This window comes from Nyctibius grandis, chromosome 4 (genome assembly GCF_013368605.1).
Source record: "Nyctibius grandis isolate bNycGra1 chromosome 4, bNycGra1.pri, whole genome shotgun sequence".
Classification (NCBI taxonomy): Eukaryota; Metazoa; Chordata; class Aves; order Nyctibiiformes; family Nyctibiidae; genus Nyctibius; species Nyctibius grandis.
The window spans coordinates 38,235,881-38,307,969 of record NC_090661.1 but is presented as its reverse complement, the minus strand read 5'-3'; positions in this window follow the sequence as shown (position 1 = coordinate 38,307,969).

The following is a 72,089-nucleotide window of genomic DNA, read 5'->3' as shown; positions in this document are numbered from 1 at the left end:
ATTCTGGTACTAAATTATCAATCTAACTCTATGTAAGTTTTGAGAAGTTCTACTGCTAATCTAACTCACGAGGATTAGTAGCTTCCGTTTACTTTGCACTCTGTGGATTTGCCAGTGACTGATATTATTTCTTCCTCTCCCAAAAAAAATCTCTTTTTTCAAGTAATTATACTCTTAATGGTGATTAACGATTGAAGCTATAACTATGATATTTAATATAAGAACATATAGCTTCACAAATTTTGACAAGCACATCTCCCAATAGCTTACTATATACCAGGGAGTCTTTACTATCACACACAATTACTAGAAGACAGATTCAACTTTTGCAGTTCCTGTGGTGCCAAGTCTCCATCTAAAACATGCTGCTCAAATGGGAATATTTTCTCTCAGCCTTCAGACAAAGTAAAGTATATTATGTGGAGAAGGAGCACTTGTTGTGGGATATTAAGTCCCAGAGTCCCAATTTATAGATCTTGGGGTAGGAATTCATTATAGCTAACAAGTTACTAAATTATGCTTAAATCAAGTCAGCTTAAGGTAGATAGGTATGAGTAGATGTATGTATAAACAAACAAATACATTTATTCAAAACATCTAAAACACACAACTTCTACAGATACATTAATATCTCTGACACTGTAAGAATCTCCTAGTCTCAGCTGGATAGTAATCAACTGTATGAAATGTAAAACTCTTTCTTCTACCTTTGGTGGATCACTGGTGTCCTTCAGAAGGAAATTAATCTTCTTCTGGAAGGAAATGGGAGACCTGGTTACCTGGGATATGGAAAAGGCTGAGGTACTCAATGACTTTTTGCTTCAGTCTTCACCAGCAAGTACTCAAGCCACATAGCCCAAATTGCAGAAGGCAAAGGCAGGGACTGGGAGAATGAAGAACCACCCACTGTAGGAGAAGATTGGGTTTGAGACCATCTAAGGAACCTGAAGGTGCACAAGTCTATGGGACCTGATGAGGTGCATCCACGAATCCTTAGGGAACTGGCAGATGAAGTTGCTAAGCAACTATCCATCATTTTTGAGAAGTCGTGGCAGTCTGGTGAAGTTCCCACTGACTGGAAAAGAGGAAGCATAACCACCATTTTTAAAAAGGGGAAAAAGGAAGACCGGGGAACTACAGGCCAGTCAATGTCACCTCTGTGCCTGCCAAAATCATGGAGCAGATCCTCCTGGAAAATATGCTAAGGCACATGAGAAATAAGGAGGTAATTGGTGACAGCCAACATGGCTTCGCTAAGGGGAAATCATGCCTGACAAATTTGGTGGCCCTCTACAACGGGGTTACAGAGTTGATAGATAAGGGAAGAGCAACTGATGTCATCCACCCGGACTTGTGCAAAGCATTTGACACTGTCCCACATGACATCTTTGTCTATAAATTGGAGAAACATGAACTTGATGGATGGACCACTCAGTGGATAAGGAATTGGCTGGATGGTTGCACTCAAAGTGTTGCTGTCAACAGTTCCATGTCCAAGTGGAGACCAGTGATGAGTGGTGTTCCTCAGGGGTCAGTATTGGGACCGGTGTTGTTTAACATCTTTGTTGGCAACATGGACAGTGGGATTGAGTGCGCGCTCAGCAAGTTTGCCAACGACACCAAGCTGTGTGGTAAGGTCAAACACTGGAGGGAAAGGATGCCATCCAGAGGGATCTTGACAGGCTTGAGAGGTGGGCCTGTGCGAACTGCCTGAAGTTCAACAAGGCCAAGTGCAAGGTCCCACACATGGGTCAGGGCAATCCCAAGCACAAATAAAGGCTGGGCAGAGAATGGATTGAGAGCAGCCCTGAGGGGAAGGACTTGGGGGTGATGCTTAATCAGAAGCTCAACATGAGCCAGCAATGTGCACTTGCAGCACAGAAAGCCAACTGAATCCTGGGCTGCATCAAAAGAAGCACGGCCAGCAGGTTGAGGGAGGTGATCCTCCCCCTCTACTCTACTCTTGTGAGACCCCAACTGGAGTACTGCATCCAGCTCTGGGGCCCCAACATAAGAAGGACATGCAGCTGTTGGAACGAGTCCAGAGGAGGGCCACAAAGATGATCAGAGGGCTGGAGCACCTCTCCTATGAAGACAGGCTGAGAGTGTTGAGGTTGTTCAGCCTGGAGAAGAGAAGGCTCCGGGGAGACCTTCTAGCAGTCTTCCAGTACCTGAGGAGGGCCTACAGGAAAGATGGAGAGGGACTTTTTACAAGGGCATGTAGTGATAGGATGGGGGGTAATGGTTTTAAACTGCAAGAGGGTAGAGTTAGATTAGATATTATCACAGAATCACAGAATCAGCCAGGTTGGAAGAGAACTCTGGGATCATCGAGTCCAACCATTGCTCTGACACCACCCTGCCAACTAGACCATGGCACTAAGTGCCATGTCCAGTCTTTTCTTAAACACATCCAGAGATGGTGACTCCACCACCTCCCTGGGCAGCCCATTCCAATGCCTAATAACCCTTTCTGAGAAGAATTCTTCCTAATGTCCAACCTGAACCTCCCCTGGCGAAGCTTGAGGCTGTGTCCTCTTGTCCTATCGCTAGCTGCCTGGGAGAAGATGCTGACTCCCACTTCACTACAACCTCCCTTCAGGTAGTTGTAGACTGCAATAAGGTCACCTCTGAGCCTCCTCTTCTCCAGGCTAAACAACCCCAGCTCCCTCAGCCATTCCTCATAGGTCATACCCTCCAGACCCTTCACCAGCTTGGTTGCCCTCCTCTGGACTCGCTCCAATACCTCAACATCTTTCTTGAAGTGCGGGGCCCAGAACTGGACACAGTACTCAAGGTGCGGCCTCACCAGTGCCAAGTACAGAGGGACGATCACTTCCCTAGACCGGCTGGCTACACTATTCCTAATAGAGGCCAGGATGCCATTGGCCTTCTTGGCCACCTGGGCACACTGCTGGCTCACGTTTAGCCAGCTGTCAATCAGCACCCCCGAGTCTCTTTCCGCCAGGCCGCTTCTTGACTGTGAGGGTGGTGAGACACTGGAACAGGTTGCCCAGAGAAGTTGTGGATGCCCCCTCCCTGGCAGTGTTCAAGGCTAGGTTGGATGAGGTTTTGAGCAACCTGGTCTACTGGAAAGGAGTCCCTGCCCATGGCAGGGGGGGTTGGAAATAGATGATATTTAAGGTGCCTTCTGACCCAAACCATTCTATGATTCACTACACAGATACAAAATATCCATCTATGAATAAATTGTGTAGGTTATTGACATCTAAACTGCCTAATTGTACTCAATTTATTAATGGCTTGCAACTGAGACCAACTGCAGTATCAACGTATGTCCCTGCATATTGTCAGTGTGGGATGACAGCAGGATTGCACATGAAAATTAGACAACTGATTTCCATCTTCTTCCTTTTAGCATACCATAATACAAACAGCTAAAACTCACTGAGATGGCCACTAGCTAGTCTTAATTAGTGGGTTTTTTTCAGCTTCCTAAAGAGCCAGTGCTCTTACAGCAACTGCAAGACCAGACTCTAACTACAGTAACCGGTGCTAAAATTAAGTGATAAGACTACTGCTTTGCTTTTCCACAAAGTAAATGACAGTCGAAGAAGGAAATGCTGATTTTAAAAGTCTTCTTCAATGTATATTTTCCAGTCTCCCTCCACTACTTAAACTTTCTAAAAATCCCTTCCTTCCCTGTACAATTTTTCAGCATAGTTCTACTCAATTTCCTTTCAGCTACAAGTATGGCTTTCATACAGAGTTTTCTGTACTCAATAAAACAACAACAGTGGAATTAAGAAATACATGTTGATTATCAACTGGATTTTCTTTCACAATTCTCTTAAATTTTTTCCTATCTCCATTTCATTCCTTTAAACTTTCTGTATCTATATACAACTTGTCATAAACTGTCTCCTTTATGACAAGTTGTATATAGATAACAAAATAATCAAGACAGAGATGTCTATGAGGCATTAAGCATGTATCAGCTTTGACCCTTAGTTCCACCCTCTGCTGTGATATACACAGTGCACTTTCAAAAGAAAAATAGTTACTGCTTTTAACTCATTGTAGAACTAACAAACTTAGATAGGAAAATAATAATTTTCTACATTGTCACTTTTGCTATTCCAAGACATACTATCAACTGCTACCTAAATTCAGCCCATTACAAAGCACACTGCACAATCTATTACACAAAAATACACATGCAGACATACAATCGCTTTGGTTTGAAGTAGCAAATGTATGGGGCTACTGAGGTATACCTTAGGCTGTAAAACCAGGACTCTCAAGTTCTTAGGAAACCTGAGGTCAGCTGCATTTCTTAAAAAAGTTCTGCTTCTTTTTTCAAATGCAGAAAATTAATCTGATTTTTCAAATTATGAAAATGTGTTTGACCTGCATAAGTAATACAGATCCATACCCTGTACATGAGATAAACTTAAATTTTTCCCCAAAAATTTTATGGTCTCATTTTTATGGAGACACCATCTGAAAAAGAACAGTACTACCTTAACAGAACCAGCAAGAAAAAATTCTGACACTGATAAGTACGATAAAATATTACTACCGTACTCTGTTTTGGTACAACAGCAGTATATTACATGCACATAAAATTAACTTAAACAGGAAGGCACCTTTTTCAGTAAATCAGGAAAAATAAATTCAGTTTTATAAATAGTATGATCATGAAGTCATTCAAAACAATGGACCTTCCTTTCAACTGTAAAACCTTTCTAGATGTGTCTTCTAATTGTATCTTTAGAAGACCAGACAAAAGAAAAAATGGAAAAGAAAAAATCCTTTTCATTGAACATATGCTATTCATGCTGCTTCTTTTACCTTTAAAAATATACTGTATGCATATAAAGATAAATTATAGTAAGTGGAGTTGTACATTGACCAACAATGAATTATTAACATTCATTATATATATTGGTAAAAGCCACTGGTACTTTTTGGTGTGGTTACACAGATTTTGTGCTCTGTCTGGAATCCATCCCTTATACACTTTAGAAAACACTGAAAAACATGTGGCTACTGATCACCAAGTTTAAATAACCTTGCCCTGCATGAGAACTGCAACCAGCCTCTCCAAAATAAAAACAAAATGAGGAAGGGATGCAGGGGTTCCCCTCCCCCTTTGCCAAATGAAAACGTTTCTGTGTCCTGTCCAGGCTTCGAGAGAAGGAAGTTAGGTTCCGTTGTCAGAGAGCCAATCTGTGACCCAGGAGAGTAAAGCTCCATTGCCTGCTCTTGCACCAACGTCCTGTGTGAACTCAGGCAGCTCACAGTTCCCTCCCTGCCCCTGAAAAACGACAATAGCACTGTCCTAAAGCCAGCTGTGGCATTGATAAATAAATACAAGGCTGTGAGGTACTCGGACTGTGTGAGTAGCAGACGGCTAGGCAAAGCGGTACAACGATTTCTGTTCTTCAGCTGCCTCACAGAAGTATTAGCTGCAGAACGTATCTGGAATATTCAAATACACTTTCAAATTATCTAACTTAATCAAAGCAACATTTGTTTTTCCACTTTCCTTACTGGTTCCTTTCCAAAATTTGCACGCGAAGTGCAACTGAACATGGATTAAACACTCTGGCAGAGCCAAGGTCATAGCTTGTTTGCTTTTGCTTTTTCTTTTAAACATAATCAGTCTTCTGTTAATGGAGAAAATGATAGATAAAACTGTCTTATTCTAACAATTTCAACATTTCTCTTTTCAGAAAACTACGCATAATGAAGTCCAAGAGTTTGGCATTGTCACATCGCTACCTAACATTACCCATCCATTTAACCACTGTTACTAGACAATAAATGTTACAGCTCTAATACTTGAATAGCCACAGCCGTGACTGTGTTAGGAGATCTTAAAACAAAATGTTTTGTGGATCTAGGGATTTGAGATATTTTAAAAATTTATAAGGGAATAGGATTGGGAGTGTAGTGGTACTGCTTGTACATACCATACACTTGATGGTATGTATTGTACTGTTCAGGTAGAACTGCTTTACTGAATTCTGTAAGTGATCCATCTTCTGGTTTTGTGATTCTGTCTTTCCTTCCATGCATTCTCATTTTCATTTAATGAAAAATCTGTTACCTGATTTATATAATTGGAACATATTCCTTTAATTAAACTTGGAAATATCATTCTCAAGAAGATGACAAAACTAACTGTATAGCCTTGATTAGCATACTACTTTTTATGGGAATCTGCAAAAAAGGACAAAAAAATCTAACTAACAAACATTTGAAATAAAATCACTTAGTCCTGATGGAAAAATATTTTCCTGTAATTATTTGATTCTCCATTTACCCCACCGAATGTCCAGGAAAAAAAAAAGGATGGAAAGTAGCCATTTCAGTGACCTTGTATCCCACCCTTAGAGGAAGACAGCTGACAGGTAGATATATGAACAGTTTGTTATTGCAGATTCCATATCTTGTGATTATCTCTGACTCAGCTTCTGGGGTTTTATCTGGAATTCCTGTGAGGGGTCAAACAGTGTACTACTCCTTGTCTTTACCTTGTAGCGACCCCAGGTTAAAAATACACCTTACAATAATACATAGCAGTTTCCAAAACTTCTGCTTCAGTTGAAGAAATGATGTCAAGCTCCAGACTTAGGATGATCCAAAAAATATGTCTCAAAATGTAGACTTCAGTTCATCTGGGTAGATGTTATCTTTATGAATTTATATATACTTTTTCAGTTTTCAGCTTTAGTTGATGTAGTAGGTAAGTAATTGCTATTCATTTTCTTAATGAATAAGTCACGTCAACTATATACCCTTGCAGAATATTAGGTGATATTACCAGGTAATGCATCTTTAAAATTTCTTGATAGAATTGCCTCAGACTTATGTGGTAAGGAAAGATAAGTATTTACATGTAAGTATTGGAGAATGGATTGAGAGCAGCCCTGAGGAGAAGGACTTGGGGGTGATGCTTAATCACAAGCTCATCATGAGCCAGCAGCATGTGTTTGCAGTCCAGAAAGACAACCGAATCCTGGGCTGCATCAAAAGCACCGTGGCCGGCAGGTCGAGGGAGGTGATTCTGCTCCTCTACTCCACTCTTGTGAGACCCCAACTGGAGTACTGCATCCAGCTCTGGGGCCCTCAACATAAGAAGGACATGGAGCTGTTGGAACAAGTCCAGAGGAGGGCCACAAAGATGATCAGAGGGCTGGAGCACCTCTCCGATGAAGACAGGCTGAGACAGTTGGGGCTGTTCAGCCTGGAGAAGAGAAGGCTCCGGGGAGACCTTATAGCAGCCTTCCAGTACCTGAAGGGGGCCTACAGGAAAGCGGGAGAGGGACTTTTACAAGGGCATGTAGTGATAGGACAAGGCGGAACGGTTTTAAACTGCAAGAGGGTAGATTTAGATTAGATATTAGGAAGAAATTCTTGACTGTGAGGGTGGTGAGACACTGGAACAGGTTGCCCAGAGAAGTTGTGGATGCCCCCTCCCTGGCAGTGTTCAAGGCTAGGTTGGATGAGGTTTTGAGCAACCTGGTCTACTGGAAAGGAGTCCCTGCCCATGGCAGGGGGGGTTGGAACTAGATGATCTTTAAGGTCCCTTCCAATCCAAACCATTCTATGATTCTATGATTCTATGAAATCTCTTCTACAGGTTTGGAATATGTGTCTATATTTATTAATTGTAAAATAAGCAAAGTATAACTTATGAATCAATTTTGTTAACATTTATGAAGTACTCTAAGAATCTCTGGAAAAACTTTTGGAGAGAGACTGTGACACACATTGCAAAGTTTGTCTAAATCTCCATGCTTCTTCATCCAATATCAGGTTATATTTCCTTGCCTTCCCTAAATCAATTCAAAATTCTACTGATGTCATGCTCTTTGCTAATCATTTTTGCTACATTAGCCCTCTTTGAAAGCTTAATTATCCTCCTCACAACTGGAAAAAAACATGAACTTTTAAACTTTGAGAGTCATGAATAAGTTTGTCTCATTTCTGAATGCATCCTACTAAACTAGGATGAGGTCATCTCTGGCCTTTCCTACAGCAAAAAATAACCCACTTTATCCCTCTTCCACATCATTCACTTCCTCCTGTACATAGCATAGTTGTTGTGGCAGAGAAGATTTGCTGACTTTTTGCTTCCTTCCCACTAATCTCCATCTTCCGACACCCTGCTATAGCACAAGAACACCTATCATTCGCAGAGTAGTGTTGCAGGATTTCTCCAATTTCCTGTGGGAATATCTTTCTAGGAGACACAGAAACCAGGAGAGAATTGTGACACCGCACTAAAAACATGAATAATGCCAATGTTATTGTAGGACTAAGGGAAGAATGGGGGACATGAGCTCTGCTATTTCTTCTCATGTCTCAACACAAGATTAGCCTCCCCTGCACTTAACTGCAGGGAAACAGGACATCTTCTCCTTCAGACTTGGACTTCTAGTCAGAGCAAGAACCTAATTTTGGGTGGCTTGTCATGACTCTCTCCTGTCCCTGTGCTATAATTTGTTACTTCTCAAGTAGTACTGGCTCAATAGGGTTTCCTGAAAGGTACACAAATACCAAGAAATACAGCAAAATAAATGGATCTGAAAAACAGTAAATGGCACTTCATTAGAGTTTGCATTTATAAAACAACAAATATATATTTTTATATTTTTTCCAATTACAGCAGTGCACAACCTTTCTATCCAGGATTGGGTACATGACACATGAAAGAAACACATAGAAGGGATTTGCTACTTAAACAAAGGCATTTGGATATAGCTATTGAGTAGATCTCTCTGCCATTTTAGACACTCTGTGATATCAACCTTGCCTCCAGCTATCACTCCAGAAGCAGTCAATATTTCCATAAGTCTTGCAGCATATCTGCCATCTCCATGTGAATGTCTCAGGTACCTCAGAGCATCTCAGATGACACAAGATGTTTATCTGAGCAACTAAGGACCACCCTTCAGAACTTCATGCTATGAGGCTTTTGGTCAAGTGGTCAGAACTCAACAAGTGTATTACAACCCCATCTTACTGTGCAGGTGATGTACAGCCAACCTCAGACTCAGCATTTCTGTGCTTCTCTGTTGTCATTTGATAAAGCCACTGACAGAGGACAAAAGAATAATGGCCTCACTGCAAAGATTTAGACTGATACTCTTTATCTTCTCAGGTTAGGAGCATAATTGAAAGAAGATGGAATCATGATAAAGCAGCAATGGCATGGAAATAGATACAGGGAAAGTGAGGCCCTTGCGCCCTAAACCAGCGCTTGCCTTCACTGCTTCCTGCTTTTGCAGTTGCCAAAGCCAACAGATTTTTTACCTCCTCCTCATTTTTTCCATGTGCTTGTGCATTATACTATCTATAGGACAACAAATTTGAAGGGCAGGAAAGGACTTAATGTATTTAATTTTTAGAAAATAAAGTTATAACAATTCCTTAAAATCAAAGTTGCTTGATTTAGAATGCTCATAACCAAAGTGACGTTATTCCAATTACTACTCTTTCCCTGCAAAAACAATAGATTATAAACCAAACTGTTTACAGAAAATGCATTGCTAGATGTGAAGTTCATTGTAGTGAATGTGACTCTAGAATACATAATTCTGGACTAGAAAATGTTTCCTTCTGACACCATATTTCACTGAAGAAGTTAAAGAGCTATAATGTCACAGATGTTGACATAAATGTAAAAACAAAAAAGAAAAATTAGCCTATGAAACAAGTTGTGTGACATTTAATGGTGAATCTGTAGTATGAAAGGTTAGAGATATTAAGATCATTGCTGATAATGGAAGACTAGAAAACAAAAGGAATAGCCTATGAGCTACAGCTTTTAAGCATATAGAAAAATAAATCTCTGACTTGAAAGGTTTAATCCATAACCCCTTTACATCTTGCAAGGGGAGCTGCTTATTGTTGGACGTTTTGGGTCTCCACTCAATAGGCCAACATGCTAGCATATCGTGGCTCATTCAGAAATATGGATTCACTGCCTGACTAAAATTTACTGTTCAACATAAGGATGCCTGATTCTTCTCGCATGTTACTTACTTCTTTTAAGCTTACTGTTTGTTATATCCGTGGGGAGAAACACTTCCACTTGTTAATGCAATCTTATATTTTCCTGTACCAATGCTATAGCTCTGTGTTCCATTCACATTGCATGTGCAATGGAACAGCTGTTGGCCAAATTACATTTCATGCACAGTCACCTTGAATATATTGGCCAAAATAAAATGAAAAAGGATCATGAATTGTTTTTTACCACACATTATTTCAGATTTCTGTCAATTACTTCACTAATAACCTATAGTGCCAATGCTATTATTGTAATGATAAAAGGTGGACTTCATGCATTACAAAGGAAAAATTGAAGAATTTTCAGAAAAAAAAAATTACAAAAAGACTGACTATAGGAAAGGAAATAAGACACCATATAATGATTATATAATATTTTCTCTTTGATAGCCTGAGTTATTGCTCTACCTTCATTCATAAAATGTTCTCTCCAGTTTTATTCCTTCATAGAGAATATCCTAACAGTTTGCTTATGGAAGAAATAACTCAGCTGACATTGTAACTGCCAACTTTCTCTAAAAATATCTATAAAGCACATATTTGCATAACTCTGCATTTTTTCAGGTGCAAAACATTGCAGCTTCTGAACCAAAAAAACACCTAACAAGTGCTTAAGACCATCCTTATCCAAGACAATGCCTTCACTGAGGTTGAAACATAAGCAAAAGGTGATGTTTTTATAAATTGAAGCATGCACTTTTCCAAAAATACTCTGGAACAAATACAAACGCAAATTAAAAAACAGGACACATTTTATTATTGTCATAACTTGTGCTCTCATCATTTCAAAATGCCTCATTGAACTGGGGAGCCTGTTCCTGCAGATAAGACACAGATGAAGTAAGAAGCAGGCATATCTCACATCTGATGATTAAGCAAAGCAGACTATATAGAAATAGCTGCATGGAAGCATTACATAAATTACCATCATGACAGTGAGAAAGTAAGCTTAAATTGATGAGTTACAGGATGAGAATACTGCTGAAGTTTCAAGTCCTGTACCTTAGACCTGGCTAGATAGATGTTTTTGCTGTTCACTCCAGAATTTCATAGAATCATAGAATCATAGAATTGTTTCGGTTGGAAAAGACCTTTAAGATCATCAAACCCAACTGTTAACCTAGCACTGCCAAGTCTACTGCTAAACCATGTCCCCAAGCATCGCATCTACACGTCTTAAATACTTCCAGCGATGGTGACTCGACCACTTCCCTGGGCAGCCTGTTCCAATGCTTGACAACCCTTTCGGTGAAGAAATTTTTCCTCATATCCAATCTAACTGTCCCCTGGATCAACCTGACGTCATTTCTTCTCATCCTATCATTTGTTGCTTGGGAGAAGAGGCCGACACCCACCTCGCTACAACCTCCTTTCAGGTAGTAGTAGAGAGCGATAAGGTCTCTCCTCAGCCGCCTTTTCTGCAGACTAAACAACCCCAGTTCCCCCAGACATTCCTCATAAGATTCATGCTCTAGACCCTTCACCAGCTTCGTTGCCCTTCTTTGGACTCGCTCCAGCACCTCAATGTCTTTCTTGTAGTGAGGGGCCCAAAACTGAACACAGTGTTCGAGGTGCGGCCTCACCAGTGCCGAGTACAAAGGGACGATCACTTCCCTACTCCTGCTGGCCACACTATTTCTGATAGAAGCCAGGATGCTGTTGGCCTTCTTGGCCACCTGGGCACACTGCTGACTCATATTCAGCTGGCTGTTGATCAACATCCCCAGGACCTTTTCCACCAGGCATCTTTCCACCCACTCTTCCCCCAGCCTGCAGCAGTACATGGGGTTGTTGTAACCCAAGTGCAGGACCCAGCACTTGGCTTTGTGGAACCTCATACAGTTGTCTTCGGCCCATCGATCCAGCCTGTCCAGATCCCTCTGCAGAGCCTTCCTTCCCTCAAGTAGATCAACACTCCCATCCCACTTGGTGTCATCTGTGAACTTACTGAGGGTGCACTTGATCCCCTCATCCAGATCATTGATAAAGATATTGAACAGAACTGGCCCCAATACTGAGCCCCGGGGAACACCGCTTGTGACCGGTCGCCAATTGGATTTAACTCCATTCACCACAACTCTTTGGGCCCCGGCCAGACAGCCAGTTTTTTTACCCAGTGAAACATATGCCAGTCCAAGCCATGAGCAGCCAGTTTCTCTAGGAGAATGCTGTGGGAAACAGTGTCAAAGACTTTACTGAAGTCTAGGTAGTCTAGGTAGACAACATCCACAGCCTTTTCCTATTTTTCCCTCAGCTTTTATGCTGTTTTTTTCCTCTCTTTTATCCTGTTTTTTCCTCTGTTTTTATCTGTTCTTCTCATACAGCACACGCCAACTTTGAAAACAATGGGTCCATTATGTTCAGCAAGAACTTTTAAAGACTTGCTTTGCAGGTAAAAGAAGTATTTCACCAAAGCATGCATTATTTTTATTATAAATGTTTGGATCTGTTTATTCAGAGTCTTCATTAAGGCCCATGAGAATCATAAATTCACTTTTGTCAAGATTTTCAAATGAAAGACTAACAGTGTGGGTGCCCAGGATCTCTTACAGGCAAATTTGCTGCCTCTCAGTCATATCAGCATAACTGGGTAAAACACTCTGACTATCAGAAGGTATTAAACACCTGCTTCTGGAAAACAATCTTATTCAAGGCAAGTCAATATATAATACTTTACAAATAATTTTAAAAATCTTATTCAAACTACAACTGTGTCTTTAACACAAATCCCAAAACTGAAGTTAGAATTCCAGTTGTTTCAAAGAACACCAAGAGATGCTTGACCAAACTCATGTGAGAGCTATGTTTTGCACACTATATTTAACTAAGTGCTGAAAATATGGAGTTGGTCCTTTCCGGTGATACAATGTGTTTTAGGATTAATTTATTACTGTCACTCTTCTTTTGCTAACATACTCCCTAGGACATTATACTCCCCTATATTTTTAAACAGGTAAGGGAGGCTTTAGCTGCACAACAAATGTCACAGCTAACAAAGTAATTAATGGATTACTTTGGAAAAAATGGACTTAAATAGATGGTAACCAACAGAAGAAGAGAGTTGACAAAATATATTTTGCTCATGCACCCCTTAATCAAAGAAATGCTAATATTTGGTTAGAAAACTGTCTTACACAGTTCAAAAAGAGTGAAGAGTGTTGCCAAACAACACAGGTTGAGCATTTGGCTTGACATCAAAACAATTAATCAGAAATAGTCAGTGGTGCCTTTATTTATATTTAGGACATCTTTCTTTTTGAGAAGTGTCATTACTGCTTCCAGGACCATTCAGAGAGGCAAGTACAGTGCAAAGGAAATAGGAATAGCTCAGCCTGCTCCTCACTATCTTAGTTGGTATTTGGTGTGCCATTACCTTACATTAGAAAACAAAACAAAACAGGACATATTGCAAGCAGATGATTTCACAGGTAAAGGAATAGCTAACAGTCATAAGATGTACGTCAGTTCTGCTCGCTTATATTGCAGATGTATCCATAGTTTCAGTGATACTAGGTTCCCTTATTATTTCTTTGTACTGTAATGTGGTATAGATGCTCCAATGGTCCGAGTTCCCTGTGCTGACAAATTATAAAAGATAGTCTTAATATAAATACATGATGAATTACAAGAGGTGATAGAAATCCATATGCTACCCAGAAGATAATGTAGCAGCATTTCCTGAATAGCCTCCATGTTCCATTATGGCAAAGATTAGATGGAACTAGAACTTAACCTGCCTGGCAGCAATCTCACATGAGGGAATCAGCAGAAACATGGCTATTAGAAATGAGGAATTATGCTTACACATGTGTGTATACTCAGTGGAAAAAAGAACTTATAGTATGTATTACATATGCTTTAAAAATTATTCATTCATTAAGATGTAGCATAGTGATAATACATTTTCTGGGAACTTTTCAATGGTTACCTATTTCCTACCAATCACCAGCCTCACTCTAGTTCACATTTCCTACGTTAAATTATTTTTCTTCTTTTTTGCTCCTGTCAGTTTCTCAGCACCTCCCATTTTCTCCAGTGTATATTTACTATCCTTTTTTTCCCATAATTTTTTCTTCTCATCTTATATTCCTGCTGCTGTGCAAGTATTAAAGGTAAAAGATGCTAGAAAGATGTCTATGCTGAGACTCCTAATCCTTCAATCCCATAACAGAGATTGCAAGTAGGAGGGAAATGACAAACATACTTATCTCCACAACTTTCAGAACATTGTGGGAAGTTACATTCCTTTTTGAAATTATTTTTTCCAGATATGGTCCTTACAATTTGCTCTTTTTTGGGGAAACACATCAGAATCAATTCAAACTTCAGTTTTGAGTCAGAAATGGTTCCTGAGAAATAAAAAAATGTCAGAAGCTTGGACATAAGCTTTGTGAAATAAAGGAAGTTACTCAAGAAAAACTTGTAAAGAAATCAAAAGTAAATATCCTTAATTTCTTACCTTTCATCTTTCTGAGAATCTTTACCTCAAAATGCCTCCAGTGAAAGCCCCTCAGGATACTTACATAATGCATATACATAAATCTTGTTTTTAACAGACCTGAAATATATGTAAGGTATTTTAAGTGTTTCTGCTTTTTTAATTTGTTATGCTAGAAAAGGTAACTATGACAGTTAAATAAAAATAAAAAAGTTGTTAATGCAAATCTATTTTGATAAAACAAAATACAAGAGTCCAAAACTTAAAAGTAATCAATCTTCTAAAAACAAATTCTAAACTGCATGCAGTTACACAATCTTTTTTCAATATTAACGTAAATTGTTAAACACACGTGGGAGCTATCTTTACCGTTCCTTTAAAACTTGGACCTAATTTTACAACACACAAAATATAAAGCTGGGAGAACTATTCAAGGTTGTTTTGAAAGAATTTCTTTTGACTTAGGTCCTTATCTCACTACCTATTTTATTATTTAGAGTTATCTCTTTCAGTTGAGCAAATAGAATTTAAATCGAATGCTCTTATACTTCTTTGCTTTCACTGGCAGTAGGGAGAAGCAGGACTGTATGTTTTGTAGGCTTTTATTTTTTCTTAGGCTGCACTGAATGAAAGTGCCATTGGTAAGTATATACAGACATCGAACTGTAGAAAACTCTTGTTTTTCATCTATTTTCTTGGCCTTTTTTTGTTGCCTTCGTTACGCGTGAAAGGTCAGTGCTGCTTCTGCTGTTTTCCACTCAGTAAATACATCCCTTAAAGCTGATGCAGAGCTCTCAGCAGAACTGTTCGCAAACATTTGGCATTTTTCGTTCTTATAATTCAGTCATCTCTTGGCTTACCCACCCGTCAAGGGAAGCTGCACAAAACACTTGTGTCTGTATATTCCACTTTGTTCTTTACACTTCGTAGCAGAACTGATGGAATTTACCAACTAAAGGTAAAATTTGTCTAATTCGCAAAGAAATTGAAACATGAATCATCTTCAGAAAACGAAACAATTCTTACATCCTCCCCTAGATGAAATTGTAGAAAAACAGAAATAATTTGATTCTCTGTAAACTATATCCAGATTTTTTAAAAACCTATATCTTCCCAACTGTCTTTATACTCTCATGTACATCTCTAACAATTCTGTACGTTTTTGTTGTTTCTGGACTTTTGATATCATAAGCATTCAAGAAAGACATTTGTGATGTACTGATTTGGCCTTGTACCTACTCTTGCTAAACAAGCAACTGTAGCATCTTTATATTCCTTTTTTGTTAAAAAAGCATTGTTGGTGTATTTATGATTAACATAAAGAAGTAACGTTAGTTAAATAAAGGGACTAGTTGAAGCACAGTCAGGTTTCTGTCCTCTAAAAACATTCAGGACAGAAAAAATGGAAATGACACCTGAAGCACAAAGACTTGCCTTGAACTCCTTAAGTCTGGAGGAGTCAAATAATTACGAGATTATTCTACAGACGATTGAATGAGGCTTCCTATGGACTCCAGCTATGGATGACAGTATATCAAAAGACGAAGCTGGAACTGTATCTGCAGGGAGTAGGAGAGTCTTTCCTTCTCCATATCATGCAAGAATTACAGCACCACCCATAGAGGTCTTTACGCCCACAATAGGGGTTTTCACATGGTTTCTTCTCCCTCTGTCCATCAATTTCGATTATTAATGTAGAACTACAGAAGCAAGCCAATAAGAAGGTCCAGCAGAAGGAGAAGTAGCTAAAGCAAGTAATTTTCTTTGGCTAAAAATATGGTTAGTTGTTTGGTCCAAACTTGTCTTTCCTTTACAGTAGTTTAATCTCAGCTTTTCTAGACACCCATATCAGTTACTCTTTTCTTCATTTCTGCATTTTTCTAGTCCACCAGACAGAGATGCAGGGGCAATTTGGAGAGGAAGGAATGAAGTGTGCAGCTGTGAGCCTGCTTCCCAGTGTCATCATCAAAAGTAAAAACAGCACTGCAAAGTGCTAACAGGGTCACCATTGCCATGTTAGACCTAAGCCACCAGTAAACATACTAAACCCTTCCTCCTTGCTTTCAGTAAGAAATTATGGAACTAATGTAACATTTGCTGCCATCACATTGTTCACACTACTGTTTTATGTTATGCCTCATCATTCACCCTGTTGATTCAGATTATAAACTCTCTAGAGCTGGGACCATCTGGTATTCTCTGTTTGTAAAGAGCCTAGCACAATAAGGTCTTGTTCTGGGTTGACACGCACAATCATAACAACAACAACCAGTAATAAATAGATAGTTTTATCTCACCAGTTGATATCTTTTTTTTAATCCCAGTGGACATTTTGCGGCAATATAAATATGCAAAACAAAAGGGAAAATGAAAAGACAAAGACATCCTTTAGGTATGAGGAACAAATTCAGATTATCCTCAACGTAGTCATCTTTTATCCTATCCACTCTCCTATTTCATTTTGCGTTTATGCAGTAAATAACAGCTTTCATACACAGACTGGACTATATCAGATATGAGTTTATTATTTCCTCCATTTTTACATACAAAGCTGGAGACCTAGCTAAAACAAATAGAACCCACAACGAAAAAAACAATGATGAGAGTAATTAATTACAGCATAAGGCTAGACAATAATATAATTTTGCTAATTACTCACAGCTTAGGGCCCATTTTTTCAGTGCAATGGACAACAGCATTCATTTAATCCTCATAATAACAATAATGGGATACATCATTAACCCCATTTTATTCTTTCTTAATTTTTATAATACCAATAATAAAGATCATTAACCCCTGTTCTCTTTAACATCTAATCAGCCATTTTAGATAAATAAATATAATAGAAAACATTAAATATCACTTTGTTTAGCTAGATTTCTTCTCAGGAGGGGAATTTTTCCTAATGTTATATTAATAACAGTTTACTCAACAAGTGTCAAAACATCAGTGGTAACAAGGAAAAAGATCCATTGCAACATGCAGTCTTTAAACAAATCTGTTTAATCTTCATTATTTGATGAACAATTTCTTTAAAAAGGTAAGTTTTCTGATTAAATTTATATTGAATGTACTTGACAAATATTCCTTTAGATCATTCTATTACCTTGTGCACTTCAAATATCACTTAGATTCAGATACTTATAGATGTAAAGTTTTGGCTCAGTCCTGTATTTCACCCTTTCATTAGAAAGACAGAAGTAAAATCTGCCTCTGTTAGTGAAGGTAAGCTGAGTTAAGAAGAGGAAAAGGAAAAAAAATATACTACTGCTGAGAAGAATCTATTTTGCATAAATGTCCCTAGAAGCAATGCAATAATACAAGTGAAGCTATGCAACCAATATTTTGAATCACCATTTCTAATGACTTAGATAAAATAGCAAAATGGTGATATATGAGTAAGCAAGAGGTACGGCTTTAAATTTCAAGTTTGGCTACTGAATTGTTTGTTTACTGTCATGGATTAACCCCAGCTGGCAACTAAGCACCACACAGCTGCTCACTCACTCATCCCCCGCCCTGCCCTCAGCCCAGTGGGATAGGGAGGAGAATCAGAAAACTAAAAGTGAGAAAACTTGTGGGTTGAGATAAAGACAGTTTAATAGATAAAGCAAAAGCCACGTGCACAAGCAAAGCAAAACAAGGAACTCATTCACTACTTCACATGGGCAGGCAGGTGTTCAGCCATCCCCAGGAAAGCAGGGCTTCATCACATGTAACGTTTACTCGGGAAGACAAACATCATCACTATGAATGTCCTCCCCTTCCTTCTTCTTCCCCCAGCTTTATATGCTGAGCATGACGTCATATGATATGGAATACCCCTTTGGTCAGTTGGGGTCAGCTGTCCCGGCTGTGTCCCCTCCCAACTTCTTGTGCACCCTCAGCCTACTCGCTGGTGCGGTGGTGTGAGAAGCACAAAAGGCCTTGACTCTATGTAAGCACTGCTCAGCAGTAGCTAAAACATCTCTGCGTTATCATCAACACTGTTTTCAGCACAAATCCAAAACATAGCCCCACACTAGCTGCTACGAAGAAAATTAACTCTATCAAAATCAGCATGTTTACCCAGTTATAATGGTAACATTGAATAAAACCTTGCTAGGTGAGTAACAATACACAAGAGAGTAGGAAGATGTAAACTAAACCAGGGATGAAATTATGTAAATTATGGAGATTACCAACAAAATTGTACTAAAAAAACATTAGAGAAGCTCTGAAGATTACTGATGAATCTGGTGGACCCAAAGTCTTTCCTTGTATTTATTTATTTATGTACAAATGTTGCAAGACAGAGCATCTGTTAGAGCGATGTCATGCACAGATCAATAATCAGTTGATCAGAAGCGAGCATCTGTGAAATTTATCCTCGGGGCCACACCTCGAGTACTGTGTCCAGTTCTGGGCCCCTCACTTCAAGAAAGAGATTGAGGTGCTGGAGCAAGTCCAGAGAAGGGCAACAAAACTGGTGAAGCATCTAGAGGGTATGTCCTATGAGGAGCTGCTGGAGGAACTGGGATTGTTTAGCCTGAAGAAAAGGAGCCTGAGAGGAGACCTTATCGCTCCCTACAGCTACCTGAAAGGAGGTTGTAATGAGGTGGGGGTCAGCCTTTTCTCCCAGGCAACTATTGACAGGACTAGAGGACATAGCCTCAAGCTGCACCAGGGGAGGTTCAGGTTAGACATTAGGAAAAATTTCTTCACAGAAAGGGTTATTAGGCATTGGAATGGGCTACCCAGGGAGGTGGTGGTCACCATCCCTGGAGGTGCTTAAGAAAAGACTGAATGTGGCACTTAGTGCCATGGTCTAGTTGACACAGTGGTGTTAGGTCAAAGGTTGGACTTGATGATCCCAGAGTTCTCTTCCAACCTAGTTGATTCTGTGATTTAATAAAAGGGTTATGGGATATTACGTATTTAGAAATGATCCAACAGGAATATGTAACCATTTGTTGTTTCAAGGCCATAGAGAGATCCTAAATGCTTAGATCTTTGGGAACATGCTGATGTTAAAATCACATTTGATTTTTGATGAAAATCTGTTGGGTCTGTATGTGTTACCTCTCTGCTTTACAATAAATATATTGATTTTTTCACACTCCTGTAGAACTCCTGTAGTATTTATTCCATATTAGGCAGTACCAGTCCTCTTCCCCACAAATTACACATCCAGAAAGTCAAAAACAGTTTTAAGACGTCACAATTAAAGCAGAATAAAAAAGAGCATCAGGGATTACAAACCCAATATTTTGAGCTACATTGTGCTGTACTTAAGAATGCTAAGGGCAGGACTTAAGTATGAGTTAACTAATGAATCACAAAACAAAGATTTGCCTATTTGTCTGTTTCTTGAATTTAAGAGGACCTAAAACTAATTTCTGTCTAACTTTGAAATACTTTCACTGCAACTCGTGTATATATTCTGAACAATTTAAAGTAAGGTTTTAGAGTAGGAAAGACAGCATTTTCAATTATATCAACATAAGAAGGCACTGCTTTAATTAGATCTCATCAAGATATCCTAGTAATAAGTTTGTCACAAATGTTTAAACTGCTACAAATCTTATGAGAAAGGAGATACAAGAAAGATATCCTCTCTAACTCAAAGATACTATTTAGTTAAAGCTGCCATTCAAAAATGCCATTCAGCTGCCAATGAAGAAGAGTTCTGTTCAAGGTGATACTGCTATGCCTTACATCATGTTAAAAATATCATATTCTTCTGCTGCAACTGTTTGCTCCAAAATGTTTTTCCAAGCAAGCATGAAAACTGCCTTCTTACCTTCAGTGAACAATTGAAAATACACATGGCATTCTTCAAAATCAGCACGGAAACTACATTTAGGTGGTTATTAAGAAAAAATTTATCTAGAAAAATGAGGAAATAGAACTTTCAGTGTATTCCTAAAACCTGAAAAACATGGGTAATGTCTATTTTTTCTGTGGATGGGATTCCCCCAACTGTAGATCATGACTATTGTACTGAAAGAGGGTAGATTTAGATTAGAAATTAGGAAGAAATTCTTTACTGTGAGGGTGGTGAGACACTGGAACAGGTTGCCCAGAGAAGTTGTCATGTTTCCTCCCTGGCAGTGTTCAAGGCCAGGCTGGATGGGGCTTTGAGCAACCAGGTCTAGTAGAAAGGTGTCCCTGCCTTTGGCAGGGGGGTTGGAACTAGATGATCTTTAAGGTCCCTTCCAACCCAAACCATTCTATGATTCTATGATTCTATGATTGGAGCTTTTCTGCGGCTCTACCAATTGATTCTTAATTATTTTAAACAAACACTGTTATGAGGAAGAATAATTGTTCTTCTGCTACTTTATATACCACATAACTTATCCCCATGCAAGGAGACAACCAAGTTAGAAGTCATCAAACACCTAGAAGATAATATTATGCTACTACTATACTGAGCCAAATTCGAGCTGCTTCATCAGAATGGGAAAGGTTCTAAAGGTTCTTAGGTTTCTTAATTTTCAGGAAATTTCACACAAATCCCAGGATGTACCTTTATGTACAGCCATCTGTTCTAGGCTAACCATTGTCTACTCTCCTATTAATCCACACAGCAACTACACTAAAAAAAGAAATCAAGCTACAATAAATCTACAGGACTGTTGTGTACCTTGTGTCCTCCTCCTTTGCTTTTCTTAAATCAATGAGAGTTGCAGTCTCCACCTTCAACTGGACAGTTTTTCTTGTGGGTTTTAGCTTTGTGAACAGCTTGTGAGAAAAGACTAAGCAGTATTTGTATTACAGACTAAACTGTATGTAAAGAAAATGTTCAATTCATATCCTATAAGGAGAAATGCAGGAAGAAGAGTTCCTGCTGGATAAGATGAACCAAGATAGGGTAAACTTTAAATGTTTTGTTATAAGAATCTAAGAATCAAAATATTAACAAAACATTATGGGTTTAGTTGTTGGGTTGGGATTTTTTTGTTTGTTTTGTTGATGATTCAGCGTTCTTCTGTAACACCATACTCCCTAACCTTTGCATTATAAGAGAATATTATGAAAAACTGTCTGATTAGAGAGCGGTTTGGAATGCTCTGTTTATATTGTATTTCAAAGAAAGAGGAAAGGATTAAGAGCAGGCTGTGATTTAACACAACTCCAGTCTCTATCCATCAGTGTTGTTCACTATTAACATGACAAACCAAAGGCAACAAAGCCTTTACAATTGGTATAATTTAATTAATCTCTTTCTCTTGTAAAGAGATCTGTTGCAAGAATTTTTCTGAAAAGTAGAATTTATGAATAAAAGGAAATTCCAACTGTTCCTTAGGCTACAATGCTGTCAAAAACAGAGAATGAAAAGTAGATGTTACATAGACATAAAATAGAAAATCCTTCCAATCAAAAAAAAACCCAGAAAAAGAAAAAGCATGATGTAAACCATATTTTAGAAATAGCCATGTAAACCATCAAATTTTATAATAATATGATTGCTATAATAACGTGATTGATCCTCAGTTCTGAGGATCACACTTTAAAAAAATTTCTTGTACATTAAATTATGCAATGTACCCAAAGAAAAGGGGTAATTAAGCATGAATGGAACCCGTCTAAATAGTTCTCTGAATGAACCATTACTCATTAGGTTAGTTAATGAATACATATCTGTGCACTTGCAAGCAGTAACTATTTTTGCTCTTATTCTGGGAAGTATCACTATTTGGATGAGTTCTCTCAAGGAAAAAAAAAGTAAAGTGTGTATGCCTATACGCTAAGTGCGGTTTGCTTCGTTTACACATAACCATCTGTCCTGGAACAGAAATGCACACATAGCATTTAGACTATTTTTTAACAGAAAGTATAAGATGGCATAAATGGCCAGATTTTAAATAGCCAGTCTCAACATCCACATCAAACCCAAATGCCTACATGATTCTCTCTCTGTAGAAGATAATGCACAAAAAAGTTACTAATACATACCATTTTTTCACAATCCCGTTTGCTCAATTATTTGGAAATGGTGCATAGCAATCACAAAATTTATCTTATACTACCTGAGAAGCCCACTTTGGTATTAAGCATGCTTCTCTTTATCTACAGTGCCCCACTCAGTAAGCCATATTCTGTGTAAAGAATACTTGTTTCTGCCTCTGCATTTCCATTCATTTACCTGGATGTGCCCTTTACACGTAAAACAATGATGACAAGCTGGTGCAATTGGATTGCCTATCTAGCATAAAAACTCTAGCCCTCATTTCCAAAATAAGGGCAAATGAAAGGCAAGCAACACCTCTGCATGACCTTCCTATGGTAGAATAACATACAAAATTCTGAGAAGAAAACTATGTACATCAATTATCATAGACAATTCAAGAATATTATGCAGTGTCAACATTTAAGTTTATTTTAATGTGTGTATGTTTCATATTTAACAGCAAATTTAGAAAAATACTATATTCATGCTGATAAAGAAAAGAGTTTGTAAAAAAAGAAGCTAGTGTTGGCAAAAATTGGCTTTTTGATAAATGATTGCATACTTGCTGAGGAGAGGAAAACACTGAAAGCAAATGGACACAAGTGGGGGTGTCACAGTGATAGAAGATGCAATAAACACCATTATCAGCAACAGCTTAAATAACTTGTAGCAAAGGCAGGAGTAGAATTTTAGGGTTTATTATAAGCACTATTACTATTATTATTCTCGTTCAATAGAAGAATATAAACACAAAAAACAAATCGTACATTCTAACCCTGTGAAAATACTATAAACCTAGCTGTGTATTTACACAGGAAAAATAAAATGCTTCTTGGACTCTTTTGTTCAATTTGTGTATGATTATAAGTATGCAACCAGGTATTTTCAGTGTGATACATTATTTTATTAGCCTACTCTCTTATTAAATTCTTACCTTAGTTAATTGAGCACTTGGCCTGAGCAAACCGCAACTGCTGAGGCTTAGTATTTTCTTTGTGGGTGATAAATCCCTTTCCATGTATTTCACTAAGGACAACATCTCATGCATACCTTAGAAAGGATCACTTTCCAGAGCTCAGTGTAAAATTATTCACTTTCTTCAAAAATCTACGTAGATTTATGAATCTGCTTGCTTATAATCCAATCTCCTCCTACTGTGTAATTTTTAAAATCTCTATATGCAAAACTATGTTGTGACATTCATTCTTTTCACAGTAGATTATCTTTTTCATGCTTAATACTAATCCTCCAGATCAGCTTGTCTTCCATCTCTTCCCTTTAAGAAAGAAAACAGTCCATAGTCCATAGTATCTTCCCAAGTGAAGACCTCCTATTTTTAATTGCACTAATGCATATGGAGTAAAACAGGAAGTTCATTGTCTTTTTGCCTATGGAAGTTTCCTATATTTGTTACATCCTTAATTTTGTCTGTACGTGAGTTATCATACAATAATTTTCTTTCTATTTCCTACTCACTTCATCACAGCTGTATTCCCAGCTTGAGCAGACTGGAGATAGCTATGATGCGTTTTATAGTACTGATTTTTTTATTGAAATGTATAAACTCAGAAAATTACAGTTGACTTGAGCTAAAAAATGAAAACTTCTCTTATGAAATGCCTTTGGACAAATTTACTAATGTCTCTCCAAAACTTATTGCATTTTGAGGGGGGGGGTAAATTAGGTCCTCAGCAGTACAGGAAACCTACCTAAGGATTCTTACAATGCACTCCCCAAAAGAGAGATTAGAGTTATTTTCTAAATTATATTTCTATTTTTTTTCTTTTTTCTAATTGATTATTATTTTCAATTTTATGAATGTTACTCTAATTCATAAAATAATAGCAATTTCCTAGAAATTGTGTAGTTTTTCTTCAAGTTCCCCATCAGTAACCTTCATTAATTCTGTCCCGTCCAACAATGTGGACAGAGATTGAGATCTACCTCGTTATTGTATCCAGAAGTGAAGTGTACAGAAACAGAAATGTCTCTAAATTAATGACATTATATGAAAAATTAAGATATGACAAATGAAAATATTTCTCTGTTGTTGGTAAGAAAGCAAACACAAATGCCTCACAGTCATAAAGCAGATAGTAAATACTGTTTATTAGAAAATTTTTAAGACGCAAGTATGTAACTCCAAGGACTTGGGATTATGAAAGAACGTTCTTAACACTATCATTGTATATCATTTTTTCCTCTAATCATTAAAGTTAGATGACTGTTTCATATTACAGAAAAAGATATTTCATTACTTACTGTTTCCCCCCTTATTCTTTTTTCATCATTCTTCTCCTGAAATAACAGAAAAGCAATAGTCAATTAACAATAGTTCACAGGGAGTTCTTTCAAATCTTGGACAAAGTCTATAAATAGATACGAATAACACAAATAACTCCTTCTTTTACATTGAATTGCTATAGATAATGGCCTAAATAGCACATGTGCAAGTAATTTCAATATTTTATGCTTGTAGCTCTTTATAGATGCACCCTTTAGGCGCAATCCAGCAAAGATTTGTACGTACGCTCAAGTTTATGCATTCCGAGTAGTCCCAAGTCTTTTGTTTGTACTGTTTGTACAAATGCCAAATGATTGTTCTCTTTCATGTAATACCTTTAAGAAAAAACAGAAGGAAGGAAAGGAAAGAGGAGGCTCACTTAATCTTGGTCTATAGAGTCCATACTAGTTTGAAACCTCTGACACTCATAGGTACTCAGGCTATTATAAATTTTTTGGTTGTTTGAAGAAAGTGAGAGGAACTGTTTTATGTCTAATTATAGGAAAGATCAAACAGACTTGATTTTGATTAATTTTCCAGCTCTTATTTGAACTAATTTAATTAACTTTAGTATTTACACAGCACCTTTATGAGAACAGACTTCATGTGAGATTTCTTGTAGTCCTTGAGCCAGTGTATGTACAAGAGTGCAAGATCAGCCCTTTTAATTTTACCTTGGCCCTTAACTCAGAGAACTGAGTAGAAACAGGAAGTGCAGAGGAACAAGAAAATAGGAAATATTTTTTGAGGCTTTTGACAAGTTCATTTCTCTTTTGGTTTGAATTCTGGGCAATGGTTCAGATCACCTCTTATTTTAGCCAAATCTGGAGGCCAAACTGCTGCTGGTTTTGTTCAGCCTCTGCCTTTTCTTCCCATCCCACAGTCTCCAATTCACACACTACCTGTGAATCTATTTTGACAGTTGTATTTTCCCAAAAGGAAAAATCTTTACACATATGTGGTAATTTCACAGTCAGTACATGCTCTCTTACCTCAGTATTCCTCCCTTTCTATACAGTTATGCTTGTACAGGGTAAACCTAGGAAAGGCTCTGACCCCTCAACTCATAATTTTATTCCCCTTTTAATTCTACACAGGACATACACTCGTCAGTGTAGAAACATACTGAAGACAAACAGTGTATCTAATTTTTTTTGTATGTTGCTTAAACTTTTAATATATTGCCTTGGGTGCATTTTTGAGTCAGGGAAAGGAAGTTAAAAAAAATAGGCTTTTCCTTTTGGAAATCTCTTCCAAAGGTTTTAGACAGCTTTTGGTGTAAAATAAAAAGATGTTATTGCAAAAGTGGTGGGAAGTGAGCAGGGATTTTAATTTACTTTCATGTTGTTTCCCTGCTAAGTTCAATCTAAGGTGAAACATCGTGTTGATGTCAAATTTTGCTTCAAGCAAAACAATAGAGGAGCTCTAAAATTAATGTAGGTGTCCAGTCAGAGGCCTTATACAGCCATTAACATCAGTGCCAGCTTGAGATAATGCATTATAAGCATGAAAAATTCAACAGTAATTTCTGTGTTCTGATCTCTCTCCCTTTTTCTTACTTTGTTTTCTACAGAATCTGCTGCACATTCCCAGACTGGTCTTTCTGCTAGTTTACCCCACAGAAATGCACTGGATCTGGATCATTATGACTAATGAAATTGCTGAGAAGTGATTTTTTTTTTGTCAAAATATAATGTCACTCTAGAACTTTCACCATGCATTAGGATTGTGTAACAAGGGCTTATGGTTGCCTGAGGCAAAACTTTGATTCAGCATCTCTCCATCTTTAGCCACCTAGTTCAATGCACTATTGTAAGATGAGCTGAATACTGAAATTCAGCGCTACTGAGAGATTAATGCCATTTTATAGCTTTATACTGTAAAACTGTTACGTCTTTTGTTATCATGTATTGGCTTGCAAAAAAAATAAAAAAGGTCTCTGAGCCCATTTAGAACATAAAAGCAAATTATAACGGTGCTAAGGCACAGAGTGCTGAGTTAAAATAAGCTGTTGTTCATGCTGTTCTCCAAATTCCACTGTAAATTTGCAACCCACATGTCATGGTTTAAGATTCGAACCTGTGGACACAATTACAGTTGACCAGTACGATTTTTATCTGACAAATTACTTGGCTGACTTAGAAATCAGATCTTATAGCCTCCAGAGGACAACATGCTCTTATCCATGAGCTTTCAGCTCTTGGATATTTCACACACAGTTTTCACAAAAGAAACACCTGAGGTGTATCAATGTTTCATGTAATGAAATGTTTCATAAGAGCAAGCAAAATATAGTTCTTTTATTCTGAACACAGGTGTACATAAAAGCACACTTAATTTCAAGTCAATAGGTTTGCCTCACATCAGCATTTATGGGATTAAAGACAGGCATAGTTTGGCCTCCTTGAATGTATTGTTATCATTATCAGTTCCTGAAGTCTCACAATAAGTTTTCAATAAATTTAAGATTAACTATTATTTTCTCACCTACAAATAAAAAATAATCATCTTAAAAATCAATGAAGGGAAAACCATCAGATCCATTAACCTGACTAAGAATTCCTCCAGGCCAATAATATGAACTGCAGTGCACTGGATCTTTCATTTTATTGAGCTATATCTCTTTTTATGGCAACCAGCAGGGAAAAAAATCAAATCTAAAATCAAAGACTAAGGTTTTTTGTTCTGGAAATCAGGGAGGTAGGGACTGAATATTCTTTTATGCCTGGGGTTAATTTTTTTCACCTTAATTTGCAATCAGACACAATAAAGAAAAGATATTGCCCTGGAAGGAAGCAGCTCTATTACCATCCCAACTATTTTCTGTACTTTTTATCACTTCTAAATACTTTGGTTTTTAATTCACCTCCATAACCTTGCAACATTATAAACACGTTTACTTGTCTTTGCTGACTGTCAACCAATACCATCTGCTCTTTGGAGCCTTAAAAATAGTAACAAATATATGGGTCAAAACTGTAGTCTCTAGATAACCACGTAGCAGATCCAGGTAATTAATTTTTGTACAACCTTTATCTTACCCAGGAGCAGACTTTTCCTATGTCTTTCCCTAGTGATCGTTCCTCATAAAACATTAAATTAATAAAAATAGAATATTACAAAAAAATAGTATTTCATAGATGACCCATGGCATCTAACAGAAGGCATTGTTAGTCAGCTGCCTTATTTGAACTTGATCCAAAGGCTTTTCTGCTCTCTTTCATAAACAGAAGTGGTTCAAGCCGTAAAACTGTGAAACTAGGACAAACCAACAAGGTTCTTTTTTCTGTAAAAGAAAAGAAAAATAGTAGCATTAGCTTCTGCTTTCAGTACATCTTGGCAGTGTTACTTCCTTTAAATACCACTATTCCTGTCTGTGAGCTGGGATTCTACTTATACTCCCCTCGTGACCCACACGTTCAAGCTGCTTCATCCTAAGCCATACAGGATAGTCTGAAGAGCTAATTGAAAAAATGATAATATCATATGCTGTAGTGATCTATGTTAAACTGAAATTACATGGAAAATACCAAAGCTAAAAAGGCTAGTAAAAGTATACAAGCAAGAACTGATTTCAGCTTTGACTTGGTATGCATGAATTACATATACATATGCACTCTGATAGTCCCTTATACATTTTTTAAAGAAGGCCAACTGCAGAGAACAGATAACATTTGCTTAATAATTTAAAAAATCCTTATTTTTTGCTGTTCTTATCATTCCATGTGTCACAGAGCCCTTGTTTACAGCACACTATTCAAATTCTACTCTAAAGATAAAAATACTAGCTTTGCTATTAGCTTATTACTATAATCTCTAATAATTTTCAATTTTTTTTCACAATAGAGAAGGAGAGTTCCATTTTACAAATAGAACTAAGCAACATAAAGAGCAACATAAAAATATGCAATAATTTTCAGTGCTAGGACCTGATTTATTCAGCATGTGATAGAACCTTCAAAGCACAGCCTTCACGTACTGAATCTTTGACAGTCAGTTTCAAATGTTTTGAAATAAGCATCCAAAACCTGGGCATAACCATTAGTAAAAAAACCCCCACAAACCAACATTGCTAAAGGTCTGTTTTAAATGATTTGTTAAACAGCTCATTACTTGTACGTATTAAAGTCAGGATTAAACTCTAAATCACTATAGCAGCATCAAATTGCCTTGACAAGAAGACACTACCTTTTTATTTATGAGCTATCCTGACTCATTAATTATATGCTTTTCTACTTATGAACAGGTGAATCAAGGGTCTTATAAACAATTATATCCTTCTCTACATAGCCTTACTTCTTTCACACAACAGATCCATTCTAGGTGTTGAAGAGGCAAGATTTGATGGAATAACCTACAATTAAAGATATGTAACAGGACTTAATTGAAGCTTACCTATGCAATCTAATCTGTCATTTCTCAACTTCTGGGTGCATTAAATTGCACTCTTAGTTCTGTCATTTAACCCTTTGATCGGTAATTTCGCACCTTTTTTTTTAAAGAGTCACTAGTGTAGTTGAAATTTTTAGAATTGCCATATATGTTGGCTAAGAGAGTAGCGGATTATAATGATAGGTTAACATCTCTCATACAAAACTGTAGAAGTGGCTTTCAGAGATATTCGACAAAAGCAGAAAAATGTTATGACTAAGGAACACTGAGTTCCATTCCCCTAGGAAACAGAAAGCTCCACTGCAGAGGCACTCCACTGCTGATGCACATATCACTGGTGATCTATTCAGGCTCTGAATAAACTCCATAAAATTATTCAAAAAATATTTTTGTATAATGCACACACATAGAGACACACATAAGCAAGTCTACAACTACAGAAACTTATAAACTCAGTGAAAACAAACTTAACATTCTTTCCACCACACAATGAAAGAATAAGCAAGTATTACATTAGTAGAATGGTAGCACTAGTTTCTTGAGTATAGCCATGAGATGTCCAGGAAAACATTATAAAGCTCTTTACAGTAAGCTGGGACATGCTGAATGAATTATTTCCTAATAAATGTGCGAGTATATGTTTTATTTTTTTTTCCTGGACACACTGGAAAACTATGAGCGGGAACTGGAGACCCAGTAATTTGCCAATGGGTCTAACTTGAGTCCATACTACAGTGCTTGTTTCATCTTGAATTTTATTTTTTTTTATTAATTTCTCTGATATATTGCCTCCTAAAAGGGCATCTAATGTACTACAAGAAACAAAAATGTTGTTCACAAAATGCTAGTTTGTTCTGTATCAAAAAAACCCAAAGCTCTCATTATTTAAAGACTTAAATCAGATAGGAAAAGTACTACTCTCATTTGTGCAGCTTATTTTTTTTCCTCTGGATCTGAAAGTGCCATTTTATAGAAACATTTGCCCCACAACACCAAAACACCAATGTAATGTCAACCTAGTTCATTCAAATCAACTACTGAAATTATTCTGGATTCATACTAACATGACTGAAAGCAGATGTGGCTCCTTGTTCCAAAGGAGGGCTTCCATTTTATACTTTACTCATTAAATTGGTTATTCTTCTACTGTTGACTAACAAAATCTTGATTTCTGTCCATTCCTCTACAGCTCTAAGAGGGCTCCCAAGATAAGTGTTATTGTTTGTATCTCATGCTTCACATTTTCCTGTTGCTATAACAGCTCTACCCTATTTGATTTGTGCTTCTAAATCTGATGAAGCTGCACTGTTGTACTGAATTAACCTTTTATTAAGGAAAGTGTTCAGGGTATTTATTTACCCAGAGAAACTCATCCGGTAACATGCACTGTGTAGTGATGTCCTGCCCTTTTACCCATTATACCAGCAGAGTTGACTGAAGCTGAAAGAGGTTGAGGGACTTCCCCAAAAATCATGTAATAAACAGATCATCCAGATGTTAGAAGTCCAAAATAAAGATTCTTTTGCCTTTGATTTTGTCTCTAGCCACTGGACTGTATGGTTTTCTTTCTCAGCAGTGCTTAAGTGAGTTGTTTCTGGATTTTCTCTTTTTATTCTGTTTCTCAGATTAATTTTCTTTTTTTTTTTCCCAGAGAACAGCTAGCAAAATGAAACTGTGCTGAAATGTGCTCTTTGGACTTTAAATTATGTGTGCTGAACAGAATCAAAAGCATTTCATTTAACAGTGGCATAAAGTAAAATAAATACCCAGTCATTAAGCAGAATGAAGAAAAAAAAATAACTTTTTTTTTAATACTTAACAATTCACAGTTTTTTGGAAATATGTAGATTATTATCTTCTTTCACACAAATTCATGTCATCTATATTTAAAATGTTGCAAGGCATTCTTCCTCACAAGAGGAAGGTTTTGATCCTTCAGTTGGATTTCTACAGTGAAAAGGGACTGGTGAATACTAAGATGGGAGGCAGGGAACCAGTACTAGATTTTAGTCTGATTTTATTTTTAGTTCTTTCAAATGCTTATAATTTTCATTCCCAAATTAAAATTCTACTTTCTAAACCAACATTAATTCCTAGCAAGGCAAAGGTAAGCTGGGATTTTAAACTGTCATACTCACTCACAGTTATGTGCTAATAGATTGAAAGGTTCTTATTGAAATTAAAACCAGTTGAAACAAAATGCTTTATTTTCTTACATCCTGCGCAATAAAATCTATTTGTTTTTACTGATAAAAATATTTAGAGTTATAACAAACTATTTTTAATTTGGTTGTAATGGGAGCTACATAGAAAGAAGCTCTAAAAAAAGTATTAGTTTATGAAAGTGTAATTGATGTAACCCTCTGCCACTTAACAAGCGTAAAGAAGTGAAATAACAAATCTCCATTAGTAACTATATTGAAATATTAAATTTTCTACAAAATTCCTTTTCTTCCCCCCACAAATTCAGAGATAAGATGCAGGGAAAGATGTGAGTAGAAGGTGTAATACAAATATTTCTTCTTTCTTGGCATGTCCATGCACATCTATTCGCAGACATCACACTACACTCTCTGATGCTTGTAATATAGTATAATACCTCATAGCTAATTACAGGTTTCATCTAACATTCTGTTTAAATGACAGTATTAAAATCAGGAATATATACCCATACAATAAATGGAATTTAAAATGTCATTTATATGTTATTGTAGTGGATATGAGGGATGAAATTTTGATTGGATGGATAGAAAACTTAATATTGTATCTTCAGAAGATGGGGTAAAATAAGAATTCCGCTGAGTTAATCTGGAATCTTCTTTAAAAACATATTCAGAAAGAGATTGTGTGAGTTTGAACATATGTGTGTTTGTATGTATGAAGTGGGAACTGCACTCTGAGGCCAATAGGAAAGACGGAAAACGCTCAGATGTCTGAACCAAAATGTGACATATGAATTTACAACAATGTATCCTTCTAAAAAAAAAAAAAGGCAGAATGGCTTCATTTAAAAAAAAAAACAAAAACAAAAAAAACAAACATAAGTAGGATTTATACATCTAAATTGTAATCCCTATAAATAGAAAATATTTTTTACTAGTCATTTTGTAAACATTCTTTCTCCATTAAAAATTCAAAAAACTTAAGCAGGCATGTTTGCAATAGAGTGTAAATCCTTTTGTATTCAGAAAGTTGCTCTAAGGATACTGAATATTCTTAATTCCTGAGGAGTTTGAGCATCACCAAGACATGAGACCTATAATTTTATGACAGTGGACCTTAAAGTAAAGGACGAGCAATTGGATCTTGAGCTTGATAGAAAGTCAATTTCAGCCAAGATTAAGGGAGCGGCATAAAATTATCAATCTATCAATCATTGGAGTCACTTTTGAAGCAACAGTTTGGAAATTTTCTGCACAGTTCTGTTTCGGTAAATAAAGCAAATACACATTAACATTAAAAAAAAAATTCTCTAAACATTGAGAAAATATCCTTTATATAAGTTAAAAGAGAAAAATCAGAAATATTAAAAAAATAAAGTACAATGCTCAAAGGTCAGCACAGGGTTGCTGTTCATTGTATTTCTTCATTTGCCCACTCTAATTCTGCAGAATCCAAGGGAGGAGCTCACATACTAGTCCCTCCAGCTTCTATATTTTTTTGATTTTTTGTTTCTTTTTTTTTTCTCACCTGAAACAAGTCAGAAATAGTGAGCAGTACCACAGAGTAAGATCTATTACATATAGAATCTTCATATATATATCTTCATATATACAAGATCTATTACAATATGGTCATAAATGCATTTATTAGCACTGATCATTATTATAATTTCTGTTAATTCAGTCCATAACTCAAGGGTAAAATCATGCCCAACTTGAATTATGTCAGAGTTTCACTGTTCACTGAAATTTTTGTCTACTTTCACATCTTTAGTCTGTACATATACAATTCAGTATACTATCACCTTGATTCTTGATATCTGAAAGTCTGGCCATGACTAAAACACTATTCACATTCTGATGTATTTATCATATAAGATACCAGCTTGAACTGAATATTTTTTCAATTTCTTTCTCCATAGTCTTTTGCATTAATCTTAGTATTATTTATTAAACACTTCAAACACTAAAAGAATAGAATTTGGGACAGCACTTCAGGCACATTTTTTTCTTCCTGCAGAATCATATATATCGCCAATAATCACTAAGCTAATAAAGGATGGTAAATACCTTGGGGTCTATTCCACCAGTATGTCTCAACAATCAGAGTCTCACTCAACTCACTTGTTACATTAATTCCTGATCCTTCAGTATGTTTGCTCTCCATATAGAAGACACAGCCTAAACTGTTCATTATTATTATTTCTACATCACCTTACGTGTAAAAAGCACTTTGCAAAAAGATGAAACAGATGTTGATATAAAATGAAGGTAAGTGGTGGAAAAGATAGACAGGAGTGTAAACAGATGATTAGAATGCTTGCAAACTTTGTAAAACTGTAAATGTTTCAGATTGAAGGTGCTCCCTAAAACTTGCTTGGTTATATATATACTACACTTAAAGCATTTTTTTAGCTAGGGATTAATTTTTTTCTTAGTTTCTAAATTAACCAAGAATATAACATGTATTGGGCTGAATGAACTGATTCTGAAACTTCTTTTCATGCCTGCTTCAAGCATAAAGACCTCACTTAGAATACTTAAAATATTACATATCCTTTTTCATCAATACATATCCAAGCTTAACAATTTAGTCATCTACATACCAAAATTCACAAAAATATCTCCATTGATACAAGTGAAAAGACTTGGGAACAGGAAATATCACTGGAGTTTCCACAGAAACTTCTGCAAATCCTTTCTTGAATCTTTGTTATTTTCAGTAACAATTGGGAAAATAGAAGGGGCATAATTTATGTCGTTGCTCAGTTACTTTTATCTTATAAAACATGTTTTGTTTTCCTCACTGTGAAATCCCTTAGGACTCTTGACCATAAGCCTATGTTACACAAATTTTCCAGAAATATTAGTTGTTATAGTAGTAGTACAGTACAAGGAAGTGTGGAACTTTTTGGTTGAGTTTTTGCTAATATGGGCCAATCAAAAACCATCAAAGCCAAACAGTCTACAGTTTTTGTCTGGGTACCATAATGTACTAATCAAAAATTCCAGATCTTAGCTCTTTAACTGTGCCAGACCAGAAATTACTTTGATTTACTTACTATTAAATATGTTTTAATATTAGCTGGAAATAAAGAGAAATTATAATTAAATACTCTGGATTTTATCTTTTTGGGCAATCTAAATTATTTAGTTCTGATATTAGATTCGAAACACAGGACATATGAAATTTTTTCATCTTGTTGGGATATCAGATCTCATATCAAGAATGGTAACAGATTGTACTTTTTTTCTATTTTCTTCATAATTTTATGTTTGCACATCCATGAAATATGACATAATAATTAATTAGCTTCCAGAAGAGCACAAGCTTTCGACACTGAATGCACCTGCAAAAACACAGTTATAATATCAGTAATAGAATTCTCGCAAAATGTGCAGCATTAAATAATGAAATAAACTTCAAAATTGTGTCATAAATGTACTTTAAATTATTACTTGCCAGCATAAAAAGATATAACTTTCATTACTAAAGCTGTTACATTATTGTTGCTGCTATGTATATTGACACAGTATAATATTATCATTAACTATTAGCCAAAATTTAATTTTACAACATCACTTCTTATCAGCAAGAGTCTCCAAAATCTACTGCAGTACAAATTCTAGCATATGACATCCATTCATTGAATACTCTATCATTAGTGTTCCTTTTTATCCTTTCTGTGTGCAAAACTTCATGGATGTTTATAAAACTATACTGACAAGGCATGATGGAAACAAGAAAATGTCAAATATTTTTTTCTGATGTGACACCCAGCTCTTCATGCCAGAAACAATTTTTTTCAGAGCTGCTGAAACAACATATTACAGTCAAATAATGTCTTTGGTAAATGCTTAATAGTGACTGCAGCATTTCTTTGTGATACACTTCTGGTTCACTTGTGGAAGAACTGCTATATTTATCATTTCAGGACTTGTCTAGCAGTACCTTGTAAGATAAAATGACCAGTTCCACAGACCTGAAAGGAGAGAATAAGAATTTCTGTAATACAAAATGATGGAATAAGAAGCCCTCAATGGATTCTCTTCTTTTTGTTTGTTTTTTTCTAACCCAAGAAGTAATAACCTCTTTTCCAAATTTTTGGTGCCCTCTTCAAAAACTTTAGCTGGACAAATTGTGAATGTCTTGAGCATTCCTCTATTTCTGTCTCTGAACTCTAGCAAACTTTTGGTGTCAGTAATATTTTGAGTAAAAATGTTCTATAGGGTAATTACAAACTGCCTTCCATCTGTTTTAGATATAAAGACTATAACCTTCAATGTCTTATTTACTGTTCTGACAATTTAGATTTTCACTGAGATCATTTAGGGCAGGATAAGAGCCAAAGGTCTAGATCGATCTTACACCTTTCCACCAAACAGTTCTGCATCAGATTCTGGATTTAGAGCAACAGTAACTAGTATGTAATAGACCATGAAAACACTTGAAGGTACAAGTGTAAGAGCTGTTACTAACTCATCAGTGAAAAAAAATGGAGCTCAATCTCTATGTTCTCATAGTAGTTCGTGACAGTGGGGTGAGTCTGTTGATGCAAGTAGTGTAGTTCCTGATTTGCATTACCACAAAGGAAAAAAGAACAAGCTGTCTAGAGCATCTACCTGTTTAAAATTACTTTCTTTTCCATTATCATATGAAACCAGCAAATGCATGGGAAGGTGTGTTGGGGAGGGATATGAGTGCGACATTAATGGAAAAATTTGAAATATCAAGAAATATCTTCCTTTAATAAGAAAGATCGAGTTGATTCTCATCTCACTGGTTCCTTTACTGGGACAGGAAAGTTACAACAGTGAAGGTGGTGTAAGGCTTGATCAGCTCCAGTGGTGACCATAAGGGATGACCCAACTATGTTGCTAGCTTTCAGTGTGGGCTGTGTTGAGACTTCCATGATACATCTGGGAAAACAGAATAGTATTTGTGGCTGAAAATTCTGATTTTAAAAAGATCTGAAGGAAGCAGATGAATTTCTTCTATTTTATATAGAATCTTAGAATCATAGAATCATTTAAGGTGGAAAAAACCCTTAGGATCATCAAGTCCACCTGTTAATGTATTAGAATGCATACGTGTTCGTGCATATTACACACTGAAAAAAAGCCAACCTGAAATGGTACAGTCCTGTTTAATATCTTTAGTGATGATCCGGATAAGGGTATCGAATGCATCCTCAGTAAATTTGTGGACAACACTAAGTTGGGTGGGAGTATTGATCTGCCTGAGGGTAGGAAGGCTCTGTAGAGGGATCTGGACAAGTAAGATAGATGGGCTGAGACCAATGGTACGAAGTTCAACAAGGCCAAGTGCTGAGTCCTACACTTTGGCCACAATGACCCCATACAGCGCTACAGGCTGGGGAAAGAGTGGTTGGAAAGCAGCCCAGTGGAAAAGGACCTAGGGTATTCGTGGACAGCCAGCTGAACATGAGTCAGCAGTGTGCCCAGGTGGCCAAGAAGGCCAATGGCATCCTGGCTTGTATCAGGAATAGTGTGGCCAGCAGGACTAGGGAAGTAATTGTCCCCCTGTACTCGGCACTGGTGAGGCCACACCTCAAGTACTGTGTCCAGTTCTGGGCCCCTCACTTCAAGAAAGAGATTGAGATGCTGGAGCAAGTCCAGAGAAGGGCAACAAAACTGGTGAAGCATCTAGAGGGTATGTCCTATGAGGAGCTGCTGGAGGAACTGGGATTGTTTAGCCTGAAGAAAAGGAGCCTGAGAGGAGACCTTATCGCTCCCTACAGCTACCTGAAAGAGGTTGCAACAGGGTGGGGGTCGGCCTCTTCTCCCAGGCAACTAGCAACAGGACTAGAGGACATAGCCTCAAGCTGCACCAGGGGAGGTTCAGGTTGGACATAAGGAAAAAATTCTTCACAGAAAGGGTTATTAGACATTGGAACGGGCTACCTAGGGAGGTGGTGGAGTCACCATCCCTGGAGGTGCTTAAGAAAAGACTGGATGTGGCACTGAGTGCCATGGTCTAGTTGACACAGTGGTGTTAGGTCAAAGGTTGGACTCGATGATCCCAGAGTTCTCTTCCAACCTAGTTGATTCTGTGATTCTGCGATTCTGTGAAATATTTTTAATGTGGAAGAAAAGTTAGTGAACAATGACAGTGGAATACAGTCTACTCAGAGATATATAGATGTATTTTCAATAACAAAGTGTCCTGGTTTGGCCCAAACCAGGCCAATTAGTCTTAGAGAAACCAAGGTCACTGCTAAATTCCTCACTGCTTACGAGTGAAGAGCTGAAGGGGGGGTCGCAGCTGCAGGGAGGAGCAGACAGGGCAGGTGACCTAAGATTGACCAACAAGGTATTCCATCCCATACACGTCATTCTCACTTTCCTATTTATCACTAACCCACTGCCTCCTGGAGGTGGGGCCCAGGAGGGATGGGCCCTCCTGTCTCCCACTGCTTGGTACCAGCTTTGCCAATTCTCCAGTTAAAAGCCTGCAGGTGTGATGGCAGGGGGAGCTACTGCATTTTCCCCTCTGCCTGTGCTGGGGGAGCAACTCTGCCTGAGGAGGATTTCCAAGCTCTCGATCTTGGTTTTGTATATATTTGTATATATTTGATTATTTCTATTATTATTATTATATTCTTTTTCATTACTATAGTTTATTAAAACTGTTTTAACTTTCCAACCCATAAGTCTCTCTCCCTTTTCCCTTTCCCTTAGGGTGGGGGGGGTGGGGGGGGTGGTTAACAGAGAGCGTCTGCCACTGGGTTAATAGCCAGCCCAGCTTTAAACCGTGACAGATTTATTGGTGCCCAACATGGGGCTCCAGAGAAGCTCCAACAGGTTGCTCTGATAAGTTGAATCCTGGCTCTGGCAGGAGGAGACCCAGAGACCTCAGCTGAGAATGTATCAGATTTCTTCCTTTGAGATTTACGAGGGGTTGGAAATTAAAACAGATAGTGAAGATGGTGATGTCATTTTTGAATGCTGTGTTATCTCGTCTTTTTATAGAGTTTCTTTCACAGTTGAGTATTGCAATGATGCCTTACCTGCCGTGGGCACTGTGTTATTGCTTGCTTATTATGAATGTTTACATGCAGTTTAGCAGTGGGCACTGGTCGAAATGTATTGTTTTGGTATGGGGTTTGATACTGATTTATGCTGTGATAAACTGGGCAGTTACTATTCCGATCTCTTATCTCTATGACACAATGATGGGCAGCTTTAATCGCGAATCAGTAGCAGCGACTTCATCTGCACGCTCCAGGCGTCCTTTAGCTGATTCTGTTAATGATTACACTTCCAGTTTTACTTTGGGAAATAGTACCTTCTCCTTTTCTGCCAAGCTGATTCCACTAGATTTTGCGAAATTAGGATGGTGCTGTCTAGGTGGCATGTTTTTATTTTCGGTTGTCCTGAATGTGTTTCTGATGTGGGATAAGATTAAATATTGGTGCAGGGACAGTTGTAGGTGTTATGCAGCCACCTCAGATCCTACAGCGTGTGCTGCTGCTACAACCACTAAACCCACTGAAACCTTGGCAGCCTGCACCACAGCTGCTACACCCCCCAAGATGGCCACTGCAGCTACTGAGACTCTAACGAGTCTCAGCACTCCCACGACAGCCACTGCATCTACTCAGACTCCAGCATCTATCGAATCTGTACCAATTGCTCCTGTAACCAGGAATAAATACTGAAAGAAATCATCTCTTGAAGAGAAGGATGATGACTCAGAGCCTTCTAAGACAGAGCCATCATATGACCCAGGTGAGGGCCCTTCTCAGGCAGAGTTAGGGCCTGACACGGATGGGGGTTTCCTCGATCGTCCTTTTAAAGCAGACCCATCACAGAAGAAAGGTCCTTCTAAAGCAGAACTATCACAAGAGGAGGACTCGGACATAGAGATAACCTACCACTCCTTATCCCTGAAGGACCTGAGAAATATAAGGAAAGACTTCAGCCGTTATGACAGTGAACCTATTATTACCTGGTTGCTCCGATGCTGGGATAATGGGGCAGACAGCATGCAATTAGATGGCAGAGAAGCCAGACAGTTGGGATCCCTGTCCAGAGATGGTGGTATTGATAAGGCGCTCGCAAGAAAGTCAAACACTATCAGTCTCTGGAGGCGACTCTTGTCAGCTGTAAAGAGCAGGTATCCCTATAAAGATGATGTTATGAGTCACCTAAGCAAATGGACCACTATAGAAAAAGGTATTAACTACCTTAGAGAACTAGCTGTGCAAGAGATTATTTATAGACACCCACGGGACATTGTAGATCCTGTAGATCCTGATGAAGTGGAATGCAACCGATCCATGTTCCAGAAGGTTGTGAAGAATGCTCCACCGACATATACCCATACATTATCAATATTAGTATGGGGAGAAGATGATATGGCACGTTCTACTGTGGGTAAAATGGCTAACTGTATGCGACAGTATGAAGATAGTATTTCTTCCCCACTGCAGGCACGCATCTCGGCTGTGGAAAAACTGACTAAGGAAAACAAGGACTCATTTAAACAACTGTCAGACAAACTGTCCAGGATCGAGAATAAACTTGACTCTCTACCTACACAGGCGCGCGTTGCAGCTGTTAGGAGAAAACGCTCTCCTACGGGACCAGCTCAAAGAAAACGGAACACATCACGAGGTATCCTGTGGTTTGCCCTGCGTGGTTATGGGGAGGACATGAGCAGATGGCATGGACAACCTACCAGTACCCTACAGGCACGAGTACGTGAGTTGCAAGCTAACAGAAATACCAGAGAGAATTTTTCTAGAAGGATGGCTGCTCCAGTTACCAGTGAGCAGGACCCCAGTCAGGGGAGATGGGCCTCAAATCACTTTTTCCCAAGTGTGAATAGGAGAAATGAAGGTCCAGTCCCTGTGAGCAGCACAAATCCATTTCTTAATTAGGGGGGCCCTGCCTCCAGCCAGGTGGAGGAGAGGGACAACCGAATTTATTGGACTGTGTGGATTCGATGGCCTGGCACATCGAAAAAACCAACAAGCGGATCAAGCTGCTAAAGTGTTCCAAATAGATTTGGACTGGGAACATAAAGGTGAACTATTTTTAGCTCGGTGGGCTCATGACACTTCAGGTCATCAAGGGAGAGATGCAACATACAGATGGGCTCGTGACCGAGGGGTGGACTTAACCATGGACTCTATTGCACAGGTTATCCATGACTGTGAAACATGCGCCGCAATTAAGCAAGCCAAACGGTTAAAACCTTTGTGGTATGGGGGGCGGTGGTTGAAATATAAATATGGGGAGGCCTGGCAAATTGGCTATATCACACTCCCTCAAACCCGCCAGGGTAAATGCTATGTGCTTACCATGGTGGAGGCGACCACCGGATGGTTGGAAACATACTCTGTGCCCCATGCCACTGCCCGGAACACTATTCTGGGCCTTGAAAAGCAAATCTTGTGGCGACACGGCACGTCAGAGAGAATTGAGTCGGACAATGGGACTCATTTCAAAAACAGTCTCATAGACAACTGGGCCAAAGAGCATGGCATTGAATGGGTATATCACATCCCCTATCATGCACCAGCCTCTGGGAAAATTGAACGGTATAATGGGCTGTTAAAAAACTACCCTGAAAGCAATGGGGGGTGGAACCTTTAAAAACTGGGATAAACATCTGGCACAAGCTACCTGGTTAGTTAACACCAGGGGATCTATCAATCGAGCTGGCCCTGCTCAGTCAGACCTTCTACATACAGTAGAAGGGGATAAAGTCCCTGTGGTGCATGAAAGGAATCTATTGGGAAAAACTGTCTGGGTTCTTCCTGCAATGGGCAAAGGTAAACCCATTCGTGGGATTGCTTTTGCTCAGGGACCTGGATGTACTTGGTGGGTGATGTTGCAAGATGGTGAAGTCGGATGTGTCCCTGAAGGTGATCTGATTCTGGGTGAGACTACTTAATTCTGAACTGTATGTTGTTGCTGCATAATACTAACAGTGTTCATAAGTGTCTTTCAGGTTAAGACAGGGGTGATGAGACCGGAGCTAGCTGCAAGTGGCGTCCAGTAACCTCCTCGAGACTGACATTTTGAACCTCCAACCCGTGGGCATGAACCGTGACAAAACTCATACCATGTCTCCTGCCCTGAGAGACTGCTAGCCAGATGGAAACCCACAATCCTGAACTAAATGAACTTGATGAACTTTTTGCATAAAGATGAATCATAAACTAGTGATATGTGTATATATATTTGAAAATGAAAAGGTAGTGGTGATCTGAGTATGATGTGAATGGTATGGAATAAGGGGTGGAATGTCCTGGTTTGGCCCAAACCAGGCCAATTAGTCTTAGAGAAACCAAGGTCACTGCTAAATTTCTCACTGCTTACGAGTGAAGAGCGGAAGGGGGGTCGCACCTGCAGGGAGGAGCAGACAGGGCAGGTGACCCAAGATTGACCAACAAGGTATTCCATCCCATACACGTCATTCTCACTTTCCTATTTATCACTAACCCACTGCCTCCTAGAGGTGGGGCCCAGGAGGGATGGGCCCTCCTGTCTCCCACTGATTGGTACCAGCTTTGCCAATTCTCCAGTTAAAAGCCTGCAGGTGTGATGGCAGGGGGAGCTACTGCATTTTCCCCTCTGCCTGTGCTGGGGGAGCAACTCTGCCTGAGGAGGATTTCCAAGCTCTTGATCTTGGTTTTGTATATATTTGATTATTTCTATTATTATTATTATATTCTTTTTCATTATTATAGTTTATTAAAACTGTTTTAATTTTCCAACCCATAAGTTTCTCTCCCTTTTCCCTTTCCCTTAGGGTGGGAGGGGGGAGAGGGTTAACAGAGAGCGTCTGCTGCCGGGTTAATAGCCAGCCCAGCTTTAAACCGTGACACAAAGACAGAAAAACTTTTATGTAAAAAATTACAGTGATATATAACAGTGTACGTTATTGTATGTGTATGTTTCATATAAAGCTTTCTACCTGATTCAGTCTGCCCGTGATAGGTGGCTTTGGCACGAGCATGGGTAGTTTTTCAAAGATCCACTGTCAACTATCTTCTGCATGAATTCTGTATGTAATTAACTTTGTATTAGAATTCTTCCTGTAAAAATCTCACACAATTACTGTTTAAAACAGCCCAAGACCCAAACAAATATCAGTATATTCATATTTAATTTAAAATTTCAATTGATATAAGCAAGGATTCAAGCTATTAGGAGTTTCCAGCAAAAAGTGCTTCTTCATTCTAGCAGTAGTGTTGGTCTGAATTTTTCCATGTTTATTTATATTTAGATGTTCTCCTTTGCAGCAAGGAAGCAAAAAAGGTTAATGTATAGGTGTAATTTAGCATACTCGTACAGCTTACTCCCATGTAATTCCCTGGGCTTGTTTATTGCATGTCTGCATTTGTTATTTCCTCTCCCTATTCCTGCTGCTGCTGAAGTTAACAGAACAGAGCCCAGTTGTCAGTCACAGTAGTGAACCAATCTTTGCCATATGCCTCTGTTTACACTTTAAAGTGAATAGACAGTCTCTGCCTGGCTTAAGTAAGGACCTCAGTATTCTGTTTTCCAGCGCTCTTTGCCTTTTTTAGTCTATTTTTTTTCTGCTAGATCAACCATAGCCAAATTATACAGAAAAAAAAAACCACAGAAACAACCCTTGAACAAAACCAAAAATTAATTTTGCTGGAAACATTCTTAGTTTTCTGGTTTTGTGTGGCAATCATTCATCCTCTTCATTTAAATAGCTCATCTGAACAGCTTTCCATAAAGCCTATCAGCATTAATCCATCACACAAAGGAAGTTTTATACTTTTGGAAGCATGAAATCAGAGGGGTGAAAGGATGCACTGCACTATGTGATAAATTCACTTTCCAGTCATACAATGCAGCATGTGTCCAAACTATATAGTTTGTTTCATGTCAACTCTCTACATGGGCTCACAGAAAGAGCAGTGAATGAAAGGCATAGTGCCATCCCGTGCACCTCTTCAGATGATGTAGCTCTATACCATACTCCATTGTGTGCTGTATGGCTTTTAGACGTTAAGACAAAGTTGGAGGATGTTTCCTTTGTGTTTATACAGGCACTCTGCAACATATCCAGGCTCATAAAACAACAGGATTAACCATACTGTTATGCTTTTCTGGTACAACATTGTTCATTGCAGAATTTTCAACATTGTGTTTAAAGCCAAGTTCTCCATTCTACTGCCTTACAACAATCACACCTGTTTCTATACTCTTTGCAATTGAAGTTTTCATCACCACTTGAGAACATGGATACTATTTGACCTTCCCTGAACCATCTTATTTACTTACTTCTGACCTGGAATCCATGATGATTTTCAATTCTACTAATCTAGTTTTCACACAGGTGTTTCTCATTGCATTTCCATTTAAGAATATCAGCAGTGCTTTAGTAACGGTGACTTTGTTCAGCCAAACAGTTTGTGACAGCTCATGCACAGAGTTTTTATCTCTTTACATAAAACCCCATCAGTGGTGCTTTCTCACAAGCACACCTGGAAAAGCATGTGGTTTTGATCTTTAAGTATATTTAGGCAAGCCAAATGAAAGAAAAGGATAAGCTTGAATTTATGAGAGCTAGCTATGCACATCCAGAGGACAAGAAGCTCTGTTTGAACTTTCAAAAAGTATTTACGTTTTGAATGTTCTTAGTGATTATAAATAAGGAAAACAGAGCCTACAACTGATATTTTTTTAAAAGAAGTATGAAAATAAAATTCAGCATCAAACTTTCTGCCCACTATGTTAATGAGCATTTTAGAAAAACCGATCCTAGATGTTATTTCAAGTGCTTCTATTGAAAAGTTTTTGGAATAATATATTACGTAGAGAGCCATCAACACAAAAAAACAAACATGCAAACTTCATAGCTCACAGCTGAATTGTTTTTTTCCACCATGTAATTTTAGAGTTTAACATAAATTGAGTTTTTCCACATTACTGACACTGGTGACTAGTTCAAACCAAGAAAGTGGAATCACAGAGATTTCAAAGCAAATGCAATAGGCAGTTTACAGATTACTTCCAAGTCTTGCCAGGTTTTTGCATAACAACAAAAAGAGAGGACTCTCCCTTTGGAGATTCCTTTTTCAGAAGTTTTTATCCTTAACCAGAACTTTCCAGAATGATAAGCCAGATGTCACCCAGTAAAACATAAAACGTGAAAAGATGGAGTAAAAAATTATGTCTAAAATTATTCAACATTTGTTTCCGGTAACAGTAATTAGAAGAAGTTGGGCCTATGTAGACCACTTTGAATTTTCAGGGGCTTAGAGATTTCCAGCTCAAAGCACAGATTTAAACCTATTCTTACAATTTTTGTGCTACATCAAATCAACAACCCAAACCTATTCATCAGTTCAAAATCAAATTTTCCTGAAAGTGTTTGAGATTATGAAGGTTAATGAGACCTTAAAGTACAAGAGAGTTAAACTTGAAGTCAACAGCTGGTAAGTCTGAAATTTATTGAGAAAACTTTATAATTTTGCTGTTCTTGAATCTGAACCCTAACTCTAATTCTGCCTGAAGTCACACAGTACGTTAAAGATAATGCGACGGTACTGTACTCTTTTTGCATGACAATTGACAGATTCTAAAACCCTGATGCAGGTGATATTTCAATATCTTAAAATATGTTACCTGTCTGTAATTAGCACCAGCCTCTCATTGTGATTTTAAACATCTCTTCTTCCCCTAGTCTTGAAAGGACTTTGGTACGAAATTAAGTTCAGACCATAATTTGGTAGTCTTATCTCCAATAAAGTCAAATCAATGAAATAATAATTTGCACTGCTAGAAGTTATTTTTTGTCCAAGCATTTCAATGTGCTTTACAAGCTCTAATGAGTTAAGGATTGCAAGACTTGATAAGACATCCCCACTCCACAAAAGAAGGAATAAAGGCAGTAGATAAGTAAGTACACTGGACTCTTACAGTAAGTCAGGTGCATAGGATAAGAGAAAATCTAGATTTTTCCATATTTCAGTTCTCTTATTTTCAGAAAATAAACCCTCTGCCTCCTCCTTTTCTGTTGTATTTCTATTTCATGTCACAAGTACTGAAGAGCATTACACGACCTGTGTATGACAGCCCCTCTTTTAGATAGACGGATACCAAACACTACTTTATATTACTGGCAGAATTTTCTAAAATACCTCTTCTTATTAATATAAAAAAAATTCCATTAAATTTTAAAAGCAATTTCTTGTACATGAAAGAACAGTTTAGCTTATGCTGTCACTTATTGATGGTATGCAGGCTGTTTGAAGATCAAGCCCAGTGAAAACCATGCTGCCTTCAGAGTCAAAAAAACTACTGATGGCAGAAAGCTACTGTTTTGGAAATGGTCTTCTCAGCTTTCTAAAGTTCATGAGCTCTATATTCTAACTACAAAAGCCACCTTAAAGAAACACAATGTTTCTTCTACTTTACAAACACCAATAAGTTTTAATAAAGGAAAATCAAACTTAAAGGTCCTAGAGGTCTACTACAAAAATACAAGGCGAAAAAACAAATACAGGAAATTAATTTGAATTAGTCAGATTTTACAGCTACTGTGTGACTGATTTCTAGCATGCTGAACACTTCCCCAGTTGACTTCAATGAATGATGAAGATAGCCCTTGAGAAAATGAGATCCAAAGAGTACACTGAAGAATCACTTTTTTATTGGTTTAAAAATATATCTCTTAGTCATGTATTTAATTTTTGAGGCAATATCATATAGCATATTAAAGTCAGAAAGCACAAAGGATTAATTATCTCTTTAACAAAATCCATAGGTCTTTTCATACCAGTGCTGTGTTACAGAGGTAAGACCAAACATTCACAACACATATCCACAAAGCACTGGACGATGTGTTCTTTTCCCTTGGTTTAAGAAAAGCAATCGTATTCATTAGCAGCTTTTCACTTCGTACGGTTTTTGTGTCTTACCCTCAAACAGTCAGCTGTCAGCTGTCATATGAAATAATGAGAGCTAACAGTTTGGAATTTTAAAGGTTCAGATCCTTTTGAATGTACTAAATGAACATGAGCTGTCTAATTTTAGATGAACTGAACCCAACAAAAAGCCCCTGTGAGTATGGAAGATTTTATTCTACTTTTTCAAGTTTAATATGCACAGTGAATACTCAGTGCTTTTCAGCTAGATATGCAGTTAATTCTATGACTGAGAAAGATTTCATTAGGTAGGCTTCAGGCAACAGTGAACTACAAATGGAATTCCTTCCTTATTTTCTGAAACTCACAGTTTATGATCCATATCCAATGATGAATGGTCTATAAACTCTCTTATGGTCTTTAATTGCATAAACTTTACATTATAGTCTTACATTAACTTGTGAACATTTTTGCTACAAGGTATAGAAAAAACAGTAAAAGCAGAAGTTCCCCCAGCTCTTACACAAATATAATATGTAAGTCTTCAGTGCAAATTGTTCAGTACTTATGTTTTTTGTTTAAATTTGTACTTTTCTACAAATGTAGAAATATAAGGTTTTACTTTTTAAATTATAAAAAAAATCTAGTAATCACTGCTCAATTGCCTAAACTCATGCTGCCTAGTTAGCACTCTCTATGTTTCATCTCAAAGTGAATTGTTCCTAGCCCTGTCAAACTCTCTTATCTCATAGCTGTTGCTTATATTGGTGTATTGATAAATGGCTTCCTATACCCTAAGTGCTGTATGCATGCTTTTTGAGCAGTGCACTCCTCCACTGGATTCTGGTGACATTTTGACTTCTTTTAGAAAGCACTAAACAAATAAGCAATAAAAGTTGACATAATGTATTTGATCAGTATTATAAAGAAAAAAGCCTCAGGTAGATTGTATTTACCCTCCACGAAGACAAACCACAACCATCTAGAATTAAAATTTCTACCACCAATTTATATGACAAAAAAAAAGACCTCTCAGCCTAGGTTATTATCAGGACTACAGGTTCTGCCTCGTAAAGTGTCTTGTTTTTTGCCCCTAAATTACTGTCCATTAACATGGCAACTAGTTGAATCAAGTGCTATACATTGCAGACATCTCCTACTATAAGGAATACTGATAGTCCTGCTTCAATGCTCAAATCAACCAATAAGCAAGGAGGGAAGTGTTAGGAAAAACTGAAAATACATTATTTCAAAACTGTTTTTCCTGAAGTGGCTACAGTTGGTACTGATGATTCTTTGTAACTGGATATTGGACAAAGTGAAAACCTGTTGAGACAATTTTTTATTGTTGTGTTTTTAAATTTGTTAGACAAAGAAGAATAAATTCTATTTCAGCCCTAGTCTTTTAAACCATTGAAACGCACTGAGTAGCCAAGACTTAAAAATAATACATTATATTACATTATAGAAACAAATAATTACAATTGCATCGAATTCACATGAAATTAATAAGGTTAATTAACATCATATGTAATTAATGTAATTAATATGATTTGTTAATGCAGTTAGGTTCCTCTTATATATATTGTAATTTTTCTTAATTCTAGAAAACCTAGCTCACCACAACACTTTAAGTTCTGCCTAAAACTAATTCAGGAGTACTTGCTAGTTTTGTAGCTTAATCAAGAAATACGTATTTTCAGTCTGTTCTTCTCCACCAAAGCTAAAATTATTTTTTTTAAGTGAGACAGAAGTAGAGCATGAATATATTATACTATATTTTTAATTTATTAAATAAATTCTAGGACTTTCTACTCAACATTTTTATTGGGAAAATTTAAGTCTATGTAAACATTTATTGTCATAACATATTTTTGTTTCCTTCATTTGGTCCAATCTAAACAGAAATTATTTTTCAGATATACTATTGTAATTGTCCCTGCTTCTTATATCCATGATAAACTGTTAGTAAGGGTTATACAAAAATAGTGCCATCAGTCATGGAGTGGGTAAGATTTGGCTTCTCCAGAAATGCCACTATTTGTCTCTCCTCCCACTGTGTAGCCCTTGGTGAACACCAAGCTGATCATGAGCCAGGAATGCTCCCTTGCAGCAAAGGCTAACAGCATCCTGGATTGCATTAGGAAGAACATCACCATCAAGTCAAAGGAGGTGATCTTTTCCCTCTACTCAGCATTGGTAAGGCAGCAGCTGGAGTGCTGTGTCAAGTACAAGAGAGACATGGACTTACTGAAGCAAGTCCCGCTACGGGCCACAAAGGTGATCAAAGGCACAGACAATCTGTCATAGTGAGGCTGAGAGAGCTGGGACTAATCAGCCTGGAGAAGAGAAGGTTCAGGGGGGGATCTTGTCAAAGTGTACAAATACTTGATGAGAGGGAATAAAGAAGTGTGAGTCAGACTCTTCTCACTGGTGCCCAGCAACAGGACAAGAGGCAAGGGGCACAAGCTGAAACACAAGAAATTATATTTAAACATAAGAAAATAGTTTTTACTGTGAGGATGATCAAACACTGAAATCAGTTGCCGAGAGAATTTATGAAGCCTCCATCCTTGAAGATGTCCCAATCCAACTGGACATGGTTTTCAGCAGCCTGCTCTTGGGACCCTGCTTTGAACAGGGGGGTAGATTAGATGATCTCCTTCCACACTCAATGGTTCTATCTGCAGAACCATTGCAGACGGGACAAGGCAACAAGCAGGGGAAATTTATAAATCGGGACTCATGGGGGGCTGCCTCTCAATTTTAAGATCTGGACACATTAATGGTAGCACACTAGTCACCCTATCCTGAAATCAAAAAAGTAGCAAGACATCATAGTACAAGATAACTGCTTATTTGTGGCAGTGGTCAACCGAGAGTTGTCAGACTTGCCAGCACTTTTACCTTTTTCACAATGTTAATAAAACAGAAGCTACTGCTGGGAAGGTAAGCTGTTTAATACACGTACATTCAACAGAGGGATATATACATATAGTCATATCTTCGGGCAGAAAACAGTGGTGTATGAACTGGTATAGAGCACATGTTTTGGGAAGGGAGGAGAAAAACTTTGAAGCCAACAGACTTTAGTCCCATGGAAGTACTGAACAGTGTCATATGAAGAAAGACTTTATAGTAATCCTCTGTAGAATATACGTGAATTTCCCTATACCTAGGCAGTGGGAACAGTTTATTCCTGATTATATCATAACTGTTCTTAATAAAGATGAGGTTTGCTGTGTGATCCCATACCAGGTGTTCTTTTCATACTTTGCCTGTATATCCAAGGCAAAACATGATCTGACATTTTGTAAGATGGGGTTGCAGTATCTTTTTCAGTATAAATAAAACATATGGCCATTCATAATAGATGGGGTATGAGGATTTTGTTATTTTGAAAAGTTTATATTTTGATAGTTGAGAAATAACGTAGAGGTATATAACCAGGACGCAGACGACTCCATCAATTAAGGATTCTTTTTAAATATACATATCTAATCTTGATTATGGGGAGTATATTAATAATTCATTCTTACATTTTAAAGTTTATTAATGATGATCAGAAGTCCTTAAAATCAAGGAGAAGTTCTACAATGTAACATTTGCAGGGATCACCAGCTCCAAGGTAAAGGGTCACTTGCCCTTCTAAGGGAGGATGAATTCTGTCTCCGTGTTCCCAACTGGCCTTGAATCACAGACAGAAAGCCTAGGTCTAAAAATGATTTGTTGTTGGCTTAAGCAGCCGTGATGCTTATGGCTGGTTATTTCTGCTCCTCATGCTTCACTAGGACAATTGTTTAATAGTTTAAAGTTTTGTAGATAATGCTATCAATAAATGCATTGGGTGAATTTTTGTGATGTTATTTGTTTTGCTCAACTGTATTGAAAAAACAACATAAACCACAGATACTCAGATGAAATAGAATCGTCTCATACTGAGAAATGGCTGATAGGAATTTTTTCTTTCATGTTTTGCAGCTCTGTCTATGCTGGCTACTAGCATATCTTTAATTCCAAATACCTTACCAAATTATGGAGTCCACATCAAATAGATTCTAAACTCAAGTAATTCCAAGTTTTACAGTAATTTTGCAAAAGAAGATGTTATATCATATATTCTTTCAGCATACTGTGCTTTTATGGGTATTAAGCCAGCCAAATAAATAATCTCCATCTCACAAAGATCTCTTCAGTATCAACTATCATAATATTACTAAGTATGACAATAAAAACATGGGGTTTTTGGAGTATTATTTGAAGTAAACATGCCTCAGTATTGCAGAGAAGACCAGAGTATTATATTCAAAATTTAGCTTTCATGTTGCATTAGAAAACTTAAATGTTTTGGTTAGCTACAATATAATTTCAATCTTTTCAGCATGTTAACAAATTATTCTTTGCAACTCTGACTTATCTACACCTAGAGGATCAAACTCTGTTATTAGGACTAGTTATTGATTCTCTTATTAAATTTCTGCCAATAAAAGCGTTTTTAAAGAAGCGTATATATGAGTGTATGCATTTTAACCATTGTTGATTTCTATTTTCACCTCAACAAATTGAGGTGGCTTGCTTGTTAAATGTTTTAGTTAATCATTTTCTGTAATTAAATGATCTCCAATGATTCAGGAAATGAAGATGTGTAAAAAACTTAAGGAAATTGAACAGTCAATAACTGGAATAGATGACAGTAGTTAACTACTGTATAGGGAGTTAAAAATTCCCATGCACTATCTAATGGTATGCCTCTCCAGCCTCTGTCTTTTCTAATAGTGAACATCTACAATGTGTTGAGGATGAATAGGTCCATAAGACCAACTGTATTTTGAGCGTCTCTAGTCCATGGTAGGTTAAAGTAGATTTAGGATGTAACTATAACCGTAGAATTTCTTTTCTGCTATCAGACCCTTCCCTGTATACACTATTTATAAATATAGGTCATGAGGGTCTTTACTAGGAACACTCCCATCCTCAGTTACTGCCATCATCCACATCCCTCCCCTAGAGGAGAGGAGGACTACTGAAGCGCTGTCCTGTAGGATTTCCTGTAGACCATGTATAGTATGGAAGGAATTGGAAGAAGATAAAAGAACAATGTCAATGGAACACAAGGCAAGTACTCCAGGTGTACCAGGCATTTTCACAAAACATCATCAACAAAACACATGTAAATGGTTGGAAGGAACATGCTTTAGTCAAGGAGCTATTTAGGAATAACGTGTAACACAGTCTCTTATAAGTGCTAGTCCAGACTTCAGCCTGGATCAGACTTCAGACCGATCCCATTTTTTCATTCCTAATGTAATGTATTTGTGGTAGGACTAATACTAAGCTTTCCATAGACTATTCTAATTTTGCAGTATTAAGCAAGGCTTATGAAAGCTATCTCATCTTCATTTCTCTAAATTTTAAAATTACATGTCTAGACAATATTTGCTTTGCCAATTCTTTCATTCCTTTCTGTTTTGATAATATCTACCTATTAAAGGAGATAAAAAGAAAACAGATTAAATTATAATTACTAGCATAAAAAATTGCCAATTATGTGAGTAATATTTACTATACAAAGCTGAAAGAAATGTGAATGAACTGAAGAAATGCATTCCTGGTAGCAAACAGAAGAACAGAGTTATGAACTTCAATGCTATCTTTTCCATAGCTAAATTACATTGATTAAGTAATCCTTTGTATAAGCAAATAATTCATTTAATGATCATACATGTCTAAAAGACACAGCTACACTGCCTCAGGAATTTCAGAGTTCCTGAATAAAACAGAAACCTTCCCAGAGCTCAGAAGATGCCCTATACCTTCCTGAAGGTCATTCAGATCTGCCAGTTTACACGCTTACAGGAGGCACAAGATGAACCCTAGAACCAGTTGTAAAATTGCCAGAGTAACATCTTCCTCTGGAAGGTGCCAATTCATTAAATAATATTCATTCCTAAGATCTAGACAGCATGCATCAAGACCTCCTAAAATAATAATAATATAGATGGTTTGTTTTATAGTACAATTTTGTGTGGAAACATGGAAACATAAGAAATATGGAAATGTAAGAAATTTCAGTGTTTCAAAACTTACTTTGATCTAATTGGGCACTGAAACACATCTTCAAACACGGAAATTTCTCACAATTCCATATTTCAAATACCCTTATATGTATAAGAACAATCAAGAGTCATAACTCCATGCCAATACTCTCTTTCCCCCTTTATCCATCAAAGTATATTCAGAGAATACATTCTGTGTATACACTGCTTCTGAAGAAAAGCCATTACCCTGTAGCAAGCTACTGCACGGTGTGTTTAATCTGGCCTTATAAACAATAAGCTCCTTTCAATAGTTATAAATTCTTGTTATAAATATATTTCTGACAAAATTTTTATACCATTTTTCTTTAGCAGTGCGGTGTACCTGCTAACACAAACGTACAGGCTATGGCCTCTTTAGCTTCTACGGTTAGACCTGAAAGGATCTGGGAGTAACTTGGATTTATTTTGGATATCCTGTTAAGAGATTAGAAATGTATAAACTCCCCAGTTGCCTTGCTGCTTCTGTGTGCTTTTTATAAAAGGTTTCAAAACTAGAATAGTATATTTGTTATTTCTGGCTCCGTTAAATAAAATAGTAATTAACATTAGCTATTTAACTCTTATAAAACATGCAATCCACAATATGCTGATGATGTATGGAACTTTAAACATATGCTTACGGTTATACAGTGCCACCTAATCACCTGCATGAGAGCACTGGTACAGAATGCCAAGATTATACAGCCATGCTTCCAAACGGCCCCCGAGTTGTTTAAAGTTGTCTACTCCTCTAGCAAATATTGTGATTTGAAAACTCTTCAAGTATTACATGGTGTAAAGAATAATTTTCAAGAAAAGGAGATGGATTTTGGGTGAACAACCTGTGTCTAGAACAGGTTGTAAATACAAAATAAAGTTACTTTACAAAGGATACAAACAGTAACCAAAAAGGAGTGCCCAACGGGCACATTCACTTTGCAATTTTATTTCTATATAGAAAGCTGCAATTAATTACAAACCAGTTTTTATGTAGTTTTTGCTTTCTTTAAATGTGGAGTGAATTCTCCCCATAAACTAATGAACTGAAGTGAAGCCAAATAAAGACCAGCTGGCTGAATTGCTAAGTAATTTTATCCACATGATTGACTTTATGATCCTTTCACTACAGTAACTAGTCTTTACTCTCACAATCAGCATCAACCATAATTCCAAGAGGGAAAGATGATTAAAAATCTAGAGAATAGAAAGGAGAGGTTTGTTTGATGTGGTAGAGTGCATTCTTGCACACACTTCTGTATAATAGGTGCTGAATTACAGGTCTTTATAGCCTCCAAAGTAGCACAGTGAATAGCTGCCTCAAAGACATAATAAGTAACCAATGCCCAAATCATCATTACAGATACTCCATTAACAACATCTAACTGTGTGGCTTTTAACCATACAAATTGTTTTTTGACAGTTTGTAAACTTTCCAAACGGTTTCCTTTGGGCATTACACCACATTCAGATCTAATTTTAACTTTTGCTTTGTCTATAATTTATCACTTTCTTTGGAGACACATAATGTATTTTAGTGGAATGGATAAATTCAAATAAGAGATTAAAAAAAAATCAATTCTTGTTTTAATCTATGAAATCCTTGCTCTCTGGGAGATAACTAAAGTCTGATGAAACATAACAGGGGAAAAAAAAGGCTAAATGGTCTAGAATTCCTGAGGGTATCTGTTTTACAACAAGCAATATTTTTTTCCTCAGATTATTTAAAATAGGGCATAACCAACTGAAAAAAGAATAAAAGTAAAAACATACATAAATAAAATATAAATCCTTTAAGGTTGTTCCTAACAGCCACAGACTTTACATAACATAATATAAAACATGTTATAGACCAGTTTAATGATCTATTGCAATGGGATAAAGAGCTAAGAAAGATGTACCATAGTATCTTTTTTCCAAAGAGAGCCCATAATTACAAATCAGTAAAGATACATGACTTATGAAGAGCCAGAGGGCAAGCATGTTTTTCAGAAACTGGGGGAAATGTGTGAAATTAATGTGGGGGATGATGTAACAGCATTAGGTGATCCGTATTGGCTGTCTTGGCCATTATCTCACTTCTGGGGAAATAATTTCCAGGAATAATGTCCAGTAAATCAACATATATTAGTAATCAGCATAGAAATAGCATAATTCTGGAGTCAAAATTTCTCGTTTCTTTCAAGATATTCAACTATTTTTCAGTAGATTCAATTACTTTTCCCGAAGCTTTCGAGTCTCTGTAACAGGTAAATATGTGTGTCCAATAGACGGAAAAGTGATTTGGAACAATGTAAGCGTTCACTGCTCACAAAGGTTCCTGTTCTTCACAGATGTTATTCAGTGACTAGTCACATCAAAATTAACCATCGCCATTGAAAGAAGTACAAATCAGATGGGCACAAAAATCTTCTACTTAGAATCAACTGAACAAGTTCTTGCCCCACCTCCTGAATCTTAAAAAGTGTCACTAAGTTTAGTACAGTTTGCAAAAATGACATAAAAGGGAAGGCAGAGTAAATCTTTACATAAAATGTGGAAATATCCCTATCAGTATTAATCTAATTCATCATGCTAAAGGCAGAGAAGGTACATCAGCACAAAATTAGAATAAGGCAGTTATGAATCAAGCAGATTCATGTCTAACTTGGATCTTACAACTGAGTTATACCACAGCTTGTATATCTCAGTAGCTGAAGAAATAATGGCATATTTCTTGGTTACATATAAGATAATCAATAAGCAGATTTTCAGAATAAATGTGGATAGGGAAAAGAGGTGCCAATAGAAGAAATTATTAGAAAGGGCTAATGAAAGTGTGACAAATAAAGACCTAGAAAAATTATAATTATGAGAAAATCTCAGGTATTCTATTATTTTCTGAGCAGCATTCAGTGTTTTACTAATGCTCCAGTCCTTTTTGTTGGTTTATTTTGAATTGTAGGGGGTTTTCTTAGTTTGTTATCAAGTGCATTACTTGCAAATTAAGGTATTGAAAGTAAAGAAATCATAGTCAGACTATTCTGACACTTTCTTAAAGACCCCAACCTTTATTTTTGTTTAATTAATAGATATTTAATTTCTCAGCATGCCCAGTACACAGCTACTGCAAGTATCTTGGGCCAAACAGTAAAGTGAGTTCTCTATAATTTGATCAGTCAATATCAACATGATGAAAACAATAAAAAAATTCCTGTCTTAGGCATCTTAAACTTTGAGGGGGGGCAGAAATCAGTAGAGTCTGACTTATTTCACTACATAAGACATTTCTGAGGACTGTGGACCAGTTTTAATTGACTTGTGAGTGAATTTGGAGTCTGTATTATATACCATTCATCATTATCACCAACAGTAGTTAAGGTCATTGCACAGTTCTCAGTGTAACACAATTATTCTTTCTCAAATATTTCTTCTTCTAGTCCTTTCCCAACCTTTCAACCTTGGCATTGAAGCACACCTAACCGTGTGAGTATTTATTCCAAGGTATATTGCAGTGATATAAGCTGGCTGAGATGCAACAAAGTTGAAGAAAAGAAAGGCCAAGTCAACCAATATTCTAGCTGATCAGAATTAATAGAAAGCAGTGTTCTGAGATGCTACAATATGAAAGCATTTGTGATACATGAAGCAATCACAGAATGAAATGACCAACTGAGGATATGAATTAAAAAAAAAAAGGAGGGAAAGTAGGAAATTCTAAGAGTGTCCTTAATTTACTACTTCTGTCTTTGTCTAGTTCAGGTTCAATTAGCTGTTTTTCTTCAGTTAAGAAGGGCCAATCTGTTGATAGTTATGCAGTCAGATGTTTTGAGGACAGTCAAAACTAAGTTATCCATATATTCTGACAACAATAATAAAAAAAGTCTTGGTTTTCCCAATTATGCTGTAAGTGTATCCCTTCAAATTGTACCAAACTATTTAAGCCCATTGTTTTCTATTCCTACTACCTCCTTTAGTAGGTGAGGCCTCATATAGTGGCCAAGCATAGTTAAACACAAATGTATGTAGATATACACATATGTAAATAAGGCTAAGTAAAGGTATAAGCAGCTGGGACTGGATGATAGGAAAACAGGAAAATTCAGATCGGAAGGCATATCAGTCCAACCTTGTGCTCAAAGCAGGGACCAGCTATAAGATCAGACCACATCTTTCAGGGCTTTTTCCAGTCAGGTCTTGAAAATTTTCAAGGAAGGACACAACATAACCCCTCTGTGCAACCTGCTGCACTGTTTGATTGTCTTTGTGGTGAAAAAGTTTCTCTTTATGTCCAGTCTGAACCTTTCTTGTTTCAACTTATGCCTGTTGTCTCTCATTCTTTTACCACATACCACTGAAGAGCCTGGTTCATTGTCTTGATAACCTTCCCACAGGTACTGTCAGGCCACTCTTAGGTCCCTCAAAGACATATTTTCCCCCAGCTGAAGAAGTCCAGTTTCCTGAGCCTCCCCTCTCAGGAGAGGTGCTCCGGCCTCCAGCCATCTAGGTGGCTCTCTGCTGTATTTGCTCCAGTTTAACAATGTCTTTCCTGTACTGGGGAGTCAAGGGTGTCCAGAACTGAACACAGGATCTAGATATGGTCCAAAAAGTGCTCTGAGTAGAGGTGTATAATCACCTCCCTCAATCTCCTGGTGCTGCTCTTTTGAATAGAGGCTTGGGTGCTGTTGGCTTTCTCTGCTCACAGAGCATGCTATTATTTCATGTGAAGCTCGCTGCTCACCCCTTACCGGGGACCCCAGGTCCTCTTCCATAGAGCTGCTCCCCAGTCAGACCCTGCATTGCTGCAAGACTTTACATTTGCTCTTGTTGCTGTCAGCCCATTTCTTCAGTCTGCTTAGGTCCTTCTCGATGGAAGGCTTCCCCTTGACTTTAATAACCAGTCCCCCAATTTAAGGCCATCTGCAAACTTAATAAGAATGTGCTCCATCTCCCACAGGTCAATGATAAAGATATTAAAGAGGATGGGTCCCAGTGTAGACCCCTGAAACCACCACTCCTGTACCAAATCATCCAACCAGCATTTCAGCTGTTTAGTTGTTCACTCATCCAGCCCGTAACATCCTAATGTGGGTACAAGAATATTGTGAGATGAGATACAGCATCAAAAGCCTTGCTAAATTCAAGGTTAATGACATTCACTTCTCTCCCCTCATCCAGAAATACAGAAAATTTAACTTTGGTTAAGACAAACTAGCTTGCAAGATTACGACAGCTGCAGAATAATGAACACTTTCTGCTTTGATAAAACCAGCCACTTCCCGAATATTACAAAGAGAAGTTACTGTTACAAATGCAGAACAACTGCTGAGCTCATTTTAGCTCTGATCAAAACTCAATCTAGAGGCCAGTATAGTGATGAATGGCATGATTTCTCCATTGCTTCTGCGCTATATATGATTTCCTGTTGGCACACTACATACTAATTAAAATGTCTGTAATATACTCAGAAAATAAATTATCTTAAAAATAATTAAGAGACCAACTTTACACATTTTATCATATATTTGTGTACATGTACATATAAATAGTGCAGCCTGGCTTCTCAAATGATCGAAAACACCAGTCTTCCACTGAAGTCTGAAAGCCTACATCAGTAAAATGTCTGGCCCTATTTTACTTGAATGTGCAATATTTACATATTTGTATGTATTTATTTTCTAATAACCACAACTTCAAGACACTTACTGACAGCAGAAAGACAGATAACTATGTCAACACATTCAGACTTCAGTTCTTAAGAGTCAAATACCTACATCTACAATTTGGATCTAAATAATGTTTCAAAATTGCAGATGTCAGGAGGAATAGCACGTACTTGGCAACTGAAAAATCAGGACCTACGACTATAATACACCAGCATTATATTATTAAAAAACATATATTTCAGAGCTTTCCTAGAATAAGATCTGTGCAAATTTTTTTGTAATTTATTTCATTAACTTCTTTTCTGAGTTGATATCCTTTCCAATGGATTATGATGTGCTTAGGTTGAAATGTTTTAACAAAACAGACCCAAATTCATTTTGCTACTTCTCTTCTGGCAGTTTTCTGCTAGTTTTCCGGACAAAAGAAAAAAAAATTAGGCATAGGACAAAAATAGGCACACACAGATTACCTTGACTTTTCTCTACACATAGTTTTTATTAAAAAAAAATAAAATTAGATGACTTAGGTCACCTAAAGGATAGTAAATTAAACAGTGAATAAGCAAAGTCTTTCACAATAAAGAAAATGATGGAACACAGATTTCCTCAGCATAACAAGGTATGGAATCTGGCTTCAGTACTTCACCACAATAGTCTAAATTAAGAACAGCAGAGAACAAGTTAGAATCATACATGGTTAGGAAAAAAGGTTGTGTTTATAAACCATAAAAAGAGGTATGCTATTGGTTGGAAAGTTACAGTATTCTGAGATCAGTTTAAACAAAGTTTCCCTCACAAAGCTTTTCCTTTCTCCGTATGTCAGCAACATATCTGTCTTTTAAAATCGTTTATTGGCACTTTAACCTACAGAAATTTCCCCTCAACACAAAGAAAGGAGAACAAAATATTAGGGATATTTACAACTGAAATAGTATGAGAACAACTGTTACTGCAGTTGTATACTAGACCAGAAGATGTGCAATCCAAATCTTGATTGCATTTTGAGTTAATCTTCAGTTTCTTTGAAAATAGATCAAAACAAATATACTTAGCAGGTTAAAAAAAAAAACAAAACCACAGCAAAAAACAACCAAACAGAAATTGAACATTTTTAGTAATCATGGCTTGTTCCAACTCCCATTGAAGGCTGTCAGAGTATGGCCACGCATTTCAGCTTTTTGAGCACTTGTACAGAATTACAATTACTAAGCAGTGATTTTTAATTGATTATAACACTTTAATTTGTACAGACATCCCGCATTCTGAATTTGGCTGGTAAAATTGGTTCTCCCCTATGTTATTTGATTCCTACCTTCTCTGAGTCAAAAGCATTGGCTCTTTCTTACTATTTCTAAATTATAACAAATAAAATATTAATCCTGGAGTCTATTAGGACCTATCTGGCCTCAAGTCACTATTGACAAGAGTCAAAAAAAGAGAGAAGAGCAGAAAAAACTGCAGCAAGCAGGTAGATTTAATAGTCTACAGGCAGTAGGTGGATTTCAGCACATCTTCATTTGACTGAAACTTTTAAAATATCTGATTTCTAAAAGGAGTTCTGAGGAGAATGGTCAACTTAAGACAGCCCAGTTTCACTGTGCATTTTATTATGTTCCAAAATAATAAAACAGAGTGTTTCCAAAACAGGGAGAAGAATACTGAGAATTATAACTCACAGTTAAACAGCACCATAGAGAAACATCTTCCAGTTTTAAGTCATTTGTCAGCAACCTGTTTTGCTATTATATAGAGGTAAATTCTCTGAGGACCCTAGGACTTTTGAGAATGCATGAAACCTCTCCCTTTTTTTTTACCTCACAATTTTATAAAACTGCTTACAGACTTTCCTACCCTTTAAATATTCCCTATCAGTGGCGCAATTTCAGACTTCCAACAATTGGTTACAAAAGCTTTGCTCTTAGCAGTTAAAGTAATTTATACGTTAACAAGCAACCATTAATAAATACCTGTAAAAATCACTGAGGCTGCTCAGATTAAGGAAGGATTAACCTGACCACTCAAAAGATGGATACAGAATACAATGAATTAAAGTTATACTTGAAAAGGAACCCCACGTATTCTAAAGATATTGCACTAAACAAAACTGAAAGCAGCATTAACTCTAAGAATATATCTAAACGCCTATAAGAGGAGCAATAATGAAAACCTGACAAAGTAGAAAAGTAAAGGTACGACCTACATAAGAATCAACCACAGTTAGAAAAGAAAACAAATATTTTTGGTATACTAAAAAAGAATCTGAGAAGTTGGTGCAAAACATATATTGCAAAAGATAATTAGAGGGGGGAGGACAGGGGACCACAAAACTGCCTCCCCAATCAGTTATTGAGTTGTTTAACTCCCAAAATCAATTAAAATAGAATAATTTATGATAGCAAGTACATTACAAAATCCAAAGACACAGCAACTCCAGCTTATATGTTTCCCAGATACTTCTAAACTTAAAGCTCTCACACAAATAAATGATCTTTAGGGCATGCTGACAGTTGTGTTGATCCCAGTGACCTAATCCTAGAATTGTGAGAAATGGAAATCAGTGGTCACATGCAAACTAAGGATGATGTTAGAAGTATCATGATGTGAGAGGGTGAACACCGGGACAAGGTTCCTAGAGAGGTGGTTGATGCCCCAAGCCTGTCAGTGTTTAAGAGGCATTTGGACAGTGCCCTTTGGACATATGCTTTAACTTTTGGATCAGCCCTGAAGTGGTCAGGCAGTTGGACTAGATCATCGTTATAGGTCCCTTCCAATTGAAATATTCTGTTCTATTCTATTCTAGAAGTAGCACTTCTACAGAGCTAAGTTCTGGTAACTGAATTAACTCCTTGTGTACTGTGTCAATCTGATCCAGCATCTCTTCACATAGCTAGCAATTATTTACTTAAGCACATAGATGCACTTTTGGAAAGGACAGTCAGAACACCTGATGGCACATAAAAGGACCAATATCTGTTGATTGGCTGAGGGTCCTGAATCACAGCTTCCATTGACTGGCAGCACTGGTGTGCTCTGAGACCCAGCAGACACCACCTTAACCACAAGTATTAGCCTTAGTCTTCACTGATCTCAGTACTACTGAGATCCTATAGCCTCAACCATGCAGAAGCAGATGCTTTTGGCTGCCATATCCTACCAAGTCTAACGAAAGCTGGATCCCAGCTAGCACTGAGCTGAGAACCATATTTGACTTTTGCAGCTTCAAGTACAGCATTGAGCTGATGCTGTTCAAGGTGAAGGTCTTTATTAGAGGTCTTTCTGTTTGCACTATATTGTCAAATTCACATGCATCCTTTGTTGACTTCTGAGCTAACATCTTTACCATCTTCAATATAAGCATTCTTAATATGACTGTGAAAACAAGTGTAGGAATGTGCCTAATAACTACAACCCAAGGAGCACCGCAAACAGATCCAAAATTATTTAATGGCGAGAGTTGTCTCCAATGTACCTGTACTGCTCCGTTATAGTAAGTAAACAGTTTAAGTACCATTTGATTTCACTGCAAATAAGAAACAGACTGTTAGCTAGCAAAGTGGCTACACAGATGTACAAAATCTAACATCTCAGGGTACAAAAGGAAAAGAACATTCAGTACCTAAACTAGCTGAAGTTAACATCCAACCTACAGCCTTAAATTGAAAAAGTACACAAAAATACTATAAGAATAAGAAAATAAATATCAATTCCCTTCTTTTATCTCTTCAAGGTCTTTTATTGTACTACCTGAAAATACAACCTGCCTGCCTGCTTGCAATTATATATCAAATGCTACTTGAATGCAGTAAGCAAGCATCGCATTCCCATAATGATTGATGACATATGTCCAATCAGGTTCTTGTTATTGGGCTCTGGAGCAGGGTGGGGTCAGCAAAGCAGCTGCCAAAGGCCATAGGCAAAACTGAAGGAAAGAACAATGCAAATTCACAATTAGGGAGTCTCTGGGGTGTGGGAAGAGAATGATTTGGGCCTCTGCAGATTATTGCAAACTGTTTTTGTTTAGTAGAGAAAAAAAGCTCTATGACTTTCAAGTTCCTGACCAATTTTCTGTCCCATAACTATTCTTTAGAACCCCTAGGCCACTCTATTAGATGCCATATGTCTCTCACATTAGACAGCCTGGACCTTTTCCATCAGCTGCAAGAAACTTTCAACACATCTGGTATAGGCTTTTCTCATCAGCTGCTGTGAGCCTTTGTGCATAACGACTATCAATTCCTTCCATTGGCTGCTATGCTCTTTGTGGACCCTAGTGAATCTCACTTAGCAACTACAGCAGCCTTTCACGATATGTAATTAAATTAACATTTCTAGCCAGCATAAACCCTGTGACAAAGAAGTCTCAGTTAGCCCTTCCCCATTTTTTCCTCACTCCCTGCTCTTGTCCCTCCCTTCTGTGACACTGTTAAGAGAAACTGATCTGACTGAAAACTAGCCTGGAAAAAAAATAGGAAGTCATCAGCTAAATCCATTCTTGAACTAGTTGATTTTATACAGTCATGCTGAAGAGAAAGCAGCATACTCCAGGAACGAGTGGCTAAGCATAGGGCCAGGGTGATTTTTCTTTTGGCAACCGTGGCAGTTCATTCCAACTCAAAATTTTAGCTGAACTATAGCCTCAGCTGTGATTCCACAACAGTTTACATCAACCAGAAGTGCCACCCTTAGAGTCCCTCTCCCTTGCTCTGTTTCAGGAAATAAATTAGCAGGAAACTGGTCTCATAAGAGAAAATAGGACAAGTAAAAAACATTTGCTGATTTTCTTTGCCTGAGCTATTTCATCACAAGATCAAATGAGCATCAGTGTCAATGCAAAAGATGAAGAGAAAGGGTTGTATCGCAATCCCAGGGCCAAGGCGGGCAGGACCACAAAAGCACTGACACAGCTTGGATTCAGCTGCAATAGAACTGCTGCTTGTATTTTTTTGCTAGAAATTTTATACTGTCACTTCACTGAAGACCTGGTCTGCTTTAGATCCTGTCACCTGCAAAACTTCTAGAGAGACCTCAGGGGCATCACCACAAGGCCCTTAGTGAGGTCTACAATACCTGTTGTAGTTGGATGGTGATGAATTTTGGGTGTACCAATACAAACTGAAAATAATTTTGAGAAAAATACAATCAAGGTCCATTTTACAAATGAAAAAGAATTTTCATACCTGAATAAAACACTGTACACATAACTACATTCAGTAGGTATTTAGAGAACAATTCATAAATGGAATGTAATTTTCTAAATCAACAAGTAAAAAATACATAGGGTGGTCTTTGATGCTGTGACTAAAATAATATGTTATCAGAAGAAATATGATTAGGATTGAGGAAAAAATGCCAGTGACTAAAAATCAGACCTATTCTATATATTATGGGAGAATAATAGCTGAAAGATAAGTAAACTTTAAATATTCAAAGCATACTTTTAAAGGTAAACTTATTCTTAAGAACAAACCCTTTAAGATTTTACACATCTGTCAAGTCATACTGCTTTTTTTTGCACCTGAGCTATAAAAAAAACCTGATTCTTTTAACAATTAATTGTGAGATTTTTAGCTACCATTTACCTTTGGCTAACGTACAGTAAAAAGAAAATGTCTACCTTGAGTAGTTTTCTAATGACGGTGATGGAATAATTATTCTGCTTCTACTGTCGTGGTTCAAATCCCAGAGCTCAGGTAAAGATTAAAATTAATTTAGGCTACCTTGTAGTTAAAGTTAAAATAATATACCTAGTAATTAAGATAACAAACCACTGCAGAATTGCATATAGAATGTGATACCTTTTGTTTAAGCTTTCAGCACCATGCGGAAAAAAGCTGGCATTTAAGACATCTGTAAAACAATCCCAACATGCATCTGTTTTGATATAGCAGATTTATTTACATAAAACATAGCTCCTTATTCACTAGAAAAAATTTTGGACATAATCAACATCTGAAGGTTTTCATGCAAAAGCAAAATATTTATAATGAGAGATTACGCAATAAAAAGGACAAGGGCAGTGTCTTACAAGACCTCAGATGTTTACGTATCCTTATCGAAATAAGGTGTTACACATTAATTGACCTTACCTGACAAAGAGCAGTTCAGAACACTAACCAAGAAAGACTACTATCAAGTAGGAAGGAAGAAAAAAAAAAAGCCTATGAAAAACAAGTGCTAATTTTGTAATATCGATCTCAAAATTGTCTGAGAGAACATAAAGGGAAGGCAGACCAAAATCTTGAGGAAAAAGAATTTAAGTTATCTCAAAAGCTAAACTTCAGAGAAACAAAGACATAATGGCAGAAAATTATCACAAAGGTCTTAGGTTCCTGCTGGAGTGCAAAAGATTGACCTTACCTTACAATTCATTCCTATGTTAAAATCAAAACAAAACAAAAAACATTGACGTTAAGATAATTACCAGAAAGTGACTGAATACAGGAGAAAGAATAGAGAAATGTGAAAAACACTAACTTCAGTCAGAGCAGTAATTGTGATTCCCTTAGGTAAGTGTAAGTTTGAATGCACGCGCACATTAGCCAAAAGGTAAGAGTAAAGACTGACTCAACAGAGCATGAAGGTCTAATATTTTAGACGACAGTAAGAAATCACGTAAAAAGTTGGTGGTTTTATCCCAAATGCATAATAGTCGAACCACGTCTGCTAAACAACCAACCTGAAGAAACATTTGATCAGCTTTATTTTAACACTAACAGCTTTCCTCAGCAAAAGTGAAAATGACCCACTGTTCAAAGCAAAAGGTGGAAGACAGAGATCTAAAGCAACAAGATGTTCAAAGCTAACAGAAGACCTATAAGAATAAAGGTCCAAGACTGAAGGTCTGTGAAGGGATAACAATAATCAGCGAATATGCAGTTAGAGCCTTCTCTTAACAAAATATTCAAAAAAGTTCAGCTCAAAAAAAGCCCCACCCTAAACCATCCAGGTTGTGATCTGCCTGCTAGCATTCTGTTTTAGTAAGTAGAATAACTTCCACAGTAGGATTAATATCCAATTGAGTATAGTACAGGAGGATATTAATATCAGAAATAATTGCCTGCCACTGTTTGTTTGACTGCTAAGGTTGCAGATTAGTCTGCTGTATTTGCCTCTCCATATTATGACTCTTTTCTGCATTCAAATTCATTTGCAAGTGTAACCTAACACTAAAACAACTTTCACATGCTGATGATGTCCATGTTACCAAGCTAAAAGAAACTGTATATAATTTCATTATCAAGCATAGACTTTAGTACAAAGTATTTTAATTTACAAGCCCAAAGATTTTTTATTGCTTTGTTGATACAGTGTGTCTGAATTCAAGAAAAGAACAGGTTAATTGTTATTTCAAAAAGACATTTTTTAAAAACACAAACAAATCATCTCACTTAAAATAATCACTGTTGTGACACACAGGCATTAAAGTACATATATCAAACAAACACATGCGTAACAAGGATAATATAATAGCAATTTTACCATTTACTAAATAATTGCAATCAATCTGTTAACTGCTTTATTAACAGATCATTGATAAAACCAAGTAATTAATCTCATAAACTATTTGTTTTTCTTAATTTCAAAAAAGTCAGCTTTCTACTCCCTCTGAAAACTTTGGCCCAATCACTTCCTTCACAATAAAATATACTAATGCCAGGGCCAGAAGAGAGAGAATCAGTCCTTTTTTGTCCCTTCCTTTCCTCCCACCCTACTTACAAGCTTTTGTGCTCATGCTGGTTATGAACATGTATTAAAGCTTTCCATCAAACAGTACCAAGCACCTGCCACCTGAATATCCAGCTTCCTTTATGCATAAAATGTACATGAGAAATCTTGTAAATAATTATTTAAATGTATCCAAAATGTTTCTATCTTCTCATTGTTTCTTGGACATTATGACAATGTACTATATTCACCCAGCTCAGCTCGTAAGTTGACAGACAAGTCCCATCAGACAAGTTTACTAAGAAAATCTGCTTTCATCTGTCAAATCTGAATACTACACAATGGAAATGCTGTTTTGTTCCATCGTTTAATAACTTAAATATTTCAGTTGTTGGTTTGTAATCTCACAAATTCTATTTTGTCAGATAAAAATAAATTCAAATAAAATTAGTCTTCAGATATTAATTTCTTTCCAAAATACTGCTTATTGCTTTTTTTTATATAGAAGTTTATATTTTATAATATCTTATTTTATTTCATTTCAAAATCCAGAATCAAGTTCTAGCAGAATAGCAGGTTTTTCATAAACAGAAGTTATATCAAAACATTTAATTATGTGCATACCATTTTACTGATTATAAATGTATCCAATAAATAGTCTTGCATGTATTATTCAAAAGATGTAATATGTTTACCTTCAGTGCACAAAGGTCAAATAGAGAAAGCAAAGCATCTTTTTTTTTGTCACTTTATTTTAATAAGCTCATTAGTATTTAGCTATAGTGCTGAGAAAAATATGTAGATTTCCCCTGAAGCTGTTCGACATGTTACTATCTTGCTTTAACTCATTTTTCTTAACTTCAATTCCTTCCTTAAGGTAGAATAAAAGCCTGTGACTTGTGTGTTACAGAATTTTCTAGCAAACTCAAGCAAACTGCATTTGCTCTAGCTTTCATTCTGATTTTGCCATATCTGACATGCATCTGGATTACCAAGCAAAGAAAACCCATCTAAGTAGACTCCCAACGAGATGACAGTCGGACTTCAGTTCTGCCAAGCAATCATTAAACTGACCCAAATGACAGGTTTTCACAAACACACCACCCTCTCTTTTAAAACATGTGACAGACATTTTAGCTCTGGACAGAGCTAAAATGGACAGAACATTTTAGCTAAAAGCAATTAATGAGAGCAGTAAGCGAATACTCAAGAAGTCCCTTAATAATACCTCCAGAGATCTCCAAATTCAGCAAAATCTTTCCTACTCTAGTAAAGTTGCATCAATTATTCATTTTTAGTTTGGTCAAGAGCAGATGTTTTGAATTCAACAGATATATTTGTTCTTGTGTTTCTTTACAGAGTCACAAAACAAAATTGCTCCAACTCCTATCTTCCATTTGGAGCAAACACAATATTTCAAAGATATTGGGAAGAGATTATAAGCTCTCACAGAGTTATTCATTGGGTACAGTACTGATCCCTGGTGTTGGAGATCTGATTCTAATTCTCTCCTCTGCAAGGGAGGTAGGGATGGGGTCCACATCACTTCACATCCCTGAGATTTTACCAGACCTCTGTAGGGATATAGGGAATTCTGGGGGATACAATGTTCTCACTTAATTTATACCAACTCTGTCCTGTTTTCATACAAAGGCAAACAAAGGAGTCTCACTTGCTAAGGGAGTGCATAAGCACCAGATCTCTTACTTGCTGTTTTAATTATGTATATGTCTATATTATGTTAAACTGCCTCAAGCAGTGAAACACGGGGAGACTGAGCTGTTGACAAATTTTTTTGGGACAGGATTCTGGGCAAAGATGAGAAGGATCTGAGACCTCATTCACAGCATATATTGAAGTGTTCTCTTCTTTCTTAAAGAGTATGCTAGCATCCTTTTGGTTTTTGTTGCAGTTGTACGAATTCCTACGGAATACTTGCACACAGTTATCTCTAATTGGTAAATGCTGGTGTCTTCCTAGGAGGTGAGATGAAATTCCCCAATACAGAACGGAGTCTCCAAGTTCCACATTTCAGTTGAATGACGTGGCACCATCTATTTAGCCTCAGTTGCTAAAAGCAAAAGAGTAAACATTCCCCCCAAAATTACACAACAAATTCAAACTAAGTTGACTGAGTAGTTTTGATGTTACCAGTAACAACTTTTTAGCAATTTTCAGCAGACCTATCATTCATTACAATATTCTTGACCAGTTCTAATATTCAGCAAAACTATATTCTCAAGCCTGCACTTACTTCTTAGTATCTTGATCATCAATAATTACACGAAGTGATAGTTTTACATGATATATTGCATATCCAACTACAAGCTTTTATGCAGTTTATACATAAATCCTTCCAAACCTAGCTGTGAACATTAGTGTCTTGTTTAATCACTCTTTTATCTTTGTTCTAGCTGTTGTACAATATCATGCCGATGATTTTAAAATAGTGTTTAATGAGTTATTTTCTGAGTTCTATTTCAAACTTTTTAGTGTACGTAATATACTGTGTCAAGTGGTTAGCAGCAGCTGTAGATAACATGCTCTGTTATATCTACTTTATGCCCTGGATTGGAAAGCTAAATAAAAACATGTCCTTTTCTTCAGAAGAGAGTTTTATTTAGAAACTAGTCCATAATCATAAATGGGTACTGAGCAAAATACAGAGTTGTTTTCATTTTCTTCATATGTCAATCTGCGACCTCCAGATCTAGTCCCTGCCCCTTGCTGTTTATGGCTCTTGCTTGGCAGTAGCAGGTGGAAGCTGACTTGAGTCATATCAATTTCCACTTTCCAGTGTGGTACATCCTTAGGGTTTCATGTTGGAAGCAGTGTTTTATATGAACAGGGTCCTTTGGCCTGTGGGGTCCTAATTATGACTGAGATCGTGAGTGGGATATACCCCAATATCAACAGCAATTGCTTGTCTACCATTAAAAAATCCCTTCCTCCTGTCAGCTTCAATAGAGCAGCAAAGAACTCATTGAGTATAAAGATTAAAGTAGTCTCTGCTATCCACAGTTGATCTTTTCAGGAGAAGATTAAGACAATGAGAAGACTGTTAAACTTGTCACAGTTTGAAATTATAGAAGGATGAAAATTAGAACTGGTTTCCAAAGCATCAGCTTTTGACTAACAATAAATTCACTTGGAAAAGAATATATTACCATGTAGTTAATCTTTTAAATGCTTTATATTTACTTATAGGCAATCCAGTATAATTTACTCTAAGAGTTCAATGATATTAGGTTATACACAGAAAAAAAGTATACGTATACACAAAAGTACTAAGGTTATTTTACCCAAAATGGTTTATCTACCAAAAGAAAGACACTAGATATTAAGACCTTGTATAAAACAATCTATGAGAGTACGGGGAAGTGTGGAAAAATCACCAAATTAAATGATTTATAGCTAAAACCAATTTCTGATCTGAATTACCATTGACAATCATCCTCCATATTCCAGAGTAATTTTGGAGGAAATTATGAGGGATTAATTGAGAGATACAAAAACCCTAATATTTTCTTTTAACCACTTTTCATCTCGGATATTCTTATTTCCATGTGACCTTTAGCGTAATAAAGGAATCATTGTCAGAAACAGACACCAATATTGGATGTATTAGAAAACCTTGTTCAGGAGGATTCAAGTTCAGTAAGTTAACTAAAATCAATACACATTCAGTTTTGAACCAGAAATGAGCCCTACAAGGACAATTATGAAATTAAGTAAAATTACATCCCTTGTCTTGGGGAACTACTGTTAATTGGGATAAAAATTTAACTTATTGTCCTACAAGCAACTTTTTTATAAACTCTGTATTAAAATGCGTTAATAGATCAGTAACAGAGTTTGAAAACCAGCAGCACCAATGGAATAAATAGGGATGTTAGTTAATGAACGGAGAAGCTCATCTCATTTAAAATTGATCACATGTAAGTGATACTTGATACACATACTGTAAATATGCAAACATACTGTTCATTATTCTTGCTTCTATACTGTACATATAGAGGATCATACTATAGACACTATGTGTTAATGATGGTATTATGACTTGATAATCTCGCACTTTTAATGAGATTTTGTGCTCATTAATGTTGCCTGTAGAAATTTTTCAGTGAAAAGAGTATCTCACGGCAATTCAATACAACAGAGCACATTTTTCTAAGGACTTCCAGATTAAAACATGAAACCAATTTTTTATTAATGTGTTCAATAGAGAGCTCAGTAAAAAAAAAAAACAAACTGCTGTATTGTTTTTAATTTAAAATAAACATTTCAAGAGCCAATATAAAATAAATATTATACTGATGCAGAAAAACTTGGTTCAGAGACTTAACAAAGACTTTCCTGCACAAGCACTATTATGTTTGAATGGTAATCTTACACAGCTAGTGTTTTCTTAATGTCCTGGGGAGCCTGATCATTGTAAATTACCTGTGACATCTCATTAATCCTCTTTTTCCTCACAAACGCATAATTAATGGTAACATTGACAATAATACACAAATTAGCTAAGTGACGCTTTATGGTGTTGGTTTTGATTAACGTCAGGAACCCAAAAATGACATTAATGTAATGCAGATCCCAAAAGGCAACCCACACTTTGACCTCAGACATACATTTTGTTTGCACCATCACAAAGATTAATCCTTCCCTGGATGAAGACAAGACAAAACTCTGGCCACTGGCATTGCGTGCTGGGCTGTCGCTGAAAAACAAACTGCCTCAATTGCATTTGTTTAAGGAGGAAATCTTAATGCATAGCAAACAACGGCTTAGTGTCATTTCCTATTGTCTTGTTAGGACAAAGATAAATGAGCTACTGCCATGATTTAGATCAACTGCTTCTCTGCTAACATCTATTATTTGCTTATTTATGGACTAGTGTTTAATTAAAAGCATACCTAGATACAGAACTGCACCATAAAGTTATTAAAAATGCTTTTTTGCTTAATACATGCTTATTTAGGGGATCAACTTGTGTTTAAACTATCCACATGTTGTTGTAGACACAATACTCATGTTACAGGTACAAATAGGTAGTGCAAGAATACTAAAATGAAGTAATATCCCTATCCTAGCTTGAACTAACAGGATAAAAGGGACAATTTATCCCAATAAATAAAAAAGACCACTGTTTTCAGAATATATATTTATTTTTTCAGAATATATATTTATATATAAATAAGTATATGTATAACTGAAGGCATCTGGCTCAAAACAGTTAAAAGCTCCATTCCTCAATTTCAAATCACTGTTTGCAGCTACATCACCACCTTAGAAACTAAGGTTAATTATGATTATATAGTCATATACTCTTTTTAGTAATTTCATAAATTTAACTCATGTTACAGAATGCACTAAACTCCAAAGAAAGTCATAATTATTTTGTAAGGTATAGCAGTCTAGTTTTCTTCTAATAAAGGAAATCCTCTCATCACTTCTTTCTCATTAAACTTTTTGCTGAAAAAGCATATCTGTAAAAAGCAATGAGCTATTTAATTAGAGCTAACATTTTTACATTCATTAGATTGTGTTAGTCAAAAAAAACATAAGTAGACTTTTCTAAAAAGTGTGGAACAGTATTTAGATTTCCAATTGCAATAAATTACAAGACTGTCTTCAATTAATGAGACAATTTTTCTTTAATATCTCTACTTTTGTACTGGTTCATTAATATAGACAGATGAATAGGTGTGGGTTTATCATGAACATGACAGAAAGGAGGAGTGAAAAATTATAAAATACTATAAATCATGAATAGATTTTAACACTAGAAATACAAATACAAATTAGTAGTTCAATACTGAATAATAAAAGATGTACCAGGTAGATAAAAAATTTTCAACACCTCTAATGTTTTGATTATAATAATATGTATATAATATAAATAACATATACATTGTCAACATTTTAGCTTTCAGATATCTTATCAGTCGATCTTACCTCTGCTGAATTTAAAACTGCAATGGATACTTGAAATAACTTGTGTAGCATGTCAACATTATTTTTAATTTTAATTTCTCATTAGTGTAAATTTTAAAGCATTTTCTGCAAAACATACTAAACTTTCTCTAACCCACAAGTACATTTTAAAGCACTATGGAATTTAAGGGGCAAAAGGGAATCCCATAGAGGCCATATATTTACTCTAACTAACCAAGACATAAATCCAGATTACTGCAATAAATTATTTTTATTATTTGAACAGAGTAAGTACAGTATCACATTCGAAAGACATTTGAGTTTAATTCATATCTTAAAATTGACAAAGATAAACAATCACAGCTACACCAACTGAAATGCACTAATGTATACCAGATATACAAGCTAGACCCAGGAGCAGAGACAAATCTGTTCTTTATATCATCATTGTGGCACAAGGTCATTCAAAATGTAATTGTACTTCTTTGTAAAACATAAAAAATTGTCTGGTTGGAGCTTCAAATTTTAAATGGCTTTGTCTGTGTAGTAATCCTTTATCAGCTTGTATGAACCTAGTAATTCTTTGTTTCATACTCAATTTGCCGGCAGACTACAGTAACCATTTGCTAC